Raw genomic sequence first — 72,089 nt, forward strand, 5'->3', positions numbered from 1 at the left:
CTGTTTCACAAATTCTTGTTTTTTCACTTCTATTTTAATATTTAATTCAGCTTTGCTATTTCTTGAAAACCACATAACCTTTGCTTTCTTCACATTGATGCTCATCCCATACCTATTGCAATACTTCAATCTCTTGGATGATTGATAAACTAAAGCTTCATCATCCACCAACCTAGATGATTTCAATTATGACAACCAAACAGCTGGCCAAAATTACTCTTTCTTCTTATGTTCAGATCCAGGTATTACTTGGCTTACTTCTAATTATTGATTGGTTTTACTGTATACTCTACGTTCAAACTCTAATTTAAATAGTCATAATTTAACTGTACCTTTGGTTGATTGGTTTAATGTACCTTGCCACTTTGCTGTTGCCAAATTGCATTATAATAAATGAATAAAAATTCTGACTCCTCCATGATTAATTTTTAAAAATTGAATTACGCATGTAAAACAGTAATTTATCATAATATTTATCACCTTATCAGTCACCATTCAGCACTCCTAACCATTTATAATTATTTATTGTTACAAATAGCCTTGTCATGAGATTATGGTGCTCAGCTCAACTTCATGGAACTTCATGATGAAATCGGGAAATAAAACTGTGTGTGAAACTTTCAGTTCCACTGAAATTAATTAAAACGACCGATTTCATCCAATAGTTGACATGAGATACAAAATGCAGAATTTTTGCCATATTTGTACACATGGAAGTGGTGGGAAGAGCTTCCCAATTTCAGTCTTGTCATACAATCAATTTCTGTGGAGAACTTGGCATGATTAAATAGGGCAAAATTTCACAATATCAACATTGAAGTACACATGATATAGGAATGAAATAAATTGAAATGACCAACCAGCAATGTAATACTTAAAAGAATGGGTGAAGAGATGAGCTGATGAGGGACTCTTAGAAGAAGAGGAACGCTAATAAAACCATTAAAGGCACTCCAGTTAAAAAGACTATGACTGACAGAAATATATATAGAAGAATAATAGAAGACCACTGATAAATAAAAAGAAAAAATTGGCAGTTAACATGACAGCTTGAAGAGGTACTTGCCACAAGTAAATCTTCAGACTGCTACCTTACAACGATGGATTCAAAAAATACATCTTAATAAAAAATTTATACCAAAATTAATTTAAAAAGTAAACTTTATAAAATATAAAACCATGCCACCATTGCAAAGGGCATTGTCAACTTAAACTTTAGGGGCAGAAAATTGAGGGGAATAATATAGAGAAATAAAATTCACTTTCTATTTTGTTTTTATTCTTACTGACACTGATTATTTTCCAAAATGCATTCATTTAAATACTTTAACATCACAGCCACACGGTCACATGAAGGTTTGATGGAATAAAGATTGCCTGCTGCCTATCAATGGGGTTGATGAAGTTTTCAAATGTGAAATGAATAATTCCTCATTTAGTGCATACTGTCATTATGCAAAAAATCTGAACACCATTATGCTGATACAATGACTGTGTGAATTTTTTTAGCTAATAATTCATGCCAAAAATGAATACATGTACAAATGAATGGCATAAATTCTAGCTTTAAGTGGAAAATTACATCACAGTAATTGGTATCTGATGCTAAAAATCCCTGAAATTATTGAGGCTATTACATACAAACTATAGCCATCAGCATTCACCAGCTTTATGAATTACATTTTCTACTTAGCGCATGGCACGTTTAATAAGACATTCAGCCTGTGCAGATATTTACTTCCTTATGGCAATTTAGGTTTTCCAAATTCGCCTGCTACCCATAAAATCACTTAGCTGGGATATGGTAGACAAGATTCAGAAGCACACAGATGTGAACCCAGGTTCCTTTGATCAACAGCCAAGCACTCTACCAACATATTAACCACGCTGCTGTTGAATTTACGTGCATTCCAGAATTTACAGAAATACCTTACACTAACATTTAGGTACCCTCTACTGACTATCCTTAGATTTAACAATTCAGGCCCATGCACAAGAAGATGACTTACACATTTTATAATTTTCCCTTTCAGCCCTGAGCTAAATTAATGGGGAGAGTATTTTAAAGTTGGAAACAATCTAAAATACATACTGTTAACATATGGGATATCAAGCATTTTATTACTTCCACTGATTATTAAGAAAACAAATAAATTATTTAAAAATGTAAATGCAAATCAAAGACTTCATGAAGTCCTCCTCTCATAAAAAAGAATTGTTTGTATAAATTTGATGGAATGAACATTTATAATTTCACAGTAATTTAGTAATCTTTAGTGCAAGGTTAAGAAATGCGATACATCTCATAAGGGGTATGGCAAAATTTTACACAAGCACTACCTTGACCATTCATTCCTTACATAGGACTGTATGCCAGTAAATTCAAAAAGTTTAGATGTAACAAGAAACAAGATGTAAAATAGCAGTCCTGGTTTTTAAAATAGCACAACATTGGTTTAGAAAAAATTCCCTTTTCAAATATCTACAACAGAGCATAATATGTACAGAATGAAATATTTTACAACATTCTTTCAAAAAGATAAACAAACCTAAAACCTTTTCCATTCTTAATCTTTTTACATTCATCACAATACCATGAAGTAGTGTGTTAACTACAGATAGGCTACAATATGCACTTACTTCACAAAGTCAACATTAGTTTAAAAAAGAATATCTTCATCAGCTTCATCAAGCATATTATTTACTGCATATTCTCTATCAGCTGCCTTCCCTTCTGCAATTGCACGAGCTGTTTCTTTTTCTTTCTTGGCCCTGGCCACTCGCTTCTTGTCTTGCACCTTTTTCAGCCTACATTGTTAGAAAGGGAGTGCAAAAAAATGAGTCTGTAGCTATAAATCTCTGGGCACTGAGTAGCCCTTTAATACAGCATTCACTTCTGCTTTATATGGTATTGTCTAACATACATGGTCACACCAAAGGTTAAATTTGTAACAAGCAGAAGAGACATGCATTTCTAAATACTATCAGTTACACAGAATCCTTCAAATTAAACATAAATGAATGCCATTGATTATCAAGTACCCAAAGATGACAACCACAATATCAAATAAAGGTACTATGGAATAGTAGTAGGTATGACGGGAGGTGACCAACAGCTAGGACCATTTACACCAATACAAACAAGTGGGAAATTAAGTAGAGGAGCGATATTTATGGAATGGGGTAAGGGTGGAGAGATGCCTAACACCAGAATTAGCCTACTCTTAATGAAAGGCAAGAAAGGGATCCACAATTAAATATTCCATTCACAGATGGTACTCCACTTGCAGTTTACTCCACTCCCCTTCACATGTCACCCAAGTAAGGAATGGGTTATCACTGAAAAATTCTACCACCACTAGGATTCAAACCCAGGCCCTTCAGATGAGAAGCCAATATATTAGCCACAGCATGAACACGATCCCTATAGGTATTATAGAAGATAAAACTCTTAGATACGGATATTTCAGTTAATCAGGTCCTTGAATGCCAAAAACATGCTTTGTGCTGGCTGTTGGGAGCAATGATAATTGCTCCCGATAGGTTCACCAATAACAGAAAGGTCAAAGGGTTAGAACTAGACAGAAGGTGGTCCCTGCAGCAGTCTGTCCCTCAGTAAAGCAGCTAGTAGTATTTTTTAGGGGCGGCGACCGACTGCTGAGGTCATTTGCGCCATAGGGGATGGACAGGAAAGGATGAAGGGTGGAGAGAAACCCAGCGTCGGCATTAGCTTACTCTTTACGAAAGGCGCCAAGGGGTCCGCAGCTTAACGTCCCATCCGACGGATGGCATACTCACTCAAAGTGCCCTCCACAAAGCACCTCAAGTAGGGATCGAGATACCTCTGAAAAATATTCAACACCGCCAGGATTTGAACCCGGGCCCTCTGGGTGGGAAGCCAGTACTATAGCCTCTGCACCAATCCCAATCCCCTATTAACACCACATTATGAATATTTATGTATGAGTAATTTTGAGTGAAGTCCTTATAGAGACAGATATGTACTAAAATTAAATGGCAGAGGATAGGGATGGTGTCACATAAGAACAAGGTTGGGGTGTTTAGTAGCAAATAAACTAATTCCAGTGAAATTGACAGCTTCATCACAAAAGACAGAGGACTGAACCAGTTAAAATAGGGAAATGAAATCATAGGGCAATGTTGAGGAGAGGTAAATTAGAACATATAAAGTGGGTGATAGAGGGTGGTAATATAAATATTATACGGCTGTGCAAGAAGAGATGGAAAGATAGCAGGGATTACTAGAATGATAGTTATGGAGTAAATTGGAGGAAAAGAAAGAGTGAAGGGTAGGATTTATTGAACAAAAGGGGGAGAATATAGAGGATGTGTATACTAAATGTAGAGCAGGGTAAGACTGAGTATTATTAGCAAAATTAAAAATGAACCAATTAGGTTGGTCATTGTTCAGATTAACATGATGACAAGCAATCATCAGAAGAAAGTAGACAGGGTACACAGTCAGTACGAGGAAATAATTGGGGGTGTTCCTGGAAAAAGCTTTTGATAGTGAAGGATGATTGGAAAGTGACGGTAGGCAAAAGAAGAGATGACAGGGTGGTAGGGGACTACAGTTTAAGAACAAGGAATGATCATGGGGGAAGTAATAGAATTCTATAGAGGGCAGGGTTTAATTATAATGAACATTTGGTTTAAACACAACAATAGACATAGAATGCGGAAAACGACTTGGGATTCAGAGAACAAATTATGGTTAGCCAACAGAATGGTTAGACACAGATTTATAAAATGCCATTAATCCACAGTTTCCTAGGAGCATATGAGGATTCAGATAATAATTTAGTACTAAGGAAGAGTATTGTTAGATGCAAAAGGATAAAACAGGGAAAAAAGTTGAGGAAATGGAATGTAAAAGGGTTAACCAGGATGTAAATAAAGGAGCAATAGCAGACTGTGGAGAAAATCGTGGTCAGGTAAGGGAGATTGGGAACATATCAAAAAAGGTATATAGAAAGCAGCAAATGCAACTATAGAAACAGTAAATATTAAAAGAAGAAGGAATCCACAGGTTACAGATGAAATGATTAAGAAGATGCACAAAAGAAGGAAACGGAAGGATGTAAATAGAGTTAAGTAGAAGAATGTACAATTAGTTGAATAATTACCTAAGGTGGGAAACTAATTAAAAAAGTGTGATTAAAGAAGTGTGATAGAAGATGAAGTTCAGCGATATAAAAACTTTACAAAGGGTGAATTTGGTGCACCGAAGAGTGAGACTAACGCAATGATAGGACATAAGAAGGGGAAATCCAAGCAAACAATAAAAGATAAACCAGATAAAATATCAACTGAATCAGGCAAGATTCAAGAGAAATGGAAAGAATGAACAGAAGGAATTGAGAATGTGAGGTAGATATGATAGTATTTGCCCAGGCATATTTGATGAAGAGAGGGAAAGGGCATTCAGTGAACTGAAATCAAATAAGGCCATGGGGATGGACAACATTCCCACAAAACTACTTAAAGGTTTAGGAAAAGTTGGAAGGAAGAATTTGATGTACTAATCTGTAGCATTTATTAAAAAAAAGGGGAAGGCAGCCATATGTGAGGATTACAGAACAATTAGTTTGACTTTGCATACAGCTAAAGTGGTTCCCAGAATCATCAATATGAAGATGAAGGGCAGGGAAAATAAATACTTAGGGTATGACCAAGTTGAGTTCAACAAGGGAAGATGTACGTGTGATGTCATAAAAGTAATGATATCACAAATAGAGAGAAGCATAAAATAAAATCAGGATGCATTTGCTTGTTTCATAGATTTTGAGAAGTTAATTCGAGTGAATTACGTAGAATTAAAGACTGTATTGCAGAAAACAGCAGAGTAGATTGGAGGGATAGACTTATCCGAAACCTGTAAAAATTTCAGACTGCTCATGCATGAATGGGAAATAGAGAGTCAAGATGGGCATACAGTATTAGGAAGAGGTGTAAGTTTATGGTGTCCTTTGTAACCTGTTTTTCAACGTATATGTGGAGGAAGGAGGCAGGAAAGATGGATGGAGAGCATTCTGATTAGCAATGAGATACAGAAGACTGATAAGAGGGGAGAACATTAGGCAAACAAGGATGGAAGTATGTTGAACTTGAAAAAGGCTTAAAGCAGTATTGGGTTTCAGTTTATGTTTTGAGGGACAGGCAAGCGGATTATTGTTATACCATTGTTTAGCCTGCATTCATCCAAAACCTAATAATATTAATGTGAAGGAAATGGTTGCACATCCATGGGAAGATTTGGAAATATGACGAAGTCAGTGGAGAATTCATAAAAATCAGCTGGGATTGTGGATGACTCAGATATAGTTTGCCTTTTACCCGACAAGCCCCATGCATTTGAGAATCTGAGCATATTGGAAGGACAGTTCAATAGGTATGGAGTGAGAATAAATGTAAATTTTAAAAAAATTGTGCAGTTTCCCATAAAGAGGAAAACTAATTTAAATATTAAAATGTTAGGTACCTGAGGAAGAGAGAGGAATAGGATATGCATGTTAGACAGAATGAAAGGAGGAAGGAAGAATGCAGAATTGAAGAGAAACTAACTGTAGCATTGGGTTTCAGGTTGTGTTTTGTAATGAGACACAGAAATATATTGTTTCACTGTTGTATAGTCTGCGTCCACCTAAAACCTGCCTTAAATGGTCGAATATATATTAGGTAATCTACTGGTTAAGGTAGGTTTTTGGATGGACGTAATTATTAATTAAATAATTTGTGGCCCCTAGCAAAACACAACACCCTACTCTACATAAGGTCCCTCTTCAGCTCTGAGTACTTTCTTCCTCCCTTCATCCCGTCCAACATCCCTATCCTGTTCCTTCCCTTTCCTCGTTTGCCTAACATTCTCCCCTCAATTACAGTCTTCAACATCCCGCTGCCGGTCAATACCCCACTCAGCCACTTTTCCTGCCTCCATAGGATTGCTCCCAACAAATCCCTCTCTTCGCCCACCATACCTAGTACTTCCTCGTTTGTTTTCTTCTCTGTCCATTTCACCTTCTCCATTCTTCTCCACACCCACATTTCAAAAGCCTCCAGTCTACTTCTATCCTCCTGCTTCAATGACCATGTTTCCGTGCCGTACATAGCTACGCTCCATATCAAAGTTTTTACGAGTCTTTTCTTAACATCTTTATTCAATGTCCCCGTCATTAACTCCCTCCTCCTTGTGAAAGCCTCTTTGCCTAGCGCAATTCTTCTCCTCACGTCCTTACTACTTTGACCGTGTTGGTCCAATACACCACCGAGATACGTAAACTGTTCTACCTGCTCTAGTTTTTGCCCTCCTATTTTAATGTTAAGCTTGGCCTTTTTCTTTCTAGAAAATCGCATAACCTTTGTTTTATTAACATTGATTCTCATCCCATACCTGTCGCACTGAATTTCCAATTCACTCAGCCATGCTTGCAGCCCCTTGGCTGACTGACAAACTAAAGCTTGGTCATCAGCAAACCTAACTGATTTTACGAATTCCCCGCCCACTTTCATTCCTACCTCCAGTTCTTCCCATGCCTCTTTAATCATTTCCTCTGCATACAGGTTGAACAGCAATGGTGATAATGGGCAACCCTGCCTTACACCTCTTCCTAACACTGCCCAACCGGACTCCCCGTTCCCCACTCGCACCTGAGCAGTCTGAGACATGTACAGGTTGCGGATTAGCCTCCTTTCCCTCCAATCTATTACTATTTTTTGCAGAATACTCATTAGTTTTTCCCAATTCACTCTATCAAATGCTTTTTCGAAATCTACGAAACAGGCAAATACCTCCTGGTTGTGTTCTACATTCCTCTCGATTAATAATCTCATTACTGCAATGGCATCACGCGTACCTCTCCCCTTCCTGAACCCAAACTGATCATCCCCTAAGTAATCATTTGCCCTACTCTCTATTCTTTTGTTTATGATCCTGAGAACAACTTTAGCTGCGTGGGATATCAAACTTATCGTCCTGTAGTCCTCACATGATGTAGGCTTTAGCTTTTTCGGAATAGGAACTAAAACTGATCTCACGATGTCTTCCGGCCAGATTCCTTCCTCATAAATACTACGGATCAACCCATATAGCTTCATCCTCCCACATTTTCCTAAGCCTTTTAAAAGTTCTGCGGGAATGTTATCCACCCCCACGGCCTTATATAGTTTCCTCTCCCTTAATGCCCTTTCTATATCATTGTCTAGTATGCCTGGACCTAAGCTATCTTCCTCTACGTTTTGTTCCTTTTCTATGTCTAACTTCTTGGGTCTAAGCTCTTTACTATACAGTTCTTCTATATATTCCTACCATCTCTCTTGGATCTTCCCTGCGTCAACTATTACCTTACCCACCTTATCTCTAGCTGCTATCGTTGATCTCCCTTTCTTACTTCCTGATAAAGATTTAACTTTGCTGTACAGCGCACCGATTTCACCCTTCCTCTGCAGACTTTCCATATCCTCGCACTGCGTCTTCCACCATGCTTCTTTTGCTTTATTTGTTGCCTGCCTCAATTTATTGTTTAATTCTTTGTACTTCGTTTTGCCTAATTCTGTATTTACATTCTTCCATTTTTGCCGTTCATCCATCTTTGTAATCATCTCATCCGTGATCCATGGTTTCCTAGTCCTTTTAGTGTTAACGGTTCCAATAGTGTCTTTTGCGGCTTTAGACAACCCTTTCTTGATACTTTCCCATTTTTCTTCGATAGTACTTAGCTCTTTACCATCCTCCATGATTTCCTCTAATGCCTGTTTGTATTCCTTCCTTTTCAGACCATTCAATGCTTCTACATTCCATTTTCTGACTCGCCACCCCTGCCTTATCTTTTTGAAACGGACGCTACATTTCATAACCACTAAATTGTGGTCAGAGTCCGCATCCGCTCCCGGGAAGCTGTGCGAATTTATCACACTGTTCCTAAACCTGTGTCTAACCAGGATATAATCTAGCTGATACCTTTCTGAGTCACCTGGCATTTTCAATGTATACCCGCGTCTTTTGTGGTGTCTAAACCAAGTGTTGGTGATTACCAGCCCCTGTCTCCTGCAGAACTCAACTGCTTTCTCCCCGCGGTCATTCCTCGTGCCTAAACCGTAGTCCCTGACCTCGTCACCATCTCTTCCTTCGCCTACCGTCGCATTTCAATCCCCCATCACTATCAAATGTTTCCCTGCAGGAACACACGCGATCATGTCCTCTAACTGATCGTATATCCTATCGACCTCTTCTTCCTTATGGTTGCTCGGTGGCATGTATACCTGAATAATAACTAAGTTCGTCGGTTCTGCTTTTATCTCTACTAGTAGTATTCTATCCGTTACCTGCTCTATGCTGACTACGCTTCTCCCTACCTCTTCATTTAATACTATGGCAACCCCTCGTTGGCTCTCGTCCCCGCCGCTGTATATTATTCTATACTTATCACTCCAGTAATCCCCACTGTCCTTCCATCTCACCTCGCATAGACCTAAAATATCAATATTTCCCCTTCCCATCTCTCGCTTAACATTCTCCAATTTCCCTGTCCTCATCAGTGTCCCAACATTCCACGTTCCCATTCTAACTAATTTGGTCTTCTTCTCCTGCGTCTTCTGTCCTGCTGCTGCCGGTTTTCCCTTGCCAGGTTTTCGTGGGATGATGACTGCGGAGGCCTTGCCTCCCCCGCTGCCGGGCACGACACACGGCCAATTGGGCCGAGCCCCGTAGTTGCCAGGACTCAAAATCTCTGTATAGTCAATCATGTTAACCTTGGGAATGATAATTGAGGTGGTTTCCCGTTGCCTTCCTCAATAGTTTTTTTAATGTGACACCATCACTTATTGGCCGCCCCACTGGGGTCAGATGCCATTGCAGCCGCCTCACTGAGGAACAGAAGCTGCGTGGACTACCTTTCGTCTGGCTCCTAACCTTCGACCTATCTGGCATGGGTGACCCTACCAGGAGCAATAATTTTTACTCCCGCCAGCACAGCTCTAGGGGTCATGAGAACACACAAGCCCTTCCACCACGTCAAGGTTGTAGTCCGAGGAGGGCCTTAAATGGTAAATACCAAAAATAATAATTTGCATTTTATTTCTAAAGAATGACATTGAGCCTTGATATATTTCCTTTGACCCACTGTTCATTCTTGCAAAGAACTCCCATGTCCCCAAAATGCACTTCTTTATGCTAGATCCATAATCAAAGTGAAATATTATCTGATGTATTACAAATGGTTGCTCCATATTAACCTTAGTCACTAGACCTATCACGAATTTTTGTTCACATTTTCAGTGCATAATCCCACCAGTCAACAAATTTAATGTTGGGCTCCTTTCTCAAATGGAGAGGATCTCACAGCAACCTCCTTTCCAGGTAAAAACATTTTATGATTCTCCTTACTTTCTAGCTCAGTCCATGAATTATGCAAATGAAACAGAATTTACGTAAACTGTAGTGGAAGACTGGTTATCAGGAGGATAGAGACAGAATTACTGCAACTACTAATACTATTTACTGTAAATACTGAACACATTTTACGATGCCAAGGCTCCCTTCTCTAAGCCCTTTTGAGCATCACATGAAATTCTTATGCCTTGCTGATATCCAAGTGTATTCAGGGAATGGGTCAGTGTTACTTTAAAAGGGTTCTCCCAGTGCTTTCTCAAGAAGGTAATGAGTTTGGGGAAGAGGAGCAGAACAATTCCGTTTGTCCAAATATTGGCACTTGCCCTTCCCTCACATCTGACAATGAATGATGTAATATATTCCCTCTTGCCAGAAAGCAAAATACTACTCATAATTCGTAAATTACAGACTGACAGTAGCCATGTTGGCTCTTTAGGATACAAAAATCATACATCATAAGAAAATATAATTCATTCTTCAAAGTCCTTGTCATCTCTACCAAATTTCCATATCCTATTTGGAATCCCAGCACATTTATTATTCGTAATTAAATACATGTAAATGTCAACATTTGGAATTAAGTCTAAATACATAACTAGGTCATTCAGGAATGATGAATAAATCAGTTTTCTATGAACTATCATTAAAATAAACTTTAATATTAGCCAATAATTTGTTTGGATGTTATGCATAGGGTGCATACTGCTTTGTCCAATAAATACGAGAACTGAGGCCACAAAAACTTTATTTTGAAAAATTTAGTCTACATCGATTTTGTTCCCCGCAAAGTACTCTCCATTCGTTGCTATGCACTTATTCCATCTTATTTTCCAGGGTTTAAAGCACCCTTGGAAGTCCTCGGCATTTAAGCTTTGTAGTTTTCTCATCGTTTCTAGCTTTATTGGGTCCACATCTTCCCAGTGACGTCCCCTCATCACATTTTTGCATTTAGGGAATAGGAAAAAGTAGCAGGGGGCGAGATCTGGCAAAGAAGTAAGATGATCAAGGATGGTGATTGAATTTTTTGCCAGGAACTGGCAAACAATCAATGCTGAATGTGCAGGTGCATTGTCATGGTGAAGGATCCATCCATCGTCTAGAGTCAAATTTGGTCGCACACAATGCACGCAATCTCTCAAATGCTTGAGAACTCTAAGGTAGAACTCAGCATTTACTGTTTGTCCTTCAGGAAGAAATTCATGATGAACAACACCTTCGATATCAAAGAAAATCAGGAGCATGACTTTGATTTTTGATCAGCTTTTTCTTGATTTTTGTGGCTTGATTAAATCCACTTGAAAACGGATGTTTCTTCAGAGCATTATCACTGTAAACAGCTATCAATATTTCAGAAATTTCTTGATAACTTTTACTGCACTTTACCAAAAACCTTTATGTTGGTTCGTTGCTCCATGATTTTGCCAATTTCTATTTTCAACAAACAGTAAAAACAAGGACGACAGAAACTATAAAAACTGGCACCATACGCACAGCTCGTCGATCCGCCAAGCACAGATTGCTCATTGGATCTTAGGCAACTAGCGCCACTAGTGGGCTGGGCTATAGTCCCCATTATGGCCATCAGATTGCACAAATCCATGCATTTATTGTACAGACCACATATCTACTTCATGAGAGCATTTTCACTTACAAAGCCATTGCAATCATAATACAATTTACAACAGCCATAGTTCATGCTCAAAAATATTGGTGGAAGAAAATTCATTTCAGCTTAAAAAAAGAAGCACGATAATTGATTTGGACAAATGTGTTATCCATGCAAAATACGAAAGCACTAGTACAGTGATAACTCAAAGAGGGGTTCCATTCTGTGAGTGATAATGACAGGAATCCCGCTGCAGTTCAAGAAGCAGAACAATCCACAAGCCCAACTTCCATGGAAAGAAGAATAGCAGAAGACAGCCAAGGAAAAGATGCCCTTTCAATGTGTCATGAAAATAATTACAAGTACGCGGATTTCTAAGGCTTAAGCAAGTAGACATGTATTGCTTTTCCGTTCACAGGTTCATGTGCACACAGAGGTATTCATTTTCACATTGTGTTACTAAATACAGCAGCAAGGTCATCCTTTTTAATCCAGCAAAATAATGAAATTACAAGCTTATAAATCTCTCTAGTATTATATTGGATGAATAGAATGCTATTGTGACTTTGCCACCCAAATAAGGAACTGTAAGTTAAATTTTTTTTAAGCTTTGTTATTTGAAGCTTGGATGAAGTTCAAATTTATAACCACCTGAATTTAAAAATAATGAGGTTTTATAAAAAGTTGAAAAAATCTCTTTTAGAGATTATTTTTTTCCAATATTTTGGAAGGACAGAAAGAAGTTCAAGCACCAGAATTAAGGAGCATAAAAAATGTTGAAACATGGGATAAAACATCAATAAAAGCAAAATATCTGGTGGTAAATAACCACAGAAGTAAATAATCCTCTATTTTGTATAAAAAGTGGAAACACGCACTGATAATCTTTCACGAAATGCTATTTCTGGCTTCCAATCCTGATCTATGTAGAATACCCCTTTGACTTGATGATCATGGCTTACCACATTAACAGTGGAGAAAAACAGAATTAGGGTGGAGAGTAGGTGTGCTTAGGAATAAGAGAGGTTTCTGGTGTAAAGGAGGTTATGTAAGTAAAAAATTAAAAGGAATTAGAGGGAAGGATCATATTCTACTCTCCTTCAAAATTCAGGTGAATGAAAATAACTTGAACAACAAGAGATGGGAGGAACAGTCAGTTGTGGAATCAATTTACTCTTTGACATGACAACATGAGTAAGTGACATTTGTTACCAGAGCAATATGCAAGATATTAGAAGCTACAAACTTTGCATCTGCTATGCTAAAAGCCATTTCAACAAAAAAAATAGTAATTTACGCCAGTTACAGAAAATTTTTGCTGCAGCATTATCACTGTTATGCTTATCTATCTAATATCCAGAGCTGGTTTTGGTAAATGACCACAACATTTAATTGAATAACATACCTAGGCATGATGGAATCTAAAAAAACAACTTATCAGTTATGCCCGATCACAGAAAACTAAAAACAAGTCAATACCAATAACGTTTACCTGTAAAATTCTTCTCTTTCCAATTCGTCCAGTTCAGAAATGATGTAAGCCAATGTCCGCTCTATTCTTGGAATGATTACTAAAAGAAAACCAAAAAATCTTTTAAAACATCTTCATTTATGGCCTGTAAATTTCAAACAAACATGAAATTCAGGACTATATTATCATATGCATTAAAAGAGTAGCTTTCCTGATTATTTGAAAGATATCCACTGATCAACATATGCATATTAAATGTATAGCGCACACCCATGACTTTTTGCACCAAATTTGAATAAATACAGAAGTCATCTAGGAATATTTATTGCAAAATCTGATCCCGCCAATTGCCAAAAATTATATTTTTATCAGAAAATTTCTCCTTAAAGCTTGCATCCCTTCTTATGGGTAAGTGGCCTCTATGAATTTGTCAAAAGGAAGGGAAAAGGTGCAAGTGAAAATTGACAGACTGAGGGATATATAGATTCAAAATAACTGTTCATGAGAGGGATGAATCCCTCTCATGAACATTTTACTTATGCTAAAAACAATTAATTTTTTTGAGATAATGACCACCCACCACATCAATCAACCTAAAGGTTGGCTTAATAGGTTAGGGTATAACTCATCCACAACTAAACCCAACAGCAAATGAAATTCATACATCAGCATTAGATGGGCACTCATTTTCCTGATGCTACCTGGTACCCAAGTTATGTGATTGCTAGAGTCAAACTCAGACCCTCTGGTCAATAGCCTGCCACACTACCCACTGGACTATAATGCATCTTTAACAATGGTGTATTGATTGAATTTAAATCCTTATTTTTAACCACTCCATGTATTTGATTTGTGAGATTTCAAATAAAGTAAGATTAACCTCACTTTTGACAAATCAAATCAGATGGAAGGATGTTTGTGGATGGAAAGATTTCGAGTGAAATGGAGATGGATGGATAGGAAAGACAAATGTACTACCTGGAAAAATTAAGTCAAATATATATGGGTTCACAAATGGGAGGGGGAGATTAAAGGGAAGGAATGCACACCAAATAAACAAGGTAAATTTGTGTGGCATTTGCGTTCATCCATTAAAAAAAATGTACATGATTATTGAAGAGGAAAGATATTTAGTAGTTGTAAAAACCACATTTCCACAGTAATGTGGATTATATATACATACTTTCCACCAAGCAGATGCTATCATGTAATTTTAAAATTACATTAGTAAATTAACTTCATTGAAAACTGCAGCTGTAACAACAATTATATGACTTGAAAATTTGAAATAAAGATGTAAATGATGCAATTACATTTAATAGGAAGCCAACCCATTCAAGCATAATAATTTCTGCCATTAGTGGTCACACAATGATTTTTTTGTTCTTATGATGTATCAGCCGATGACTATCCCCATTTCTAATAATTATCCATGGCAAACTTAATAAAAAGTAAATACTTAACTGAAATCTATTTCATCTAAAATGTACCCTTAGTACTGGCATGGATAGGGGGAGGGGGTACGATATTGGCAGGACCGACCCAACTTCCAGTCCAACCTAATGTATAGCATAACCGAAAACAGCTCATTTTCGGGGAAGGGGATATATGTCTCGGCCAAGTTAGAGTGAAAAGGAAGTGCAATATTCTAAGCAACTTTTTTAAATATGCTGAGCCTTCATTCATGCACACAATAGAATGACGCCTTACGTTTCTCAAGCATATGGAAGGCTAAACAAATAATATAGTGGAACCTACAAGCACTTACAAGACTTTGGGATATTTTCTTTGTAAATACACGTAACAAATCAAAGTAATCAATCCGAAGGTCCCTTTGGTATGCGAGGTTAGAGTTCTCCTCGAAATAACACTTAGAGAATTTGAAAGCCACACAGTAGAGGGATAATTTCTTTCCCAGAACCACCTGCGGTTTCACATAGAAGCCTCGTACTCAGAAAAATACAAAAGTTGGGATGATAGGATGATAACAAGCCACACTTTGATCTGAGCTGTAGACGGTCCGGTCCAAATCATCTACTCCCTGGGCTACCGTGCCAAAACTCCAGCCTCCTGTCAACTACATAATAATTTACTCACCATGTTCAATCGCATTAACCCTTCGGTTCGTGATTTTGATTACTTCATCAAGGGTGACAAATGAAGTTTGGAGAGATGCCAACTCAACAAGTAAGACAACCGCTTTATGGTAGTTTTTCTTCAGTTTTGCCAGTTGCTGACCACCTCTTGCAAGGCCAGCCAACTCGTAAGTGTCAGTGCCGTCTTGATAACTTTCAAAAACAGGCAATGTTACACCTATTCAAACGAGACAAAATATATCATTACTGTGTTATTTGCATTGAATATTTAATAGAAATGTGGTGTAGACCTTACCAGCAACATTATCTTTCTTCGTTCTTATTTTAATCTGTGCCTTGGTAACATTTTGAAGGACAACTTGATTGAAATCTCCAGTAGCGAACTTCGCTTCTGCTAAAGAGAAGGCAGCTTCTTTCATCACTTCACCCATTAGAGTTTTTGTCTACAAATTAAATGGTAAATTTGTCACATTGAATATTGAACACTTTTCATCTTATCCATTTAATAGTAAAATAGTATACCTCTACAATTTTGTTTAAAATCAAACGAAACCTCATCTGCAGAGCATCTGCCTTCTTCTTGAGCAGACTGTGACCCTTCTGGGCACCTTTCAATCTACCCTTCATTAGGGTCTGCGCCCTGAAATATTAGGATTATAAAATTTAACATACTCAAAATCTCATCAATTTTCAAATATAATCGTAAAACTCACCCTCGAGAAGGGAATATAGCAATCCTGGACATAGTTGATAGTTACTGGGGCGAGAGAAAATTTCGGTCAAGAAAGTCAGCTGACACAATTCGCAAGTTACACTGCGCATGCGCGTACAATGAAAAATGAGAACCGTATTGTATTTAGCGAAAGAGGCAAAAGGTTGTGAAAAGAATGAGCGAAATGAAGCGCAAATCAATATGAGATTATTGCAATGTTAAAAGAAACGTTTAAATACTATAAACGAAAATGTCCGCCCCCATCACTGAAAGAATTAATTGATTTTTCGAGTAAAGATTCAACAGAAAATTATGTACGTATCCGTGGACGTTGTACTTTGTATTGCAAATGCGATCGAAATTTGGTTTAATTGAGGATTAATGCTTGGATACGATGGAAATAATATTTATGAATCCAATTCCAATGACAGTTCAATTCACTTTACTTACAGGCAACTTCTTGTTTGGGACAGATTAATAATAGCGTTGGTTTAACACCAAGTAGCGAATGGAAAATTTTCCAGTTGGAAGATAAACCAGGTGAATTGCATTGCGTGATTGAGACTAGTGGTTTTCAGTCGAAATTGAAATGAAAAATTATTTTGAAATTTCGCTTCAAATTTCAGGTTTTATTTTTATATCTAATCCTTTCACAAGTATCGGACAAAGATATTGGATATGTCGTTGCGTTAAGCACTACACAAGGAAGCCTAACCGTCTCAATCTTGATGTCCATGGAGATATAAAGGATGGAGATTGGTGGACACAATGCCAAAAGTGAGAATTCATTAACAATAAACTTCTATGTTCAAATCCAGGTGAAAGCTTTATCAATGCCGCTTCTCTTACGCCGACTTTTTTCCACTTTGTTGTCAAGTGATAGGATTTTATAGTCATTCCCGAGTATGCATACCCCAAACCGAAGAATTTATCTCAATACACTTGAGATTCACCATTTGGCAGAATGGAGAAATAACCTTCGGACGGTTTGCGCATTTGAGGATCACATTGGACGTTAAATTGTGAACCACTTCTACGTGACAATGATTACCCCAAATGTAATTCATGTTTAACACCATTTGATTGAGCTTTTTTAAGTTAATCCTATCTATTTTGTTGTCGCGAAAACATCCATATTCATTGGTGTGCTTGCTAGTTTTGATAGTGACTGCGAGGGAATATAATTTTTTGTGACTATTAGTCACTGTGGATAAGAATTGGTTAGTTAACTATATGAACTATAATGAATGATATGGAAGCAACGCGCTTGGAAGCAACATCTTTCGGTGATGGAGAGTTGGACCACAAATATTTAGGTAAATGAAGAGGCGGTAGGGCTATTGAGGAGAAGGTTTAGTATCATAGAATGACTTAAGTGAGAATAAAGTCCAGTTATTATGGTTTATTAATACCTAACATCTGGCTCAATCGCCATAAAATTTATAGTGACGAATGGTAAATGCCAGGAGTAAAGAAAGGTTCCTAAATGTAATTGGACTACATTAGAGATGGCTTAGAAATATTATCAGCTCATAGCAGGGTAATGCAGGTTTGGATTATAATTATAATTCCCTGGTATGAACCGCTTATATTTAAAAGGATTCCCACTATGGACGTAGCATAATGGAAGGACTTGCATTTTCCAATGACCCCTAGAACTGTACATGCAGGGAGGGTCACTTATATGTCAAAAGGAAGGACCGAGATGTAAGGTAGTCCTAGCAGAATCTATTCATTAGTGAAGTAGTTGAATGGTATGGTAACATATAAGCAATGGTGTGTCACATTAAAATACTCTTGAGAAACGAAACAGGAAATCATGAAGTCATTCTTCCCACAACAAAATAAATGGTAATTAACATGGATCTGGAAACTGGTTTTTGAGGTAAGCAAGGTAAGGCTTAGGTATTCAAGACCTTTTAGATGTGAGTATCAAGAAGAATGGAGAAAATAAGCTGACTGGAGAGGGAGACTAATGGAAAATTATTACAATTAGTGGGAAAAGAAAGATAGTTGCTTGAGGAAATCCTTAAAATGTAAAACAAAGTGTGCAGAATAAATATTGAAAGTTCATTAAATGAAGAACAATGTATATTTCCACTGTTCTTTATTTACATACAACTAGTTTCAATACTTAAACGTCATCATCAGCATTGAAACTAGTTGTACGTAAATAAAGAACAGTGGAAATATACATTGTGTTCTTCATTTAGTGAACATGAACTTCCAAAAAGTTGAGCCAGGAACAATTGGATATTGAAAGTTAATCGTATGTGTCATTTTTAATAACAAAATATTTGACAAATATCAAGAATGGTTGAAAATATCTGGAAATTAATGGAAAAAGAACAGTGAAAGTGGGAGAGTTCAATAAAATTAAGTCCAAATCAATAAATGCCAAATTAAGACATTATTTTACCATAGTGAGGCCAGAAGTCCATTATGCAGCTGAATATCTTGGCATTGATAAGAAAGGTGTGGTGAAAGAATAAGAAATTGAATAGAGGGACATATCGATGGAAGTTCGGAGACAATGAAGTATATGGTTGAATCCATGAGCTGTGCCTGAGTATAGAAAAAATATGGATACCATGCAGAAAAAAGAGTTCGACTTTTGGGCACTTTCTAAGAATGAAAGAGAAAATGAATGTGTACGATTAGGAAGTACTTCTCGGATAAAAAGGCAAAGGGTGAATTTGTGTGAATGTGGAAAATTACTTACAAGAAAAGGGAGTTACTAAGGGGAACATGAAGGAGTAAGTGGCAAGCTTCTGAGGTGTGTAAAGCCATGATAGAAGGGAAATTTCTAGGTAAGACAAGGAAATTCTCATGATATTAGAAGAAAATAGTCATTAGGGGCCATCCCACAATATACCTTTTGTAGGTGAAATACCTTAAATGAGAAAAATGAACCTTGTGTTACAAAAAGTAATATCATCACAAATTCCAACTATGTAATCATTCTTTGGGCTAGGCAATAAGGATTTCTACAGATGGAAGAGCTAACTTACTTATGAGTAGAAAGTTTTGTTTCCATTCAATTGAAACTTATAAAATATTTTTAAGTGCCGAATAATGCTAGTATGAGATTTTCCTGTGCTTGAATTCTATCTTTCCCGTTGAAGCTTAATGGAAAAGTGGGTGGGGGTGAAAATGTCTCAAAAGAAGAGTTTACCTAAAAGTAACCCAAGAATGATTGCTGTTTTGAATATAAATAGAATATAGTTATGCCAACAGATAATCCAGCACAGTACCAAACTTAAATGTTCTATCCATCTCCAATTAAATTGTGTCCTAAATAAGTGATATTTCAGCTTTGAATATTTTCTGATAAAGAAAATTGTCACAGTATAGATTGTAATACCTCTTTGGTCTTGAAGCATTCAGCATCATCTACATGTATTTCAGGCAATTTATGGTGCCAACAGCTCTCAAGGCCCCATTCCTCCAGGTATGGAAGTTAAGCTTATTATAGTTATTGGTGAAATTAGGTTCCTACTTAATTGAATTTGCTATAATTATGTGAAATACCAATTCTTGATATGACCCTATAATCATAGAGCTAATAGGTGTACATGTTATTCACCGAGTTAACTTGGCCAGCTTTGTTTATTTTAAGTACATATTTTGCATGTACTTATATAGTAATTAGGGGTAAAGTGAAGCTGAATACTACTTATTGTAGACTGTCCTCAACTTACTTCTCATTTCATAACGTGAGCATTCGATTGTATAACTGTGTGCCTGCTCAATTGAAATTGGACTGTATCCCGAATTTCAGGATTAGGTTATATACCTGGTTACTGGCTAACCCACTTTACTCTATTGATGAATTCTTTTGTGACAGTCTTCATCACATTTAAGAATTTATGTTTAAATATTAAGTAATATTTATATTGACGACATTTAATATGGTTGTACTATTTATCAAAATGAATCAAGTATAATTATTATTATGCATAGCCAGTAACTAAACACATGAGATGAGCAAAGCTGGCCATGTTAGCATATACAGTATTGTATAAAATTTTTTTGTCAATGTTGTATGAAATTGAAATTTATATTTTCCTACTCATTATTTTACATCTCATTTCTTTTTAGATGAGCGTTTACCTAGTTCTTTCTTGAACGGAGATGTAAGGATTAAAGAGATACTTGATATTCGCATTGTTATCATCACATGTTATAACATAATGTGGCAATAATTTTACATGTTCATATTTTTTATCTTGATTTTACATAATAAATCAATTCAGTCATCAGCAATATATCAATTTGTATTTAATGTAAGTGATTGATAAGAAATATGTAGCTAAAAGGAAATCAAGATAATCACTGAAGAACCTAGAACTTACGCGTTTTCTGACACATCACTTTCACTGATTCTTGATCACTAAATCCTTTCTTCTTGTAATCCAAAATATCTCCACTCCTCCTCATCTTTCCTCATTCTCTCAAGATTCACCCTTTCATTATTTACCTATATGAGGTTGCTATTTATATTTTTATCCTAATAATGAAAAGGCAGTAATTTATTGTTGAAAATGGCTTTATTGTTTTTCGAAGTATTCACCATGATAATCAATACACTTTTGCATGCACTCAAACCAATTTTCGTTACAATTTTTCCACTCCTATTGTGGTACCTACAAAACATGATTTTTTAATGCATCAACGACTTCTTCAGGTGCCAAAAAACATTGGCCATGCAATTTTGTGTTGATAAACAGGAATTAAAAGAAGTAATTTGGTACTAAATCAGAGTTGCATGGAGGATGACCTATCAATTCGACGTTTTGGCCAGTCAAATCGGTAGTTTTTTCAGCCAATCTGTGAGAGCTTGCATTGTCATGATGAAGAATGTTCCTTTGTTGCTGCTTCTTTTCCCATATTTTACCGAGCACTTCTGGCAAACAAATGCTCGTGTACCATTCAGAATTCACGGTTCTACGTTGCTCTAACATATGGCTGCCACATGTCCAATTATTCCGAAGAAACAGGCAATCATTTGCTTTGATGTGATTCATGCATGATACACTTTTGTCAGTTATGGCTGGTCTTGGAAAACCCATAGTGTATTGCTGTTTTGTTTCGGGCTCATACGCATAAATCCAAGATTCGTCACCATTGTAGATGTTATATGTTCACAGCTTTTGATGCACCGTGATTGTATTTCTTGAGCATTTCTTTGCACCAATTGACACAAGCATCTTTTTGAGCTTTTGCTAAATTATGAGGGATCCAATGTGAACAAATTTTTTTCACAGCTTAATTTTCATGCAATATCTTATTGATGCTCGTCATACTAATCTCCAAGGATGCCTCAATCTCACGATAAGTCACATGACGATCTTCCTTTACTAGTTCTTGCCCAGCATCAATGTTTTCTGGCACAACTGATTTTGGACAACCTTCACGTCTTATGTAGTTGTGAGCAGCGGCCATGATGAAACTCATTATACCAGCGTTTCACAATAAACAAGGGATGGGGCAACATCGCCAAAAGTGGAAGTAAGTTGATCAATGCATTCCTGTCTTGATAATCCACGTCGAAAATTGTAAAAAATCATCACACAAAAGTGTTCACAAGTTAACTCTCATGTTTTAGCTGAGACAACATTTTTGAGTCACTGTAAACAACAGATGTTATGATCAAATGAGAAATCTGTCAGATGGCGCCTTGAACACTTATTGTTGTCAAGGCTCAAAATATAAATAGCAATCCTCATGTCACCAGGGCTGAAAATATAACATGATTTTATATTCATACTATCATAAATCTTTATGGCATAACCAGGCACTGCAACAATATTTTTTGTCTTAATTTACCTAACTTATACATTTAACTCCAGTATTTGCAGACAAGTTAAAGGCCTCATTGATCTAGTGCTGCTCACAGTATCTTCATTTCAAGGATATTGGTTCACATTCCTGCCATGTGCACATGCCGCTGAAGTACCTGTATTGCATTTAAATCAGGGTTGTCCTCGCAAGTAAATGGTGCCAACTGTGTGCATTAATAAGTGAACTAATTACCTTCTCTTATGGCAAAGATGTTCCTATTCCTGCTCCAGTACTATCAGATCATCATTCTCTGAAAACACCTTTTACAGGATTATGCTTTTACTGATTTATTTTTTGTTACTTTCAGTGATTATGAACAAGGGTCCAAGTTGATGGAAAAGCTTCGATGGGCTACTTTAGGATATCATCATAATTGGGACACAAAGGTAAATTAATGTACAGAGTGCAGCAACATAACTTCCTTTTTTCAAATACAAAACGCTTTCAAACAAAGAAGCTATGTTTCCACATCCTGTATTTTCTCAGTTAAAATTTTTTTTGGGAAAAATTATTTTGTGGTGTTGCATGAGAGCATCCATTTGGCAAAGGAATCTGTTTGGTGGGGGAAGGCCCGTTCTCTATTCATGGAAGATGAATGTTGAGAGGGAAGATTCAGATGTCTCGTCACTCTTGCTATTCTTGTTTGATTTACAAAGTACATGCATGCAGGTAATCTCAAATGGTGGAAAGGGAGGGATGCCTTAGTAGGATCAAGTTTGAATACTTCCACCAGAACAGTTCTATGGTTCATAAAAACATGTAACCCTTCCACCACATCAAGTTACAATAAAGAATATTTTTTACATTGTTAGGTTTCTGGATAAAAATACTTACCCAATAGAAGATGTTATATTCAAATGTGCGGCATCTCTGATCTCATATTACCAGACTTTATTACAAATGATTACGTGGTAGTAGTAGTTTTAGTTAGGCTTGTAACCCTTGTAGAGTTTTATGTTATGATAATAAGTTATTTTGTTTCATGCTAGTCTCTTCTATGCTTTATATCTTGCTATGATATACTTCATTACTGGCATATCCCAATTCAACCTTTTCTTACCTATTTAGTTCATCCCTTTTATGGTTCCTTCCTCTGCACTTTTCGATAAACTATGGTAACTCATGGTATTGCCAATAGAGCTGTTCAATATGCAGTGATCATAAATTTTCAATAAATCATGGCACCTCATGGTATTTCCAATAGAGCTGTTCAATATGGAGTGATCACGAACTTTTTTCACATAGTTTTCGATGCAAAAATTTAATTTTATGTGATTTTGTTATCCTATTTTGTAATTATTTATTAACGAGGGTAAGGTGAAAAGTTCTCCGTCTGACAATGAAAGACTGCATTTTTCAGGTAAAAAATTATTTTATTTTTCTACATAATCTCCCTTGACTTAAACACACTTGGTCTAGCATATCTCTAACATCAGTATTCCTTCCCGGAAGAGAGAGTCTGGAAGGCTGTGAAAATATCCATCTATGGCTCTCTCAACTTCTTCATTGGATGCGAAGGGCTTCCTAGAAGCAAATTTCTTCAAGTTTAGGAACAGATGGATGTCTGTGGGTACTAAATCAGGAGAATAGGGGGATGACCGAGCAAATTGTACCCCAAATCCAGTAGTTTGCCCAACGCCAGCACACTTTTGTGACCGGGTGCGTTGTCCTGGTAAAAGATGATTTTTTTTCTTTTTAAAGCCCGGCCTCTTCTCTAGAATTTTGGCATCCAGCTGGTCAAAAATATTGGTGTAATATTTGCCTATAGTTTTTCTGCCTTCTTCAGGGTCATCAATAAACAGGATCTCTTTCTCATCCTAAAACATACTGGCCATGACCTTTCCGGCAGATGCAATCAACTTTGCTTTCTTTAGCGATAAACCACCAGCTTCCACCCACTGCTTTGACTTCTGTTTTGTTTATGTCATGTAGTGGTGGACCCATGTCTCATCCATGGTGACTAATCACTGCACAAAATCGGTCGGTTCGCTCTTGAATCGGTCCAAACAATGCTGCAAAAATTGCTTGCGCATTTGCTTTTGATTGGCATTCAGCAAATGCAGCACCCACCTTGCGCAGAGCTTTAGCATCCCTTATTTTTTGTGAAAGATGTTTCGCAACCTTTCTTCCCATATCCCCATGGCCTTAGCTATCTCAGTCACCTTCACTCACCTATCATCCAGTATGATATTGTGCACCTTTTTGATGGTTTCTGTTGTGGTTGAGGTTTTTTAGCTGTCCTTCATGTGGATTATCTTCGAGGGATCTGCAACCACGTTTAAATTCAGCTGCCCACTTTTTATTGGTTAACATTGAAGGTGAAAAGTCCCCGTACACTTTTGTCAACTTCAAATGAATTTCCTTAGGGGTTAATCTATTCAAAAGGAAGAATTTATGACCGCACAAAATTCAAGTTTTTCCCTTTTAATAAAGAACACGAAAGACGCTTACTGCAACAATACGTGTAAACAAATTACTTGAGAGAACAAGTTGAAACTTGTCTCACAAACTAATAACATGTGGACCCAGGCAGGAATCATAAATTCTCACTGATTGGAGCGCCTTCTCTATGTCAGGCTGAGAAATTTTCACCTTACTCTAATATGTACAAGTTTAATTAACTTGACTCCAGTACTGCATTCATGGCAGCCATTACAAGTTTAAATATGTTCAGTTTGCTAATGGCAAAAATGGAGGTGGCATGCGACTAACAATGTGTTGCATTGAAATTTCTATGTAAACCAATCGTCATCCAAGGCATATGTTTTTTCATAATCAATATTCAAATAGATTGCTAAGATGCCATGACAGTAACTTTTTACAGAGTTATCTGCTAATGCGCATTACAATGCAACCCATTCAAAGTGTAAAAATCATTTGCCTTGACCGGGATTCGAGCCTGGATACCTCAATGTCCAGCCAAGTGTTGAAGCCAGTTAAGCTACTGAACTCTGAGCAGTTAAGCTCTTATGCTCCAAAGTTTTAGGGCCTTTAAGGAAACAAGATGTTTTGATGAAATAGCATACTTGCAATGCAATGCCACAAGTATTTCTAGTTGTGCGCATTCCACCATAGTCAACGAGGTTAAAGTCAATGGTTGAACACTAAGGTGTTTACCTCTGACAAATTCAAAGAAACTGTGAGAGATGCCACGGCAGTAACTTTTGACAGAGTCATCTGGAAATGTGCATTACAATGCGACAATTTCAAAGTGTAAAATGTGTGCCCTTTCATAGTGTAAGTTCACTGGTTAAAGCACTCGGCTGAACATCGAGGGATCCAGGTTTAAATCCCAGTCAAGTCATTTGATTCTTACACTTTGAAATTGTTGCATTGCAATGTGCATTAGCAGATGATTCCATTAAAATTTACTATTGTGGCATCTTCCACAGTTTCTTTGAATTTGTCAGAAGTAAAACACACTAGTGTTTTAAAATTGGCTTCAACTCATGGACTGTAATACAACGTGCATGACTACGAATACTTGTGACATTGTATGTATGGTATTTTTTCACATGTTTACCTGTAAACCCCCTGAAATTTTGGAGCATTTGAGGATGCCTCAGTAGCTTTACTGACCAAAGCTATTGGCTGGATATAAAGAGCTGGTTCGAATCCCAGTCAAGGTGAATGATTTTAACACTTTGTAATTGTTGCATCATGATTAACATCCTATTAGCACAGCTAGAGGAAATAATTTCAAAGAAATGTGGACCCAGAGCTCCATTATGGAAGCAAACATTGTCAGCTGCCATTGTGAGAAAAGAATATAGAGTTGTGTTATGAGTACTATCTGTAATATTGAGACCTTATTGAGTATTCTGATACTGCTAAATCCTGGAAAACATGACATTCACATGCAGATTTATTCGCAACTGTAATGATGTTACAGGAAGATGAGGAGTTTCTGTCAAAGGTTATTACTTTGTATAAAACTTGGTTACATTATTTTGATCCTGAGAGTAAACAACAAATCTCTTTGAGGAAACCTGTAGAATCGCCAGCATAAAAAAAATGATCAATGGGAAATTGAAATTCACTCTTCTAGTTAAGGGGCCAGTTCCTTTTCCTGTGCTGCCTATGGTATCTCAGGAATATCTGGTACTCAAAAAATCTCACAGCTTAAATGAAGCTGAGAATCCTTTGAGGTATCACTTGGCATCAAACCCAAGCCTTCACCCCCAATGTTATGTTTCTGAGTATTATAAACCAAGGGTTTGGTATGATGTAGCAAACATCAATAATAATAATTTATCGATTGTGCAGCTGACATTATGTAGAATACCTAATTGAAACAGTGAATTATAAGCAAACAGACATGCAAAAGCACCATCTAATGTCATCTCACATAGATACATGACTTTCGTTAAAAAATTAGGCCTTTTTTATGGTAAATATTCTCATTATTAGTCATAATAGTCTATAGCAAAAAATTATCAACTTTTATCATGAGTAAAACTTTTGGTGGCCATTTTCCATAAATACAATCTGGGTAAAATATTCATAGATTAAACAGAAAAATATTCTTGGTTTAAACTAAACATCAATGTTCTTTTACATTTAACAATGAATGATGATAATCTTTTAGGTGTATAAAGAAAGTGACCGTGATCCATTTCCTGAAGACCTTGCTGCTTTGTCCAAGCAAGTTGCCAGCATAGTGGGATTTCCTCAATTTTCTGCTGAGGCTGCCATTGTTAATTACTATCATATGGACTCAACATTATCCTGCCATACTGACCATTCGGAATTAAATCTTGATGCACCACTTTTGTCTTATAGGTAAGCAGAAGAATTAAGTGAACAAAGGGGATGAGTTAAGTAAGTATGTTTTTGATCTATCAAATAACTATTCGGCCAGTAAATCCAATCCACCTGGAAGTATGCTCAGAGCATTTTAAGGAATAAGCGTATTGCATAAGAGTTTAATTTGGTCCAATAAGTAATACAATTAGACTTACAGTAAAGGATATTTGCTGTTGGTAAAAGTGCTTCAGGTACATATATGTTGTAAAGTGCTCCTGTTTCATCTGCATTTTATGCTACAATGTGCAACGATGTGGAGCATTTAATTTATTACACTTATTATCATGATGCTTTTATTTTTTTAATCTTTAATTTTCATATATACCCTGTAATGACAGAATGTTGCATATGTATATCAGAGGCATTATACTGCATACCCTCAGCTTCTGCAGAAGCACTGCAGTTTTGCTCTTTCTTTACTTTTCTGAAAACCGACTGGACATTCACTAGCAGCCTTTCAATTGGATGACATATGATGAAATTGTCATTTCAAAGTAGAAAACAATGAATAATGTTGTGATGGATGAACACAAAGCATGAAAATAATTTAATTTAAATGTCATTTAAATTAAACTTCATTTCAAAATATAGAAACCATCATGTATAGTTATTTGTTCATTCAGGTTGAAGGCAGGTAATAAGTTGATAAATTGTTGTAAGTTGATTATAAAATTATTGCATTGGTCTAAGATAATAGCAAACTTGTATAAAGAGTCCATAAACTGTTATCCGGATTGAAAACTTTTATGACATACATCCAAACTGCTCTAATAAGATTGTATGTACATAAAGGGATTGATGCTCCAATAAACTGCCATTAGTAAATGACAGTAAAATCTGTTGTCTGTATTCATCAAAACTTAGAATGCCTAAGGCCAAAATCTCTTCATGATTATTGATTTGGAGAAAATAGCTTCCTTAGGTATGGCAATGAGCACCACTAATTGCACTTCAGCCCATCGCATGACCTTTGGCATTATGGTCTATTACAGTCATTTGGTAGTTTCACCCTCTCTGAGATTCATCCACTCAGAACTTTTCCTTGTAATGCTACAATTTCAGTGTGTGAAAAGCATTCCCCTTGACCAGGATTCAAAACCGAATCCCTCAATGTCAGGCCAAGTGCTATAGCCAGTTAAGCTTCGGTGGCATCCTCTTACAGTCCTAGATTTTGAGGGGGGTTTTGGTTTTTACACTCTGAGTTTGTTGCAATGTAATGCCCATTTAGAGGATGACTCCATTTAAAGTTACTGTTGCAGTATCTCCTGCAGTTTCTTGGAACATTTCCTTGTATTCAACCAGTCTAGTAGAAATTTGTAGTTGAGTGATTGCAGATACAAAGCAGTCCAATATGTACAAAGTTAAAAAACAAAATGAAGAACTATGTAGTAGTGCTCTTGGGTAATTAAATAGAGTTCCTTAAAACCTTTTTGAAAGAGGGAATTGGGGGAGAACAGCAGAGGGAGGTGCCATAAAGAATTACTGACCTTGCCAATTTATATTGGTATTTTTAAAGTTTAAAAATGCATTTGAAAAATTTCAGACTGATGTATTGGGGGATATGTCAGGTAAATATAGTCAGCTAGCTGGAACTCAACACCAAATATATGCTTAGAAAATGCGAAAACAAATTGAAAATATCCATCCTAATTATTTTAGACCTATCCTTTTGAGAAAGAAGCATTATCATTACAAATGGCTTGGAGCCAATTTCACAGTGTTTCAGACCATGTTGCAGGTTTTATCATAGAAACTGCAAAAAACCACAAAGAAGAAGGGAAATTCGTAAACCTCCAAAAAGAAGGAATCACTTTCATAACTATAGTCTCTTTGCTTTGAATGGGTACAAATAAACCAAGGTACACTTTATGCAGGATACTCTAGCAAATGTCCTCATGAGAATTATTCTTACCAATTATGCTACTCTGGAAGCATTAAACAACACACCTGAATTACAGTACTGTTGTTGGAATTATGCATATTTATCAAAAATTAAAAAAAAATTCCATTACTTCTCTAAAACACTATTAAAGCAGTACACTAAACCTTTTTTATCATTAAGGCATTTATTAACAACTTGCTTATGATGCAAAATATTTCATTTGCAGATTTGTGAATCTTCAAGGGCAGTACCTCTGTATGTCACTGCATGCCTTCTGCATTAGCCTAGAATGCATGTAACAATTTTCAGTAATAAGCTGTAAGAGGGTCCTTAATAGTTGGCACGGTAGTTGTTCATTATGGCTGTGATTTTCACCATGATTACATGGCGAAGCCAAAAAATGTCTGAGCATTTTAAAGTTTCATTGTAGTTAAACATCATGGATAGTTTTAATCTATTATGTTGCTTATGGTGTCTGCAGGACAAGTAAAACCTGGAAGGCGTGGAAAAAGTTATCAAATTGTCATAATAAATAATTCATAAATTAACTCATATAACTTAACTTATTGAATAGTTTCATAAGCATAAAGTGGCAGGTAACCACACCTGTTACAACACATGTGCTGCCATAACTTAAACAATGAGATTGAACAGTAATCAGGACATAAAAAAATCACTTATACATGTATGTATACAATATGTCCATTTTCAAAATCACACTAATTAAGTGCCTAAAGTCCTAAAAAGGAGTACAGCTATGTATGTTGATGGTTACTATGTAAGGATTCCTACATAAGTTACCCCTTTTTTCCAAGAGAGACTACTGAAACAAAACCTTGGACTTAGTTAAGGCATGTGAATATAGTGTGACAGATGTTTCTTTTTTCTTTATAAAACTTCATGAGCCAGATGTGGCTGATGATTATTATTCTAAAGTGGCTGATGAATAATCATTGAATAAATGAAAAATGTTCACTGATCTTTCATCCGCTCCTTATTTGGCACTTTGTGTTCAGATCAATGCAGATTTGTCAAAAATGTATTTATCCTGTCGTTGATGAGATTTTTTTGTTGGGCAGTACTTGAAAATTGCTACATATGCATGCATATTTTATGAAGCCACTTCAGATACATGTACAAACCAGTTGGTACCAGGAATAAGGGAATACTATTTTCTTTTAATTTCAGCTTTGGTCAGAGTGCTATTTTCCTCCTGGGTGGCAGGTCTAAAGAAGAGAAGCCTCTTGCAATAAGAATTGACAGTGGAGATATAGTCATTATGTCAGGTGAAAGTCGTCATTATTATCATGGTATACCTTTAATTATGCCGGCAAAACAAAGTTCATGGAACTTGAAGGCCAATGAAGAATTTTCAGATGAATTTTTACGACCCATATCTTTAATGGAAAATCCTGAAATTTTAGATTCTATGCATCAAGAATTGCAAAATGATAAACTATGGGAACCTTTTGAGAAGTATATTTCTACATCTAGAATAAATATGAATGTTCGTCAAGTGTTGCCATTTGGCCAGAGTTCCTTGTAAGGTGAGGGCCTTTTTATAGCTAAGTATTTTAATAAATATGTAAGTATAATTTATGATGAAAATGTATTTAAGTAAATTGGATACAACAGTGCATTGAAGTTTTTTCATTTCATTCTGATTTTGGTATAAACTAGTTTACAGATATACTTACATACAGGTATTGTATACATGAATCCTAGCATGTTTACATATGAATGTATAAAAATATTTTTGTCTCATTCCTCTCATTCAGCATATTGTTTCACTAAATAATGTTTTTTGACAGTTATTTTCTTGTAAAAGCATTCACTACCACAGTTATCCAAAGGATGGTTTGATAAGTGATGGTATAGTTGGATGCATAGCAAATGAATTGTGAAAATAACTTAAAACAACACTTCCTTTCTCCTGCATGTAAAATGTGGAACACAATAAATTTTGAGAGCTTCAGTTTATTTGGACATCTCTGGAGACTTCACATTGATTGGAACCATTTTTCTAACACCTGATATAGGATGTGAAACAGATGTTTCACAGCCAAATGATGGTATTCTCTAAACCCTTGTATGGCAAAATAAATTAACCCTCAATATTTTTGATTAAATTAATTGGCATTGGCCATTAAAATTGCTTTCAAGTTACAGCACATATATATTAATTGTTATTATTCATTGTTTCTCTCAGATTGATATTTCTCATTTTAGTAGCTAGATTATGTTGTTTGCCATCAGCATAATAATAGCCAAAGAAATACTAGGGCAATAATATTATCCATTAGTTATACCGTTATGGTAAAATTGTGGGATAAGGTCAAAATTAGGTCTTAGTATTAATCTAAAAGGATGCAGAGAAATGTTATGTTCATAGATGTGAGAGAGATGATTTATGCTTACAAACCAATTTATGAAAATTAAGTTTTCAAAACAATAAATTACCTTGGAGTTATTGTCACCTCTAACTTTTTATGGAGATCAAAGCGTAACTGTATATCCACCTTCAGAATCTTGACCTCAATAGACAAGTGGTAGGTGAATCTAATGGGGTGAATAACAGAGTAGTATAATTCCATACTAGGTAGCTCACACCTAAAATACCTAGAAAATACTTAGAGGTATCATTACCCATCTGTTACAAAATGTTTGACAAAGTGAATCCAGTTTGAAGAAAATGTGTCAAAAACTTGTTACTAGAAGAAGGCTAGTTATCTTTTTAAATTGGACGCTACACTTCATGAGCACTTATTTGTGATCAGAGTCTGCATCTGCTGCCGGGAAACTGTGAATGGATCACACTTCCTAAATCTGTGGCTAACCATGATACATGTATAATCTAACTGATACCTTACTGGGTCATCTGGAATTTTCCATGTTTACGTATTCCTTTTGTGTTGTCTAAACCAAATGTTAGTGATGACTGACCCCTGTCTCCTGTAGAATTCAATTGCTTACTCCCTGCAGTAATTCCTTGTACTTAAACAGTAGTCTCTGACCTCATTTCTTCCTTTTTTTCAAGAAATTTTCAAGGAAATCTGGCAGATTTTGTTTCATGTATGAATCACATTGAATAGGATGTACATGGATTGGAAAGGTAGCAGCTCAAGATCTTGAAAGATTGGACGGGCAGATGAAATTGGGGATCTAGATGCAATAATGCAAATAGCCTTCTTCTGCATTTTAAATATGACTCGGGAGAAAGGAGATGAGACCCAGAGAATGATACCATATGTGTTATTGAAGTAGATAAGGCCATAGTTAATCATTAATGGTATGTCTTTACTCTCTGTTTTCTTCAAATTTCTTGGGAGGATACATGCTGAACTTAAATTTCCTGAAAGGCAGTTCCCATGGCAAGTTTTCGTCCAAATGAATGCCAAGAAATTTTGTGAATGGGATAAAATCTATATTTTGGCGATTCACTTTTGTTGGAGGACTGGGTTTGCATGGGTTTCAAGAGAATATATTGCCTGGAATTTATCAGTTCCAGATTATTTTCTGTGCACCAATGTATTGCCAGCTGCAATCCTAATGTACTCTTTGAAGTTAATTCATTGAATGAGATTACAGAAACTAATATGTTGGCATCAAAAGCATATAGGATTGGGTTAATCCCACCTACAACTGAGGGCAAATTGTTAATATAAATTAATAAAAGTATTGGACCAAGAATAGAGTCCTGAGGCACTCCTATGGTTGTGTGAATGAATATGTGAATATGGTAGTAGTAGTTTTGAGGGGAGGCGACCGACAGCTAAGGTCATTTGCGCCATAGGGGGATGGATAGGAAAGGATGAAGAGTGGAGAGAAACCCGGCGTCGGCATTAGCCTACTCTTTACGAAAGGCGCCAAGGGGTCCGCAGCTTAACGTCCCATCCGACGGACGGCGTACTCACTCAAAGTGCCCTCCACAAAGCACCTCAAGTAGGGATCGAGATACCTCTGAAAAATATTCAACACCGCCGGGATTTGAACCCGGGCCCTCTGGGTAGGAAGCCAGTACGCTAGCCCCCGCACCATCTCGATCCCCATACGTGAATATATTATATAATATTTCATACTTTCATAATACAGGAAAAGTTCAATGCTGGTTAAATTTAATGTTTAGTTTTCATATTTGATGTATTCAGGCTTAACTAAGTTGTCTTGAAGTACAGGGTTCGTCCGGAAAATAAGTGTACTGAGCTCTGGAAAAAAAATTTATTACACTTTTACATATCTTAAGCTAATATTCCTCAAAATAGGACCCTTGTGAGTCGATACACTTGTTCCAGCGGCGTTCCCATTCCTGGAACGCTCCCGCGAAGGCATCATCGGGAACCTCTCGAAGACACGTCGTCACGGCCTCTTTGACGGCGTCCAAAGTCCCGTATCGCGTTCCTTTCAAACTCCTCTTTATCTTCGGGAACAGAAAGAAGTCCGGTGGTGCCAAGTCCGGGCTGTAGGGCGGGTGCGGCAGCGTTGCCACGCCGTGCTTGGCCAAGAAGTCCGACACGACAAGCGCGGTGTGAGACGGCGCATTGTCGTGATGCAGCCGCCAGATGTTTTTGATCGCTGGCCGGACGCGGGCGACTCGTGCACTATTGTTTTTGGCACATTACACTGCTCTGCTATCATCCGAACACTAAGACGACGATCAGAGTTCAGTACATCGCGAACTTTTCGCACATTTTCGTCGGTGAGTGTCGTTGATGGGCGTCCAGGCCGTGGTTCGTCGTCGACCTCTTCTCTGCCCTCCACGAACATCTTGTGCCACCGAAAGATCATGTTTCTGGACCTGGCTGACTCCCCGTAAGCCTGGTTAATCATACCGACAGTTTCGGTAGACGATTTCCCAAGCTTTACCGCAAATTTGATGGAATAACGCTGCTCCAAAAACTTCGGCATCGCGTTCCGTGACTTGGGTCGAGCGTTGGGGTTCGCGTTAACAGAGCTCCTCACTACACCACAGCTCAGAGCCGACTGCCTTTTTCAGCGTCGCTTGCCAATATACCCCCCTCCAATCGCAGCCCGTCATAGCGGTGCTGGGCGCGCCTGGAGCGGCGGGAAAAAATCAGTACACTTATTTTCCGGACGAACCCTGTAATCAGTCACATTTAAAAGTTATGCATCCCTTTTGAACTCATATTGGTTGTGAAAGATATGGCGACCATTCCGTCATATTTATTTATATTTTCATGGAAATTTTTGTGTCCTAAAGAAAATTCTAATAGTTATTATTGAAATTTGACAATTTTTAAATAGCAACATTTTAAGCTAAGTAAAGTTTTAAAGAACATTTTTCTTAATTAAGATTCTACGTTTAATCAAAGCAATATATTGCTGCTTTTATATGTTTATCACCATGTTTATCCCTATACAAGGTAAAATGGTGAATCTTCGTTAAATTTCCGAATTAAAATGCTCAGGTATTGTGATTGTATGAGCTACCTAGTAATTACACCGCGTGCGCAAATATGCCAAGACACTCATTTGCACCTTAATACATTTGCGAAGTTCAGTCGAATTCTGTTTCGAGCACTGCTAAGCACACAATTGTGAATAAATACTGAAGAAACACCGCTCTATTTATTCGCAGAAAACATCGCAAAGCCTAATGCTTCGAAAAAGCGGAGGATGACGTCACTGAAAGGGAAACAGCCCGTGAACGAGGAAGCGCAAGGGGAAAAATCAGGGCATTTCTTCCTCTAACTCAGATGTACCAGAGCTACGATTGACAATGTTTCCCCTCGTATTTCGTCATTAAAATTACGTGGTAATAAATGACGAAATAGTTGATAGATCAGTCGTAAATACATAGAATATACGCCTACGCACAAAATGTTGCTCCTGCAATTCCCCGTGAACTAGATTTTGCCGGTTAAACCTTTTAAGTAGTATCAAGATGAAAAAGAAATATTTTTCAAGACCCTCCATAGATCAATGAAAGCAAAAATACGTAGGCAAGATTATCCATTTCGCCTGGTTGTCAATACACGGACTAATCGTGTTAACAATTTTTGCTCGAGATTTCGTCCAAACACAACCCATTGTTTGCATTATTTGAGTACTTCGGAGGCTATTCTAGTCTCATTAGTACGTTTTTTGCGTGTGATTTCATTAATTACCAGAGATTGGCACAGTTTTCATCTGCTATTTTTTTCTTTAATAGCAGACAATTCACATTCCCATGTATGCACGTCTGTGCTCCAAGTTCAAGTTTGCGTCCCAGTTGGAACCCAACTTCGTGTCCTATCAACCAAAAATCAACTAGCCAAATTTTAAAGACAAAGGGGGACGCCGCGATCCAACGATAGGCACCAACAACCGGATTCTAGAACGAGTCTCAAGGCTTGCGAACCAAAACTCGAACGTGTCACATTGCCGCTCTCTGGTGGATGTTTTTGTGCGTGCTTATCTATTCATTGTTGACTTCATTCCTTCGGCCACTTGCCCTCATATTATCTTCGATCCGGCTAATTCCTTTTCTCTCCATTGTTCCGCATGCTTTTTTCTGTCACTGCGATTTATGATAGGGCGGTGCGCCACAATAATAGTAGGTCAGTAAAATTAGATCATGTGTTGTTGCCAGTAGTTAGTGTTTGTCCCTATGTCTTCATGGCTACTGCCGGGCATTGGAAGGTGGTTTATTCTTAATTGCGAATACTGTTGTTTCTTAAGGTCCCTAATATATTTTGCAATGGGGAGAGGAATTATTAATTCCATATAGCCTTTGTTTTGTTTATTCCATAAAGCTTTGTTTCCACCCACGTAAACGAATTTAAAGAGTAATTCATACCTAATTTATGTTAATGGCCTTCAGAGTGACATAAGTCCCTAAATGTAATGCATTACGACACATTTTTGCTTGCGATTAATTCATTGCCGGCTCTTCGTATTTTTAAACTTATTTTCCTTTTATAAAATAATGAGTGTCTAATGACGCGCTCACCTGCGGTTAACAATCATTTTCCTCCAGCGCATATAAATCTAAGGAAATATTTTCCGTGCCGTACGGCGATCCATGGTGTCTGGTGTATTGGCTTGCTCCAACAAGGGCCTGAGGTCAAATTCAAGCGTAGGGAGAATTTTTCGTGTTGACCTTGAACCCAATTGGGTACCTTGAGGAGGAAAAAGAATAAAATGCAAATTCGTTGATGACTTGATTCTTTCGTCGTCGAGTATCGGTTTCCCTGCGCTTATTCCTTTTCTCCCTTTTGGCACCTGATGAAAACCAGCTTATCCAAAATATTTCAAAAGATCTCAGCTGTTGAGCGCCTTCGATAATAGCTACTTACATTGAACCAGTTTAATCTTCACGTTGCTTCATTTCGATTTTGAAAACTCACCTCGAACATTTTTGCTTCGCCACGGATTTTTTTGATTATTCCGTCTAAGTCTAAAGCGGTAACCGAGATACTTTTGTTCTCTATAAAGATCGTTCAGACCGATTTTGAATTCAACTGAAGTAAAATGTATTTTTTTCTCCTCATTTGTTCATGAATTCATTAAAAGTTTTCTTCAAAGTGGCAGTTCATGTAGACATCATTATCTTTGTTCTTAAACTCTTGCTACATTCTCCATGGTGTCGAAATCCTTGGTTCACTTCTTTGCACTTTAATGCCATTTTATGGATGCGGATATATACTATATTTATGCGTTCAATTGTAACCCGGAGGCATTAAAGCTATAAAATGCTACTACGCTCATAATTTGGCAAGTTCGTACTAAATATGCATGCAAAAAATAAATAGGAAATTGACTAACTTTCCACAGCGATTAAAATTAACTAACATTTTCTTGAAGAATTTAAAAAATATATGAATTTACATGATGAATTTATCGCTTCCTTTGGGCTAAAAAAACATGGATTGTTTCTTAGAGTTGAGTAACGGGCGCCAAAGAGGGGCGCACTTTTATTTTCAGAGAAAAATCTTGCAATTGAAAATATTATAACATTAAAAAACTAAGGCTGTAATATGCGTATACGTGTATATAAGGAGTCCAGTTGAAAGGGATTGTGAAATAGCTGTTGGCTGGAGTGAATCAGGATTGATTTCCCAACGGGACCATCAGAGAATTTGGGAAAACAAGAACCCCATTAGAGATATCCAGCCTTTTCTTTCCCATTATCTATCTTCTCCATTTTCTTCCTTGGGTCGAGTCACGGCAACAGACTCCACGCCATATTGTGTGACTACCGACTTGTTTTGGAAACCTGATGTACTATTGACTTTCCCAGGCGATCGTGGAGTCACCCACTGATAGGAACCATAAACAGACCTTATATCTTAATCAGTTTCACGTTTTCTGCAGTGCAATATTTACATAAGATAAGGGAACAATGTGACTGTCGTTAGTTTCCTGGCAAAATGAAGGATTGCATGCAGCCAGGAATTCGTTAGACAAATATGAAGATTTGAAATAATTATGTAAAATGTATCGTCTAATTTACATATAAGGCATTTTTTTATTAAATATGCCAGCTTACAGTAAGGTAAACTGGAATATCATACCTGGTAAATTGAATTCTGCGCTTCAGTTAGTTGAGATAAATATTTGATTCCACCCATGCTGCAGTGGGGTTGAAAAAAATCAGATTCGCGGGCAAATACCAGATTCAAGTGTATGGTAATAAAACTTCGGAGGACCATTTTCATGATCGTTGTCCCCCCGAAGATTTGCAGGATTTGAAATTTTAAATGACCAGGAAAGTGTGTTCTCGGAACTTCCCGTTTTCCTCCTTTCGGTGTGCGGTCAAACGAGCGCTCCAGGTGCCTTCTTGTGAAAGGTTTAGATATTAAGGAAAACACTGTTGAAGTTCAACCATGTATTTTATATAATTGATTATTGAGGAAATTTCAGGTTGAATACGGGAAAGCCAGCTCCTGGAAAAATTACGGATGGGAAATAATCCAATTCCAATTGGAAAATAAGGATAAAATGATGATGGATGGCAGCGGATGTGAACGGAAATGCGCTCTAAGTTGAACTTAGATGCGCGAGTGAATGACGATGGCATTTGGTAAACACTGATCGCGACTGAGTCAGACACACATCTGTGAATGACTGAGCGTCGGAGGGAGGAATGGGGAGTATCGCTCCGAAAACTTCAGAGAAAATCTAAGGAAATATGCCAAGACGTTATTGCATTTTATAACAATATCTGCGGCTAAAGGCGTCTTTCGCCATTTAATATTAAAATACAAATCATTTTATAACGAAGCTCCTACAATGTATTGGTAGAAATAGGTGTGATGAAATTTAACTGGCAGTAGCAATACAGTTTATTTTGGCATATATGTATACTGGTGGTGAAATATTTGGGAATTAAGTTAGTCACGGAGCACTCCTGTAATTCCGTGAAGATTCCTACGACTTTCAATAAGCGTTTTGCAATTCGTAAGGGCAAGTGTTGTGGTTCACTGTTGTAGAAAACAGTTTTTTCATATTAACAGAATTATTCATTTATATATTCAACTGAATGTTAATCTTTATTATTTTTAAATTCTATTAGTAACCATTCTACGCGATATTGGGATAAGCGTGGCTTAAATTGAGGAATGTGAAGAATACAGGAATACACCTGTATGAGAGACAACCAAATCAAACCGGCCCGAGTGGTTCGGTATATGCCGCGCTCCTCGGTCAAACCCAGAGGCGGATGGTTCTAAATCCGCCAAGGGTATGGAATTGATGGATTTCTCTGTGTTGATTTAACGGTGCGACTTGACCTCAGTTGTCAGTCACCTTCAAAATCTAATTTTTATAAACACGGGAGTCGGAGAAAGATCATGGTATAGGAGAGTGGCGGAGAGTTTGACGGGATAGGTGTTATCAAATTTAAGATGAAACAACTAAAATTGAGGACGGCAAATAATAACTAATTTTTTTAAAGTAATGGTGGCTGTCTAATTATCCTTATAAGATATATTTCGTTGTGATCAGAGTGCAATCTTATTCTCATTAAAGTGTAAAAGATCGGATGACTCTCATTTTTGAACTCGCAAGTCAATTGGAGTTTTCAGCCCTCCGACAGCGGGGGTAGGTCATTCCGACCATTAATTAGACGGATGAAAAATAATAACATCACAATTGTCTAATCGCACCGAGTTCATCATTTTGTATGAATCCGTCAGTGGAGGGAAAATTAACTTTGCTTTTACCATTTGGGAGGATTTGCTAGGGATTTAATTCCATTTGATTTGTTTCGCAAACATCTAGTGTAACGGAGAACAGTTGATCAATATCACGTGCGTGATAGGTTAGAGAGCGAGGGGAAGGTTGAAATGGGGAGAGGGTTGCGGGGGAGTGGTGGAAGCGGGAGATGAGGGGAATGGCAGATGAGGACAATGTGAAGGACACAAAGTGAGTCACCAGAGGTGTAACTACTGCATGCACTCGTTTCTATGCCCAAGGAATGGAGATATGGAATGACCAGTTTGGTGAAGGTCAAGGGTCCACTTTGTTCTTAGCGAGCAATGGAAGAGTTTCAAGTGGCATTAAGTGTAAGGGAAGCCTAAATTCGAGTTCCTTTGCGAAAGGAAAATTGCCTGCACGTGCGCCAGTAGGGAGGAGGAGAAGGGCGTAAGCGAAACCGTTGCCGGCCGGTAACAAGCTCGCAACAGAATAATGCTACCAGTTTAGATGTATAACGCCTCATTTTACGTGCGTTGCGTTTTCTATATAATTTTCTTTCTTCAGCACATGAGTGAGAATCGAAATTTCATGGCAAAATGGAATGTCGACGACTGTGATGCAAGGGGAATATTGGCTAAGCAAGGTAGGAAGAGCTAGATCAGTTATGTGGGACGGAATATAGGAAGAAAGTCCATGGAATTAAAAATTGGTTTATTGCAATTTATGGTGTTTGTGTCATTTTAGGTGGGGTTTACAACATATAAACAATACCCAGAAAGCCACCGCTAAGGCGTGTAGCGGAGGATATTAGAGAAACAGCCATACATGCAGAAACATCCATTCATGTATTTGACTACGACCTCCCCACTGTGCAACACGGGGAATATGTGGACAAGCTAAGAAAAAATTAGGAATTATTCGAAGAGCACTAGATAAATGTGATGAAAAGGTAAAAGAGAAATGTTATCTGTCCCCGATTAGGACTCATTTAGGATATTCATCTAGTATATGGGATCGTCACAAAGTTCGATTGATTGCTGAATTGGCTCGCGTGCAGCGTAGAGGAGATAGCTTTGTAAAACGCTGTTATGATACACTTAGCGGCGTATCCAAAATACTACAGAAGTTAGGTTAAGAATCACTCACGGAGCTAAAGTTAAATTACAGATTTAATCTTTTACATAAATTGGAAGGATGTCTCTTTAGCAGTGATGTTGAAAATGCATTAAGACCCCCAACTTACTACGGTTAGCGAGATCATCTAAATACAAATGGAGATATTAGGTGTAGAACAGATAGATTTAAGATGTCATTTTTTCCACGAACGATAAGAGATCAGAATAACATTGTCCCACCGCGGTAGGGTCATATTTGGGTCAAAATTAGTCTGGTGTGTATTCACCCCCTGCCACACACCCAACCGGTGACTTACGGGGTACTAAAATATCTAAAAATATATCAGCTAATATACAAATCACTCGAGCACAAACATACTTACCAATGTACATCATGCACTTATTGGTATGTGAAACTGAATCATAAAATTTAAGTCTTTAAGCTAATATACGAGGCGAACCCTAGACGAGGGTCATCCGGAAAGTAGTACCCGTTCGTGCCGCATGAAGTGCTGACGACGCGAGTAGCCGCTGGACGAGGTCAGATAGCTTCAGTGGCTTGTCTGCCTTCTCTGAGCCAAGTTGCGTGACGCTAGCATTGCCTGTGTTGTTTCTGTGATTGTTTACAATGTTTAAAAAAATTGAGAACGCCGCCAGTTGTGAAGTGAGGGCAGTGATTAAATTCCTCAATGCAAGAAACGTTCGCCCATGTGATATTCATCGCCAATTAAAGGAGGTGTATGGAGACAATGTAATGGACGAGTCGTCTGTTCGGCGGTGGTGTCGCAACTTCAACATGGGGAGGGGGAACACACACGACGATGAGCGTTCGGAGAGACCGTCTGTCATTACAGACCAACTGGTGAGCTCAGTTGACGAATTCGTATTTGGGCGCTTGGGTACGATTTTATTGTGATTGCATATCGCAGTAAAAATGAGAACTTGAATTTTTCCAGTGACGGTGTCTATCTCTCTTACTTTATTCCACTGGTTGCATATACCAATATAGATTTGTGCCATAATAATTCCCTCGATGTCGTAAGAAAATTCAGGTGTCCTGTACCTTCCTAATAGTCTGTCTTTTCTGTTGTCTTCGTGAAGGGACTCCCGACCTAATTCCTTCAACATCAGGCTTACTCTCTTCTCCTAGCAATTTTTTCATAGCGGATTTTCTGTGAACCTTTTCTAATTCCGTAGTTAGCATTTTTTTATATGAATCCCAGATACTTGCCGCGTATTCTAAATGTGGCCTGACTAGTAAACCGTAGTAACACCACTCACAAGAACTTACATGTATAAGTTAAGCAAAGTTTAATTTTTGGTGAAAGTAAAACACTACATTGACCGGTAGTCTACAACTTGTATCAATTATATCATTCAGGTATGGGACTGGATTCCTGGTAATATTGATACTACTCCAATTTTTGCATCTACCATCGCAAAAATCCTTAACTTTATTTTTGATCTTAAGAAAATCCTTTAGGAAATATTATGTATTTCTTGTACATACATTCATGCAGCTTACTATATGTGCGATGATGTGTGACAGAGCCTCATCTATAATATATCATTTATTAATGATAAATATTTTGTACATATTAAGCTCTTATCACGGTTAAGTATTGTTTTAAAATGTTACACGTTAATATGAGACATTTAAACTATGTCGATTACATTAGTCATTTATCGTGATGTAAATTCATTAATCTCGGACCGCGGTTGTCACAATAATTGCGCTTGCTGTAATAATGATGAATTTTACTCACTTCTCTATTTTTCTCTATCTCATTTAGTTATCAAAATGGAAAACAAAAAAATGTGCTGCTGTAAATATATTGTTGAAAATCTACAGAAATTTTAGCGTTATTTAGATTATTCTATGGCAAGTTCTCCTGCCGGGATATTACTTGGTTCAATCACGTTCGATGCCCAACACTGAATTTCCCATTAGGATGGGTATACAATGCTATGTTCATACCCTAAATTAAAAAGATGTAAATCGTAATAATAAAATGTCCCGTCATGGGACATTTTAATACTAGGATTCCGTATTATTTTAGCTTATGTCTGATTTTTGCTGTAAGAAGTTATTTTCATTATTCATTCATCATTCCATTGTGAACACGTATTGCAGAGATGTAATTAAGGGTACTGGCTTGGAGGAGAAATCATTATTCAAATCAAGGGCTGGAAACATATTTGGGTTGCGGGCATAATTATTTCCTCTCATGCGATGTTCTGAAACTTCTTGGAGAGAAAGAGAAAGCTTTGATTACAATACGCTCAATTTCTGTGCCCTGGGCAATTGGCGTCATTCGCCGAACTTTTCGTGACCTTTCGTCCTTCGCGATAATTCGTTATTTGTGTGGACGGGAAAGGAAAATAAGAGCTCCTCGATGTGAGAATAATAAATCGCGAAATATTCGCTACGAAACACTCTTGCGCCACTTAAAAATGCACGAAGGAGTCAAATTTCCTTCAAACTGGGCGAGCAAAGATTTTTTGTCTTCTGTGTAGTCAAAATGCCCTTCGATTATTATTTCTTACCTTCTCTGGCTGCAGGAGAACATGCATAGGCAACGCAGTAAGGAAGGAGGAGGGTTCGGTTAAGTGGGTCAATATTCAATTACAGTAAAAGCTTAGGTAGACTTTTTCCAATTGGTAATTTTTTCTTCGTCTTTGGCTACAGATGCTGCCACGGACCTATCGTAGCTGTGTACTATTTCTACGTCTAAATCCTACCCTATAAGTTGCCTCAGAAGCGTGGGCGGCCAACGCCACCTGCACACACGTTCGTTTGCAGGTGTCATTGGCACAGCACGGAGGGTAGGAACAACAGGGATTGATTCAGACTTTTATTCGTTGCCATCGATCTTTAATGTAAAAAAGCTGGAAGGCGAATTAGGATCAATATAGAAGTCCATCCTTTGGCTCCCAATATAGTATGGACGCATTCTCTCGTGTGGAACATTTCCCATTGTGACCTTTTCTTCGTATGACCGCTTTTAAAGAATTTAGCCGTGGGTGCATGGCCAAAATTTCATTTTTTTATTGGATTCCATCCTCAATAATGGAAAAAATACTTTTTGACCTTCCGAATGTCACGCTCTGGCCGCATGGATGACACCCACTCAGGCGTTGTTTACTGTTTTGGTTCAATCGACTTACTTATTTTTTTAAACCTTGTACAGATGAACTGTGAATTATCTAAATTTTGTAAACAAATATCACGCAGAGGCGGAGGAGGCAATATTACCTCGCTATGTGCAAATATATATTGAATCGAGAGGGATGAGAGTTCAAAAGATCATACAAGTTTCGATTTGTATGCCGAAATTGAATTCTAACTATGAACCAAGTTAATAGGCATAAAATATTTTTTAAATTAATAATTAAATATTTTAAAAAACTGAGACAAGTTATTAAAGATATTTTAACTGCAGATAATGAGAGGAAATTTCTTCAGAAAAAGATTCGCTCTTCTGGCATCGAACTTATTTTAAAATAGCAAGGATATGTCGAAATTTCACTGGAATCTCACTAACTTCCGTCAGAAGCTTTAAGTTCCAAGTGATTATGTTCAAAGGTTTTTACCAAATCATTTCCGTTACTCGATTTTCTAATGGAAGCTATAATTGAATAAATGTCACCCGATTTCACTAGTCTAGCTTAAGTCCAATTTTCCTACTCCCCATCGGTGTTGATTGGTTGGGGATGAGATTGACACCTTAGTAGGTGCAGGTAGTTATTCCATTATGAAGCCGTCTAATCAATCCCACCGGTCTTCTCTTTGAACAAAAGTTTGTTTTTTGTGTCCCACTAAGAAATTATTAGACTTGCACCTCCTCGAGTGTGGTTATCCTCACTATGAGAAAGATAATGCTGCAATCAGGATTTTTTAAACCTACTTTTTGACTCGTGCACTTCAACTACGTTGAAAAAAATGCGTCAGCTGTCTTTGAAAATGTCTTTGTGGCAGGGAATGGCGTCAAGGGATGTGCGGGGGACGGCTACGGGCAATCTCTCATGGTCTGGGGAGGGAAGATACTCGCACAGAAAGAGCACACGTAATGTTGGATCTTTGCACACTGCTTGAGCTATCTCGGTGGTACATTGCGACATTCGCCGGATATGATTTAGGAGCTTATCGGTTTTGTTTTCTCTTCTTCCATTTTCTTCCAAGTGTCAGATACGTATCCTTATTCTTTTCATTAGAAGATTTTAGACGTCGTGACGATACCAATATAATCTTCCGAGGGAAGGTCAAATAATCTCAGCAGTAAAAGCCTCAATGTTTAATTACTGACGTCATTCTAATCAGAAACAAATACTTGTCAGTCACTTCTCTTTCTCCGCATATTACGGCATATCGGACAATATAGGGACATGAAAGCTTCATCTACATCTATATAATACCCTGCAAGCTACCAATAGGGTATGAGGTGATTCTACCATGGCATGAAACATAAATATTAAGGCCCACTTAAATGTTAGTTAACAATAAAAATGTTAAGTATTTCAAATAATAGCAGTAATGCTAGTTACAGCTGCATGCATTACGGTATCTATGCATGGTGCTCTATGGATTTGAGACCAGCTTCTAGTAACAAGAAGAACAATAAAATAAGTTTTAGATAGAACACTGACCAAATTCTAGACTATATAGAATTTAGAAAAAATATGTTTCCCCCTTAGTCGTTTACAGTTACTTGAATCTGTTGACGTTCGCAGGAAAAATGAAATTTTAAATCTGTCGGTCCTACACTTAATTTCTCATTTCCATTGTCTCTTTTACAGTAGCTCGACGGGGTAATAACATATTTTCAGCATCATTGCTGAAGAGATTAGCTTCCAATTTATGCAATAGATTCCTGTAAGCTAACTTTCGCCCAGTGAGTGATGCCAAACGTAGATACGCTCCTCTGTTTATCATAAGCGCGTTTTGCAAAATCTAGCACCTCTTCACTGGACTAGATCTAATTCGGCAATAAAGCCAACTTCATGAAGGTCTCATATACTAGTAGCATATTCTAAATGAGGCCTAACTAACTAAAAATAAAATCGACAACTAACACTGCAGTCACATTTCCCCAATAATTTCCTAATAAATCCTAATTTCTTGCCAACTTATTCCCATATATATATTTTATCCAAGAGAGGTCGTAAGAAAGGGTAACGCCTAAGTATTTAATCGAGTCTACACTTCCTATTTCTTCATTATTGATGGAGTAGGCGTTCGATAAAGAACGAGTCTTACTAAAAAAATTCATCAATTACACACTTTTTTAAGTTTAATTCTAATTACTTTGTGCCGTACCTTTTTATTTTATTAAGGTCATGTGCTAATGCTAGTTTATCCTTAGAACTACAGATGCTTCTGTAAGCCATGGAGTCGTCGGCAAATAAGCGAAGTTTATTAGTAAACACGGTGTTAATGTCATGGACGTAAAGAAAAATTGTTGTATAAATGATTGGTACAATTGCCCCTCTTGAGGTTTGGTAAAATATTTACCTATACACAAGTATTACTGTCGAGTTACTCATCTAGTATCTACTGAGAGATACGGAAGAAGTGGAAGAACTTCCCCAGCGGCGAACATTATCAGCAATATGTGCTATTAGTACTGTTATCCGCACCATTTGGAAACTTCGGCGTTATGCATAGTCTATTTTCAAACTTAAATATAGTGCATTCAAATTTTGCCTTCAAATATGCTACTACAGACTAGGTATAATTTTCTTCTTCTATAGTGCTTCTGGAATGCTTAAATCGACACGATAGCTTTGCCCAAGCCCTAATATTAAAATAAAATCTAAATGCTTGTGTAGAGAAGCTACATTGACGGACGCGGCACATTCCAAGAGACCTCCATTCATAAACTTTTGAGTCAATGCAAGCAAACAAAGTTGACGTCCGGAGATACATTATAAACGGAGACATATTATTTAGATTTCTATCCAAAGGAAGCGAAATGCAGCCTCTTCTTTCTCCTCTAATTCTACGTAAGTATGCGCTTTAGAATGTTTCGGTTTCCCTCCTGGTAACAGTTTCTATTTTAGAATACTTATGATTAGGTAGAGTAGAATACGTATGCTTTCTTCTCTCCCTCCATTTTGTTTCTAACAAATTCGTGCTGTTTGCCTTGCCTAGCTGTTTGTCTCATCCATCCACCCTTTCATTTCGAGTCTTAAGTTTTTTGCCTTTCCTTATGAAAGCTATCTCATCCTTGTCCTTACGTTTTTTTATTGGTTGTTCCCAGGTCGATGTTTTGAGGTTTCATTCTTTTTCTTCTCTTTAAAGTTTCCTATGCATTCATCACCATACACATACCTCACTGATATTTTATCACGCTTGATTAATCTCAAGTGTAATTAAACTGTGAGATAAACGTATTTTTGTTAACTCTAGCCTAAATTTTGTGAGTTTTGAATTTTCTCTCTTACGTTTAATACTAACGGTTTTATTATTTTTTTATTGTTATTCCTTTGATTCTTATTACCCATTTTCTAAATTTCGTTCCTTGAAATCGGTGATTTGAGATCATGTTTTCGATTTTGTGCTCTTTACTATCGTCTCTGTAAATATGTACTCAATGTTTTCCAATCCACTTTTTTCAGTTTTTGTAATATGAATCATTATGAGTTAGCAGTTAAGTAATAACATCTACTGAAAAGCTGCATCAACGTTTAATTTCCTTATTCATATTTTTCTACACATTTACGTGCAAGTTTATGTGGGTATGTGGCTTTTTTGTTAGAGTGTCATGTCTGTCGTTATTAGGCACTTTAAATTTATTTGCCAAGTGAAGCGTTTTGTTGCATTCAAAGATATCAAATTCTTATTCATATTAGTCCGAAATGATAAATAAGTATTATTCGAATCATATTTGATATAATTCCGAAATATTATAAGTTGGTATGTAACACAAACATATTGACAGGCTTTTAAATCTCTTATGGTACAATCAATGGTCGTCTGTGATGATGCAATGACGGAAACCATTAAAATTGGTCCATTAAATCTTCATTTTTAGGAGCAGAAGGATATAACATTGCGTTAAATATTGCATTAAACATATTTTTCAATGAAATCACTTTCAGAATCGAAGAGAATGGGTTCCATTTTTCATTCTATAGAGTAATATAGTTTTTTTTCGCACAGATTAATATTAGGATAGGGAAAGAGTACCGATTAAATACTTATTCTATTATAGTAATTATTTTAGAAATAGCAATACAACGAGAAGTCATATGCGCGTAATTGGGTTGTTGGGAGTGACGCGAAAATAAATCCTGCACTTCCTTATTTCTATCCCATTGGATGAAGAGGGCATTGTTTTGGAGAAAAACGCAAATATGATCTGGAATATCGGTGCCAAGTCTTGCATTTTTTGGGAATCGAACCGTGACTGAATATATTTAAAGTCTGTACATTTTATTCATCGCACTATTCAAATGCTCCCTATCATACCTTCGAATGTATCTGTCTACCCCACTCCTCCGTGCCTTAATTAAATTTTCCCTCCCGTCACATCCTGTTGAACACCACTACTTATCGAAATCTCTGGCTTCAGTTTTTCCGTCATCTACAAACATTTTATCCATCAACTTTCTCTCCCTCTCCAAAAGTGTATCACTTTTTCGTTCCTTATCCTCTTTCCTTTAGCTCTCTCTTTTAAACCCCATGTAAACTGACATCTTGAAAGCCTCGAACCTTTTCGAACCAAGTTCCATAATGATAAATTTCTCCTCCCATAAATGATTTACTGGATCCTTCTTTAACCCTCCTCATGATCCCAGGAAATAATCCCGTTCTTCTCGTAAAACTCATCTTCGCTCTCGTTAAGATTCTACTTTTTTCTGAGTTAATAGCTCATAACGCAAAGGTAATTTTTCCATTCGTATTCAATTGAAGATCCTGGCCAAGAATTACGCGAAATAAAGCCTCTTTTTCTATAAATATAACCAGAATGTCTCCCAAAGTATCAACCAGAATGTAAAAAATGTTCATCGTACGATTAGCAAAAGCCTGCCTTTGCATTGTGATGGAATCCTTGCCGAAATGGGGCCTCGGCAACTTGAACTCCTTTCCCAGACCCACCGCGCTCGATGAGTCGGTCGAAATCGATGGAAGACGAGTCCCAACCTACAGGTCAGCAACAGGAGTATGAGGAAGGCCACAGGTGCGGCGTATGAGCTAGGAAATTTGCCGCTTCAAGTTGAAACACCGACGATGGAGAAGTAAGTCTCCTGACCCCCAACTTTCTGGGCAACTCGCCATTAATGAATTTCGGCGAATATGGTCTCTCACCGTGAACTGAGCACTGAACTGAAAAATCACCTTCATAGCGGTGGAAATATAATTCCTGGTTGAATTATCGTGCGGCCATCATGCACTCTTGTTATTGCGTCAAAGGGGTCAATTTCCTTCACGCTGGGATACGTTCTCTCCAGCGAGAGCGAATATGTCAGGGAGGCGCGAGGGTATGAGTTAAAGGTTAACTTCTTGTGTTATGTAGAAGAATAACATCATTTTTCATCCTTCGTCGCTGTGGTTATGAAAGAAGACTGAATCGGAGAATACCTATACATATTAATATGACATTAAATACCAAGTTTCATTTAATGTAAAAAACATTTATTCTGAGGGAAAAAGGTACTGGTAATTATCAAAATGTGACCGCAATGACATGGAATGGATGGAAAATATTGATCTATATAGAAGTACACTCTATTAAATTGGGTGTGGCAACAGTATTTTTCATTTTATCACATTTCTTCTTTGCTGCTTGTATGGAATCCAAAGTTTTGTCACCTCAAGGATAATTAAACTAACTTTTGCTTTAGCAATTTAGATGTATATTATCGAGGGGAGAAAATTTAATTTTGTAGTTGAATTAGTGATTAATTCTTATCACCATCGGGTTAATTCTTCACATTATATTATTTTATGTGGGTCTTAGTATTCCAGGACATAGACTGCTGGTTTACTGACAGGAGAGCCGGGGTTCGAATCTGGGTACCACTTCTAACGACCCTCAGCTTCACCTAAGCTGGGTCATTTTTCGGAGACTAGGGGTTCCTGAGAAATCACTGACGGTAAATGGAAACCATTTGCCTCCCAACCCTGATACAAATATGTTAATGGCATGTGCCGTTAGGCTTAGTATTAGGTGAGCTCTACCCTCACCTGTCAAACTAAACTTTGAGTTAATTACTTTGGTTAAATATTATTTTGTGGCTAATGTAGATATAATTGAATAAAACATTTTTCAACATTCAAGAAAATTTTGGCCCATTATATAACTAACATTTAAACGGTTGTTTTTCTTTACCTATATACATCATATTATTATTATATCTCATAAGTATCCAGCCAAACCACAGTTTTCAACCCGAGAGTCGGTTTGATAGACGAGGGTGAACTTCACCGAGCACTGTATTAAGCCCAACGGCGTGCGATAGTCAGACGTCAAGGTGGGAGCTCCTTTCCTAGTGCTACCTATGATTACCCTGAAAGATGCGGTACCCGAATAATCACAAAATTTGCGTGAGGCTCAGAGTGCCCAGAGAGTGCCTGGAAATCAAACCCGTGCCCTCCGGTCAGTATTCCAACGCTCTACCCCTGGAATACCACGTCCATATGTGCGAGCATTTAAATCGTTGAAACCGTCCGCTAAAAACGTGCAAAAGTTGGCAACAAGAATTTTTGTCTAATTTTATCCACCAAGTGAGTTAGGAATATTTGTTAATGATTATCTGAGAATGAGGTTAACTTACATTTCGAGCGTATTTTTAAGTGTTTTTAAATGACTCCATTAACTATGTATACTTTTCAATTAAATATTTAGCTACGACTCGAAAAATAGGAAGTTATTGTGAAATTTGCATAATTATTCTCCTTTTGATTAGCGTTAGGCCAAATTACAGAGTAATTTGATTTGATTTATGTATTTTGCGCGATGATTCACCGAAAGAAAGTATAAGGTGAACGAACTATGAGTATTTCTGAGCGCAAAGCCTTTATCCGAACAATCTTCCCTGGGAACCCGACGCCATATTATGATGAAAGGAGTAGTGATAAGGAAGTATGCAAGCGGTCTTCCACGAGCGTTAGTTTTTTTTCCCTTTAAATTGCTCTTGGGTCCTCGCCAACACAGTTGGGATGCCCCTGCTTTAGGGCGCGGTGAAAATCACTAGGAGCCAAAAAATCAGGGGACCACGTGTTTCCGCAGCATCCTCCTCTTCCTTCCCCGTGACACACACACACCTCTCTCGCTCTCTTCCCCTTCGCCGCCTCCGTTCCCCGTCCCCCAGGCCAAACTCTCCCCACTCCGACCTTCCCCTCCCCAAGGGGAAACTTCCCAGAGGGTGTCCCCACCAGACACCATGGCTCCAGAGGCGCGGAAGGAAGCTCCCCTCTTCTAAATACGCCTCTCTCCCCTCCATAGATATATACGTCCCCTTGCCTTGTGCCCCCCTCGCGTCCCCCTGGTCCTGGATCAATACTCCGGTGCGTCCCTGTTTCCCTCCCTCGCCTTACCCGAACCACAACACTCTCTCCCTACCACTGCCCCTTCTCCCTCCCTTCCTCAAATGGTATATAGCCTTCCGCGATCCCGCTGGAACCCTTCCCGCCTCCTCAACCTCTGCTCCCGGCCATCATTTCCTCCCACTGCCGCGGGTCATGAAAAATATTGAGAACGCATCCGGTAGCTCTCGCTTATGCAAATAATGACGCTTCGTAGCAGTATTTAAGAGCTTTTCAACGTCCACTGCTTATCGGCGGTTTAACATTCCCTTGTCGGAGTGCATTTGCGCATAGACACAAACGAGATATTACAAAGACTCGCGTTTGCGTTTTACAAATAAGATAGGTTATTCCAACAATGAAAAATTCCTTTTCCGTTGCGAAACACATCCCTTCACGCGTTTCCCTTTTGATTTTGTTGATTTTCCGTCTCAAGTTCAGGGTCGCGTCAGCTCCGCGGAGGCGAAGTGAACACATAAAGACTTCCTTTGTAAGCAATAGATTAAGGACATAGATGAACATTGCCGTCAAAATTTTCCAATTATAATCAAAACCTGTAATCGAAAATTGTATTTTAAGATCTCGAGAATATTTTTACTCCCCTAGTATATAGGTTATTTTACGCCCAAGGCGATGAATGTTTATTTTTGTTTTAAGTTGTTAAAACTTGGGAAAATCGTTATGACAGGATCTAGTTTACCGCTGGTAAGCTAAGAAGTATTAAGCTTCTTAAGCTAGCCTCGTGTAAATCTTATTGCTATAGAGGCGGGCAGAGAATAAATTTTAATACGAGGGCAAAACCAAGTTCCAAGATACTTCCGAAGGACATTACTCTAAGCAATGGACTTCTCTCTTCCATTTTACCTTCAGTGATGAGGGCTGGTTTGGAAAATATGGGATACTCGTGAAATAAGGTTTCCATTATTTTTACATTTACATGAGTTATAATGAAGCATTGTTAGTCAGTTGCGCAAATTTGCGTCCCGCGAGACCATCTTGTTCATTTCGAGCACTACCATCACCCTTGAGAACGAGAAAGGTCATCCAGTGAAAAGTAACATGGTGCAGAAATAGAAATACATCCGTGATCCGTACCTTTGCTAGTACTATCAAATTAAACCATGTGGTTCACGATGAGTGTCTTCCAACTTTTGGTGCACCTATAGCTAGTTTAAAAAATGAGCCTCTTAGAGGTGGGGTAAAATGGTGTAATTTCCATAATCTCAACTTTCACTATGTTAAAACCTTAATATTACCTCCCGAAAAATCGAACTGACCAATGCTACTTTGTTGTGAAACTTGGAAATGTTTCTCTGCCAATTAACTCTCTTCACCTGATTTCCAAATATCAAAATATTTCCCTAATCCCCATTCCATAAATGTGTTATCCGCTCACATTTGCATTGAGAAGAAACTTGGTAAGCACATTTGCAATCAAAAGCGAATATTGAGCGAGTCATAATTTAAAGAACTGGAAATTAACCTACCCTTTTTTTACATATTCGCCATCGTCCGGCCATTATTCATCGTCATTTCGTCTTTTGCACGATTGTTGGTTATTTATACCTAGTTTGACATTTGAGGTAGGTTTATCTTTATCTATAATCAAGACCGTCAACCTATAGTGGGCGAGGGATTAGACCGAGTGGGTTGATCAAAGCAAGTACTTGATCGATATCATCATCAGAATTTAAATGCCAAGATTGGCAAACTGCAGACATCCATTCTTCTCAATATAGTGTTATTTTCTTCACCCCCCTTAAGTTTTTTGTTTTACATCTTAAATTTGTCTTCTGTACTTGGGACTCTTGGTCTTCATCGCGGGATATTCCCTTCAATTTTCCCTCCTATTTACATTTCTAGCAAACCCATTTTGCCTCAAGGTATACGCCCAATCTCGTTCTTCTTTGCCGTAGAATTCTCTTCTGCTCTTCCGTTTACTTCCACATTCATCACTTGGTCAATATAATAATCAGCATTCTCCTCCAGAATCAAGTTTCAAACGCTTCTATTTTTCGGAGGGCACCTTGTATAATGTTCAAGTCTCTAATCCGTTAAGTGCCATGCTCCATGCGCATGTTTTGACGAACTACTTTCTTGTTTGCAATCTTTGATTCTTTGAACACAGTAGTTGCCTATTCTTCAAGAACGCCTTCTTTGCTTGGTGTCGATCGAACGTCTTCCATCCTAAGATATACTGCTGCCAAGGTAGATGAAGGATTTCACTCGCTTTAGTTTCACTCCTCGAATTGTGACACTTCCACGCTCAAGGATTGTAGTTTTCTTCTTGTTGATGCTCATATTATATTCCAGAACTACTTGGTCCATACCACATCTCTCGTGTTACTGCAACTATTGCAATTTCCTATGCGAACCGGAGCATGTTAGTTTCTTCGCATATTGACTCCTTTGATGCCAAATCTAATGCTTCTATTTTCGCCACTATGCAACGTATTATTTACGTACGTCTTAAATAGACTCTTCTAGGTATACGTGGTATAGTTGCGAGATATTGTATCCTCATCTAACTCCTTTGTTTATTTTGGCCTCTAGTTTTCTTCCATATTTCATTTTCATGGTTGTCACCTGATCTTTTAGAGGCAATTGATCATTCTTCTGTCGTTCTAGTTCACTCCAAACGTCTCCAGTGTCTTGAACATCTTGTTCCATAGTCTCGAAGTTGTCGTTGTTCTTCTCTAATTTCAAGAATGCCAAGTATTCTTTCCTTATATTCTCCAGCTAATCATTCGATCAAGTATTTTCCATTCATAGGGCGTCAACATTCTATGCTTTTCGCGTTTATATTTTCTTAGTTTCTTCGGTATTACAACCGTCACCGCTCTGTTCCAAGTCCTCTGATAGATTTCCACCGTCGTACCTATCTTTGGTTATTCCAAAGAAAGTATCCTTCGTTTTAACTCCGAGTGCTTTCATTATTCTTCCGTTCATTTTGTCAGCTCCTAGTGCCTTGTGGGCCTTCAGGTCGTTCCCGGCTCTGTCAAATTCGCTTCTTAGTATTTCCCTCAGTAGGTCCCAGTTTGTCTTCTTCAATCATGATTTCTTCTAACTAGTCACTCATTTAATTCCTTAGTCATATTCCTTCCACATCTTCTCATTCTCTTCATCTTAAATTAGTGTCTTTCCACTGCCCATTTACATCTCGGACGTTGTGGGATTTTGTTTTTCTTTTTCCTGTCTGTCTCTTCGTAAATTTTATGACGATTTAAAGGAGAAGGATAGGAACCCCGTGAGAATGAATATATATATATATATATATATATATATATATATATATATATATATATAACACTTTTTGAAAGTCTCACGGACGTGAATAATAATGTATAACACTTAGCACTAGTGGACACAGACAAAAACACAGAAACACACAAAAAATAGACTCACTATTTTTCGAATTTTCGGTGGTCGTGACCACCTTTATCAAGGAAAAGAGGGACAGAACTGCAGAGAGGGACAGAGTTCTGTCCCTCTCTTCCTTGATAAAGGTGGTCACGACCACCGAAAATTCGAAAAATAGTGAGTCTCTTTTTTGTGTGTTTCTGTGTTTTTGTCTGTGTCCACTAGTGCTTTGTGTTATACATTATATATATATATATATATATATATATATATATATATATATATATATATATATATATATAACATTTATCAACTTAAGTTTATAAAATTTGATTTTAAAGTTGGACTGAGCATTCGATGGCCAACAAAAATCCTAAGCAAATCACACCCGTTTGGAGGAAATCTTTTCCAAATTATCTGAGTTTGAATAAAGACTTAAGATCTCTTTAAGATCCAATTTGATTGGCATCGCGTTCAACATTGGAGACAAGTCTCAGGGGCTGTCCGTGAACGAAGATAAAAGCGCCTTCCAAGTTGATGAAAGGAGATGAAAGAAGGTTCATCACGTGAGCAAAATGCTTGTGAACTCGCCTCATTTTAAGATAAAAGTTTCCCTTGGGTGCTGCCTGAAACATGACGGTCTCGAATAAGGGCCCCTGTAATATGCCTGCCTCTTTGGATACCACGCGGGAAAGTAAAAGTGGTTGGAACATAAATACATCGTTCTGGAGTCCCAAAATAACCAAGCTTTGACTTAGTAAGTTAGTAAAAACAAGAAAAAATATTGACCGAAGGAGAGCAATGGCCTTCCACATGGAGTTTCTGGCCCCAGAGTAGGCGAGGTGGAAAATAGATGAAAAAACTTATTGGAATAAAAAACGCTGAATTTAGACTTCGTAGTCAGCTAACTGCCTTCATATTTCCCTTTAAAGATAGATAGTGGAACTTAGGTGATTATTTTAATGTCCAATTCGAGAGATTAAAGCGACAGGGTCATAGTATGTTCATGTAATAGTTATAAAAGTAGATAGTTATTTAAAAATTAACTACTAAATAATTTCTATTGTTTCAGGCTTCACTTCGTGGAAGTAATTGATATCCATTATTGAAATAGAAAGAAAGACTCGTACTTTTCCACAGATTTTATTATACGGCACGACGCGTTTCACCGACTTGCGGCATCATCAGGTACAATGATCAAAGGTCAAAATACATCAGGTACATCATCACGTACCTGATGATGCCGCAAGTCGGTGAAACGCGTCGTGCCGTATAATAAAATCTGTGGAAAAGTACGAGTCTTTCTTTCTATTTCAATAATGGATAGTAAATATAGTAATTATATAAAAAGTTAATAGTGAGCAACATTGACATAATTTAGATGAAAATTGCGTTTATTTACACTTCCAAAATAAATAGAAATCAGACAAATAATTGAATATGCGTATTAAATTACAATACCTAATGCTTTCATAGATTTAGCCAAAAGGATTAGACTTTTCTGTTTCACTCGCATTGCCTTTATATTATTCTCATGCCTATATTATTTTATTCATTTCTTTCTGCTGAAAAATTAACTATTTTTTGATATATGGCATGAACCCACATATTGATCAAGTTGTACCAAAATAAGTACAACGGATACAAGAAAAAATATTTGACATTGCATGCTAAAACTTTGGTTATAAAAGCGGCGGAGGGCGAGTCGAAGAGGAAAGCAAGTCACGTAAAGCAGGGAGTGAATGACCTCGAGACCGAAGAATTGCTGCTAAATTGAGAAAAATACGGAAATGGATGATATTGCATATCAAGCCGTGGGCTGAGTGCTTCTCTTTTTCGTGAATTCCCACGGGTATTGAAAAAACCAGTCCAAACTTTCCGTCAGAATACGTCCAATTTCCATCAACTTTGGAGAGCTTTATTTTTCTCTCTTTCATATCCATTCCAGCATGGACTGGGACTGCCACAACCCAGCCTTCTCTCTCCATCGATCCCAATCGCTTCCCTCTCTTTCCCAAATAGAACTCTCGAAATTCAGCTCATTTTCCAAAACGGCAGACAGGAAGGCTGGTTTTGGAAGAGCACGCGAAGGGCGAAGCACAAAAAAATACTTGTATGCATTTTTCCTTGAAAAAATTCCGATTGGACTGTTAGTCACAGAAATACACCTCTCCCAACCACCAAGACATACCATACTGCATCGCTACCTAAAAACCCACACTGATCAACCCGAAGGTTGGTAGGGTCGGTTCTTAAACAAGGCCAACGTCGTACAGAGCCATACCGCGTATTAAATCCACACATCATGATAGATGTTTGTTCTTTTCCTGTAAATATCTAGAATTCGAAAAATCACACGATGAGAGTAAAGCAGAGTGTGTCCCCAGAGAAGTCACCCAGAATCAAACCTGGGTCACTGATCGTTAGCAGAGTGGTCTAGCCTCTAAACGACCACGTTCCTATTTTGCTCTAAATACGATGTCAAATGTGGGTTTAATATCGAACTTCAGTTGATAACAAATAATTCATATTGGAGATATATAAAATTGTTTGAGATGCTAAAAGGAGTGCAGATAACGATTAGCAGAGAATTTCACCAAACCTTTTCTTCGGCTCTTAAGTTGGATGCAGAACTTCTACCAAACTTGAAACTTTTGAAAGGTCTTTAAGTGTTGTTGTGACTTGGAATCCATTTGGCTGTCGCGGTATTCAATAATTAATACTCTACTGCTCTAGCTTAGGCAAGTTGATGAAAAGGATAGGGTCTCATTCAGGGTGAAATATTAACCTTTGTTCGTGCATGTACACAAAAAGCATTAATTTAGAGGTACATGAAGCTCAACAATGTTTTATCGGAACAAGTACATGCACTAATGTAACACTTCGCGAGCATGCAAGTATTTAATAGTGCTAACTAAGACCCTTATTTATGTATATTTTTTCATTAAAAAATAATTTTGCAATTGCCCCTCGGAAGATGTGCGAATACATTCGGTTTCTGTTTTTAAATGTATGTTTATCTACAGTTTAAATGATACTAAAAATATTCCATAGCAAAGCACCGTCGCGGAGCTAAAAGCTATGTCGCATATCAGAGATCATATGTCTCCCTTCAAAATATATAGAAATTCAAGACAAACTATTTGGGAGAGAAACGGCAATGACAATTGAAAAAGTCATAAAACAATAAATTTTCATTGAACTTGACAGTTTCCATAGACCCTAATTCAGTAGGCCGCAAAACTACGGTTGAGAAACGTTCAGCAGCGATAATATCAGAAGTTTCAAACCGACAACTATCGATGTCATCCAAATATATTGTCTGCACCAGAGTAACATCTTTTTAGCCTCAACGTGCAAGGAAAGGTAATGTGCAGAAATCATAAGTCAAATAAATTGCTTTACAATTACATTCTGAAAATTTTATTCGTGACACAAGTTAGAAAAACATACAAACACATGGAATTTACCCATATTTGGTACAAGACGCACTTTTCAGCGAAGAGGAGCTGACAGGCGGAACATCATTTGAGGGACAAAGAATTTTGTTTTCTCGGGAAAGGAACAGAAGTAGGGAAGAAGGATCGGAAGGGTGAAAATTGATCTCGGCTAGCTTCGAAACAAAAAAGGAGGCGAATTGGGAGTACGCACACCTTCCTGAACTCGGGCAGGCTCGTTCTTCACATTCGAGCACCGGCGTCGTGCAGCCAAGAGAGAAGGCAAGAAAAAAATAAGAAAACGCACGCGAAAAAATGAGACTTCGCTTCGTGACTCACTCGCACACAATCCTCGGTGGAAGGAGGGAAGCTGCGGAATGAGTGAGCAAGCGAGCGAGTGCCTTCCTTTCAAGATGGAGGGGGACGAAAACGCGGGAGGAGGGGGAGGGAGGGTGGACTGGGCGAGTGTTAAGAAAGTGTGAAACGCCTGGCAACCCTTCGCCTCCCCTCCACCCCCAAAGGCTCTGCGGAGAAGGGACTTCCCGGCGATCGAAATGAAGCAAAGGAATAAAAAAAACCGAAGATGGCGTCACGGAAACTTCGAAAAAGGACTTTCTCTCGCTCGCTTCGCCATGCTCTCTTACACCTTTTTCTCTCTTCGGGCTAGGGGAAAATAATTACTCACTCAAGACACACTACTCGGTTTCACAATCGCTTCAACTCTGATGGAACATCCATTCAAACCTTGCATAGCAACCAACTTGAATCAAACGAGACCTCACGAGAGAAAAGGCGCGTTCAAATGCTCGAGCAGCAACTCGGTGCATCGAATCGAAGGTCTCTGGACTTCAAAGATGGCTCGTTACCAATCAAGAGTCGAGTAATTCAACCTTTCAGTCCGTGACTTTTCAAGAGACTGAAAATGAAAACTTATACAAAAATTTTGATGGGTCGTGGAGGGATAGGACATTTGCATTCGTGTGAGCCTTGTTATAAACACAATGATGCACACCAAAAAATGAGCCTAATTCTCCTGAAATGGGGTTCTACCGAAACCTGTATTGCATTTTGGAGCGCACCGCATCATCACCACCCACTCCCCCATTGTTGAAGGAAGGTCACTTTCCCTACTAGCAATTTCCTTCCCCATTCAGTGGCGGGCGACGGAAAATGTTTCAAAACGCCGCGTTGCTTTCTCGTTCCTCACCACCAAATCCGAATAAAAGGAATGATTTTCAAGCCCCTTCTTTCAAAATTTCCTATTATCACCAGGAAATGTTGCGTCATTACCCGGGCTGTTTGAGCTCCGGCCAATACTATTTTTTAAAAGATTTCAAGAAACCCGCCAGAATCATTAAAAAAAAAATCTTCCACGGAGAGTGAAAAGCTTAATTCTTACAATAACTTGAATCCAAGAGAAACAGAGGGCTTGCGTCCGTGACCAAAATCTATTCTTTGGTTCGACTTCCACTTAAATTTTGCGTTTATATATTTTATTTCTCTTGGACGATCGCAATACCCAATCACTTCCTTTTTAGCTCGCATGCTCTGCCGATTCGAAGAGAATTGGATTTCAGGGGAAAGGCACGAATCTTTCAAGAAAAGGTTTCCGCAGATAACTGCAGGAGGGAGAGCGGGGGTGGGCCAAGAAGAGGTAGGGAGTGTCCCCCGCCCCTCCAATGGAAGAAGAATAGGACCACTGGGCGTCAGGACCTCCAGACTGCTGCCTTACCATTAAAATTATACATCCTTTCACACAATGACAAAATTAGTTGTACGCAATTACTATAATAATACTGCTCGGCTTAGGATCACAGATGGTAGCACCATTAAGAGTGCATCACATTCTTTGGTACACCGTAATACATACTCTGCTACACAAATGTTTGGTGTGGTCTACTCTGCACATACAGCCACATTCGCGCATTTCATACAATTTTGGCGCGGAGGAAAAAGACATCCCAGACACTTTCCTCTCGATGTTCCAATGGGAGACACAACGCAAATCTAGAACATAAGATGACCAGACCAACAGCAGTGGGCGTGCTTGAGCAATATGGGCTGCAAAAACAACTCCCATTGCTAGTATCTTTAAATTGAACCGCTCCTCTCTCCAACGGTACCGCTGAGATTCTCACGAAAGAAGAGCAGCGGCAAGGTACCGACCGAAGAGATTAGAGTCGTTTACAGATTATTAAAAGCGCAACCTGCGCATTACGAAATCTATAAACAAAAACAGACAAACAATTGGTAAAGACAGCAGCTAAGAGGTTAGCACCGTGGTCCGAATATCACTGAAGGCCCTTTCCGCCAATCGTTCATCCATTACTTATAAAAACTACTTAATCGGTAACATTAAATGAAGTCAAACATCAGCAGCCATGTTCAAAATGGATGATGACTCAGGTCAAGTTGTTGCTTCACTAGTGAGTATATAAAAGTATTAGACCTAATTTACAATTGATCCCTGTGAATGCTAATTTTATTATCGCCAAAGACTTCAGAATATGATCAAAGTAGCGCTCCGCGGTTCCGAACTTTTCCTACCAGAAATCACTTTCATGGCCACAGTCTGACTTCTTTTAATGAGACGAGTTTAGCTCACTCATTGGCGTCCACTCATAGATATGAATAGTCACGCACACACAAATACATAAATAGAATATGTAAACTGGGTTGCCACCTCCCCGGGCGAAGCCCCTTTGGGCCAGGGATCCGATCCTTGGTTAATTGTTCATTTTTTAGTTCAACAATGCTGTAACTGCAAGCAGATATGAACATTTTTCTTAATTGAAGTTCACATTTACCTATTACTTGAATCTGTCTCATAATTTCCAAATTGTCCAATCCTCTTTTATCATATATCCTCCGATCAGTAAATTTAATGGTGAACTAGGTAAAAAAATATGTCATCCTATTCTTGGAGGAAGTTTTTGCAATAAAAAAATACTAATTTAAAAAAATATCAATTAATTCCCAACCCAATTTTAAAAGATTAACCATTGAGATATTCCCCCTTATGAGGTGGCAGTCCAGGATAAGTAAATTTATTCACACATAAAGACACACAGGGGTATGTTACATCGAATAAACACCCAGGCTTCACAGAATTCTTTCTAGCTCATTCGGAATGAGTCAAGATTTGAATACACCAAGACTTGAGGCTGGAGTCGATTGATCGTGGTAGGGAAGATGGTATCCAAAGTCATCTTCAGTCACACGAGAGACTCAGCTCAGGAAGCATTCAAATAGGGTTTTAAATAGCTACCAAGATGCAACAAAATTTGGAAACATTTCCATCAGATAGCCAATTAAAACAACAGAAAGGATGAATAGGGGGGAAATGCGTTGCCTTCTGCGCCATCTTCCATAAATTAATAAATCTCACGCAAGCATGTCTCAAGGACCCCCGTTTCATTTGAACTTAGGGTGGACCCCTCTTTCTGTCCGGCAACCTGATAAGGCGCCAAAGTTGCGGGCCGACCCTGATCCTCTGGGCTGAACCCTTTGCTGCCTTGTATTTAAGTTCCATTGCTCCATCTAATATGAGGGAGATCATCAACTCTTCGACCGCGGCCGCAAGTCGAGGAGGAGAACATCCTTAGTCTCGGAGCGGAGACGGCAGGTGAATGAAATCCGTCGCACCCCTCCCGCGACGAAGCTCCTTCACCCCCTCCCCTCTCGATAAGGAGCGAGACGGCCGGGCCTCTTACTCGCCTTATACGGAGGAGACCTGAGCTATTGCTGCTCCTAAAGAGGAAAAGACAAGAGGAGCCGGCAGGCTCGGCCAGCTCGGCAAGCCGGAGCGCTCCCGTTTCCCTCGCTTCAAACTTCTTCCTCCTCGACGATGGCGAGGCAGGGGGGCAGGTGGTGTCGCGGGGCTGCGGCGCACCTCATCCTGCCGCCCCTCTGCTGGTGCGCGGGAGCGCTGCTCTCCTGGTCGCCCCCTGGCGAGAGCGACGGCGAGGGCACTGGCGAGGGGGGAGGGGAGGGAAAGGTCGCCGGGGGCAGCGGGGACGAGGGGGACAGCCCTCCCGCGGGGGCGCACCGGAAGGCGGCCATCCATTGCTCTAGGTCGCGGGTGAGGTCCCTCTGGACCCGCGTCGGCGAGTAGGGCCCGGCCAAGGTGGCGGCGTAAGGAGATGTACCGCAGGCGGGCCCCTCCAACAGGAAGGTGAGGCAGAAAGGGGAGTCGAAGCCCCTCTGCCGCACCACGAATCCCATCCTGTCTCCTCCACCCCCCTTCTTCAAGTCCAAGTCGGAGGGCTTGGTGAGATTGACCACCGCGGGCCCCGAGTCGTATAACCTCTCCACGTGGGCGTTTCTCAAGTTGAGCACGCCGAGCGGTCTGCAAACCTTCTTCTGCGGATATATGACAGCGAAGTGCTCCAGAGACGTCCGGTAGACCTTCACCTGTGAGCGGGAATGGGGAGAGAGAGAGAAAGAGTCAGTCAGGACGTGTTTGTTTATATTAGAATGCATGGCGCGAAGCAAAGAAGGGCACCCGCAACAGGGAAGGGGAATAATAATGTTTTTTTAGAAATAAACATTTCCTATTTCCAATCGGAAGGCGGACGGCCTCGCCTTGGGAACCGGCACAGGGGAAATAAATGCTGTGCGGAGGGGGGTAGGAGGGAGGGCTGGAGAGGGGAGAGAGTAGGTTTGAGGCGGATCCCACCGCTTTCGTCGTTATGACGGCAGTGACAGTGCCTCCATGTGAAAAATTTAAGATCCCATCAGGGCATGGCTTCAATTTATGAAATAATAATCTTCCAGCCTATGAAATAATTTATTCTTAAACTTTGTACCAGTGTTTTGCACGCAAAAGAGATTTGTTATGCAGTTACGCTCGTGATAAGGTGATTAGCAATGAACAGTACATAGCAGTTAAACTGAAGAAAATATTATTCGGCAAGGTTTAAGCCCGCTTGCATCAAGAGCAATCGACATCGCCGATCATGCCCTCGTTCTGCGACATAACTGTCTTCCAGGAAACGAGGACAGACAGATTTATTACATATTAAAGATGATAGCCAGATATCCATCCATCGCACCATAAGTCGGTGAATAGGTTCATGAGTGACTATAACGATTAATCAATAAATATACATACACAATGATAAGGATTCAGTAATGAACAAGTGATTGGTACCTATTGGAAATATTTCCTCGATTTAATTTGAGGCGACCATTTGGCTCTTTTTAAAGGAAATTTTATATTGCAATCGTGATAATTTGTTATCTTAGAGCTGACGTCGTCAGATTATTAAAGAAATTTACCATGGTTTTCCCCTAACCGGTCTTCAAAAAGATAGCAGGGTAATCTTCTAGCGAGACCGTTACGTTAAAAATTTACGAAATATTTCTTCCCTGTTACACGTTAAGGAATGTTTGCACTTTATTTAGAGGGAGTATATACTATTATATCCGCCACTTCATAAATTAGTCTTATACAGTCCGGGGAGTATCAGCACTGTCAGCACCCTCTTATTCTACATTATTATTATTGTTGGTGGTGGTATTCCACCGCTTGAGGTAGGATTTGGATTGATCTCATTCTACCTGAAAACAATATCCACTGTTTGATCACCGAGTTAACTCTCTTCTTTAAAATATATCCTTGAGCACAGTTTCCGTTTTCCTTGGGATGTCTGCTCTCTATTTATTTGCGCATTAAATGTTATCCGTAACTATTTCCTAGGCACAGGCAGGTACAGGAGACCTGTTGCATTGCACTCGTAAAACAATGGAGAGACGGAAGTCGTCTGCATTTCATTCGGGAACGGGAAAAATTAAAATAAATCTAAGTCATGATTTCGCAGAAGTCAGCCACTGCGCTGCGGTGATTACTACTGATAAAAAACATAAACATGCCACTTCTCAAGCAGTGTTGCGTTGGAATTCGTTGAAAATCTCGGCCATTGAGTGTTCTTGGTATGTTTGATTATTTAAAAAGACAAAGAACAGCAACTGCGGATATGTAAAAATAAGAATAACTTCATTTTGTCAAACAAAGTTTTAGCCTAATAAATATTGGTACATACTTTCACTATATGTATATTTTTAAGCACAAAATTAGGTAAACATGGGGCCCAAGGCGCGTGCTAGCGCCACCGCCATTACAGGAGTCTAAGTGGTACTTGAAGAATATTGCCGTTTTATCTATTTTTATTTATTTATTTATGTGCCCTGCAAGCCGCCGCTAGGGTGTGTGGCAGGGGGTGAATACCCACCAGAATAATTTTACCCGAAAATGACCGACCCTACCGCGGTCGAACAATTTTATCATGATCCCCTATCGTTCGAGGGAAAAATGACATCTTAAATCTATCTGTAGTACACTTATTTCTAATTTTACTAACATGGTCTCTCCTACAGTATTACAATGGGGGTAATAATACATTTTCAACATCATTGCTAAAGAGACCACCTTCCGATTTGTGCGAGAGCTTCAATATACTTGCAGCATATTATAAATGAGGCCTAACCAACGACACTTAACATCGTTGACCTTTTATCACATAAACCTAGTACTCTTCTAATAAATCCTAATTTTCCTTAGCTTGTCCAAATTTCCCCGTAGGTGTTTCACCGAGGAGAGATCGTGAGTGTGGGTAACGCCTAGGCATTTAATTGAGTTTACACATTCCATTTCGTTATGCTAAATGCAGTGGGCGTTCCGTTCGGTAGCATGCTTATCACTAAAGACGTGCGTTTCCAAAAATTATTTTATTTTTAGAGGTACATATTTCCAACAACATGCAAAAATAATACGCGATATATTTCAATCTTCAGATGCCATCAAAATTCATGATAAGCTACGTGCTTTTATTAAGATTTACCCAGGGCGATGACTTCCATTGAGTACAGAAAAATAGCACGCGACTTGATTTGAAACACGCTCTGACCATAAGGGATTGCGAAACCGGAAACAACCGAATGGCCGTTGGCTAAGGCTTCCTGTAGCATTATAATTTTCAGAGTGGTGCTTTTTCTCTCATGCACCACAACAAATGCTGACGATTTTTTTCTTGTTCGGTTTGATTCACGAGCGAATGCGCCATCACAATAATTTTAAATTTTGCATTGAAAAAGCAGAGCGAGCTGCCCATCACTTTTTTCATTTCAAAAGAATATTATAGCTTGTTTTTGGGTTTTTGAAGTCGAAAAATGAAGGGCTCCCGAACAGCTGAGAGAAAATCTCACGGGGAAGACTTCTCTTCGTCCCTCAATTCCCAGAACTCTTCACAGCGCAGTCGAATCAGCATTTCGAGGATGACTTCCGTGAATTAATAGAGGGGTTTTCCAAACCTCGCCGTGTCGCGATTAGACTCCGAGGAGTCTTCTAAATATATCTTCCCATGGTTGGATTGGGAAAGGAGACAAGCCGCGCCCACGAAGTAAAGGACCGTGTTCCACGAGGCGTAGTAGGCTAGCTTCCTTTCGACGCAACAAAGGCACCGCGAGACAATGAAACATGTGCATCTGTCGCACTCGCTGCTGACGGCGCGGTTGGTGACGCCATCAACTTACTCACCATTTTTTCCGTTGACGAGGTGTCTGATCTTGAGTAATACCTTGAAAAACCTTCCCGGGTTTTCGGCTTATGTGTTATGTCATAATCCTTTCCCGCGTTTATTCAATCCCTATAGTTCCATGTTTTTGCCCGTTGGAGTAGGAGTAATTAGAAGACTTAAGAATACACTCACATTTTGATATTATCCGGGCACCTAAAGCTACAATCTTGTGGTTTTTGGTTAGAGATAACTGAAAATCAGCATATATGTGTCAATACATATGTCTTGAATATCTAGTACACTGCGATTACATAACCTTTTTACAGTTATGTCAAATTAATGTGTAAAATTATTTCTCTGATATTTTCACATACAACGCCAAATCTAGATGTCCTAAGTATTTTACGAGCAGTATTGCCAACAGAGGGACGGGTGAAATAAATTCTTAATTTATTTAGGATTGATTCATTGAATACCTGTTCCGTCACTTTATTATTTTAGAGCTGAGCACACAGAACACGATACCCAGATACGTTATGACGCATTTCCCACACTTGAAGAACATTAAAAACGTAAGGTGTTAAGTCAATCGAGGAAGATCAACTCCACTCGTAGCGTGGCAATACCGCTGGACAATTTTTCCGAAGCTCTCTTCAATTAGATGTACACATAAGAGATCGAATTAAAGAATAAATGGAACATTGTACATGTATTAGGATCAGAAAATTTAGTAACCGTCGCTCTAGAGAACCCAAAGTAAGAAAATATATTCCTTACCCAGAACACTTAAGACTGGAACAAAAGAAGCTCAAAAACAACGCAGTCCGTCGTATTCTTTCATCGAGACTCCCATAGAAACATTGATCACCGAATTTACCATCTTCCACCACTCTTGGCAGACTATCAATTTCATTTTAATGCTTCGGGCCTCGAGATCACTAACTAGCACAGATAAGTGCCAAATAACTAATCCTTTCGGCATCACAAATGCATATCTTAAAGCATATGACACTATTTTGATTCCCCAATGTAGTCATCCCAAACATTTATAATTGGAAAGCGTGTGCAGTCTGTTTGTTGACCGTTTCTCTCTCAGCCCCGAAAGTCACGAGGCATTCAATGAACAATCATTGGCACCAGAACTCTATTGCGACGAAGTTTCTAAGAGATCTATATTCTACATCATTATCTTACGTTAAAAGCTACCAGACGGGGAAAGAGGTGGACCTGTTAGAATGCCATTTGAGGGCTGGATAGAAACTCGTGAGTGACACAAGTAATGGTCCATGTCAGAGAAACAAGTCACGTTATTGAGCCATTTCCTTTTTTTCAATTCTTTAATTTCAATCACAATCGAGTGAATGACTTCTGATGTCTTCTGGAAGCGAATTTATTCAAGATTGAACTGCAATTTAAGAATTTTATTCGATATAATACAGCTCTTTATTAATTCATAGCAGCATAATTATAAATACGGGGTTGATGCCCATTCCGTTCTAGCAAGGAAATTCGTTCCGCTTTAGGAGTTCGCCCCACTTGAGTTTGTCCTATAGGAGTTTGTTACGAGGGCAACCACGGCATGAAATCAACTTCCGCCTTGTACTATCTAACAAACTATTAGCATGCGACAAGTTGCAACAATTTTTCATTTATACTTCCGCACCTTTTCGGTCGTAATAAGCTTATTCTTATCAATCCACGCCTTCTCTAATGGGTGCCAAATAATTATGCGTGACGAACCACTATGGGAGAAGGAACGTGGTTCTCGATAAATCAAATTATCATGGAAAGATGTATGCTCATAAGAAATTTAACATGTCCTCGTTAACGTTAACACTTCTCCATTATAACGCCAGCATGACCTCTACACTTTAAAAGCACGTGTACTGATACTGATTTTTCCTGTCCTCGATTGATTGCAGGTTCTTCATCTTCCAATATGTTTTTCATTGAAAAATTTAGGCTGTATTTTATCCTTCAAAATATTGCTTAGAAAATATTAAATAAATTCCCATTATTTGGGACCATGCGCGAAAAGTGCGATTTTATTTGCGGTGCGTGATTGCATGTGGTGATTAAACTTCCACCGTTTATTCTATCACCTACATGAGCTACTAACGTCATGAAAGACTTGAGCATACGAGCACGGAATTTTCAAGATGCCACAAGCTAGAGGTTAGCTCGGCACCACGCACATTTTAAGCAGAAATAATCCACGTAGAACACTAGATTTTTTTATAACCAGATGACGTTGCCACATGACCTTTACCGAAATATTATTCGCTCTTCACATAATTGCTTGTTTACTCCCGTCACGTTTTGTCTCCACTAATAATGATTACCAGGAAGGCTTATAAAGATCACTTACGATGTTTACTAACCCGCCTCACCAAAAAATAGCAACCTTCTGAAGGCAGAATGGCAACTGCGTTCTTTCTCTTCCTTGGGAACTATGCTGCCGTTTAACAGGGCAACAAATTATCTTTGCCACTTCCGCAAAAAAGCTGTCCGTTGCGAGGAAAAATGCGTCAACAGGTACGAATGATGCATACTATTGGGAGATTTATACCTACATAGTCATGATGAATTAGAGGTTGCTGCTGAGATTACACCCACCAGCAGAGCACTGGATAAAGATTTCAGCAGGATGTATATGCCGTTTGTTGCTTAAATGATATCTTTCTTGAGCTCGGATACATCATACTTCAGCCTAGCGTTTAAGGTTTATCCGCAAGAAGTAATCTCCCATAATATATATGGCTGATGAGCAATACTTTCCCATTTTGTTCATATATGATCGCCTTCTTTTCTTCAACCGCAGGCGACAACACAAACTCCAAGAGGACTAAATATAGTCGGTTCAGATGAAAATACACAGGTGCAGTTTTTCGAGATATTTCATTCTTATCCTAACGAAATTTCTAACTTAAGAATTTATTTTAGTTTAATAAATAACCTCACAGACAAAATGGTCATCATTTGCAGCATACAGGAAAAGCTTCGACTTAATGTATCTGAGTCCATGTACCAAGAACTACTGCGCTAATACCATCCTATAAAATCAAATTTGACCGGATCAAAGTTCACAAAAACTTGTCAATCTCACATACACTCCTTGCTAGCCAGATAAGGCATTCCATAGATACCGTACTCTTCAAATAAACAGGATGGTGATCTGGAATGCCGAGAAGAAATTCCATTCTTTCGAATTGAAAAATATCCGGCGTTATCCCGTCAACACGACGGGGAATGGAATTGGAATGCAGCATTATCTATATCCTCCACAAGTTCGGCAAGCTGGCCTACGCAAGGAAACTGAATTCCCCTCCCTCCGCCACAATTGGATTGTTTACAGAGGTTTTCACTGCTGCGAGATCGTCCGGGCACGACCTTAGGGGTCAGTTAGTTCGAGTATGGGGAGGATGTGGAGTATGTCGTGGAGAAAAGTGATGATGCAATTTGAGGAACCCGGCCGTCTGGGGACAACGGCGGAGCCGCACCACTCTTCCATATGCTTGACATTCGACTTCCAAAGACTCAGAATAACATGTTAGAAACCAGTTCATCGGTCGCATTGATGGAAGATATCTCTGGTTCGCCTCTCATCGCTTGCATAAGGGCATAAAAAATTCATGAGGGGATCAGATACAGAAGAGAAGCTGAGCGGGGAAGTCTTAATGCGTAACGCGTCCGCCTTCATGTTTCGGAATTTCTCCTCGCATCGCCCCTATTCCTGATTTCACACATATCAAAAAAATATAATTATACGCTACCACTCGCATCCTTATAAAATGTAATTCCGAAATTTGACTTGATCTAAGGTGACTAAACTAACAAATAAAAAGTTATTTACCAAGAAACGCGAGCAATAAGCGAATTTTAATATGCGGTACTTCACTTAATTAATCATAACGAGGACTTAAGTATTCACAAAAGTTACCGATAGGATCGAAATACGGATATTTGTGAAAAATCAGCGAGGAACGCATAAGATTTTATATGAGTTTGGAGAGTTTTGGGAGGCTGGTTTCCTCAAAATCAGATCATGAGAATTAGAGCACTTGAAGCAGATCGCGCGATGAAAACTCGCGGCCTCAAAGAACACAATGCCTTAAAGAAAAGGTGCAACAACGGCCTCACAGAGGCTAGGTCAGTCAGTGTATAAAGAATCTTTCTTTGTGTTTTAACACTCTCTATCATTAATTACATTTTCAATACTTATTTTTAGAGACAATTTGCGTTTCGAGAAAACAAAATTCTTTCAAATTAAAGCAAAATTCAACACGTTTAATACGTTTTCAAACGGTTGGAACAGGATTATGGCGCATGATGAAAATATACGTGACGCTAATTACTTTAGCCTGTTATCATTCGAATGCCACGGGTACGACCTTTGAACCTAGAGCCCGGGGTAAAATGCTAACTTCCGTCGCACCCGCGGACACCACCACCTCGGGGAGTCGGGAGCTAGCACATGCGTCAAGATAAGATCTCCGACCTTTGGTTCGTGACGCGGTTCTTTGGATAAGAGGCTTGCAAAAGGAGTGGGGGAGAGAATTGGAAGATGCGGTTCCGAGAATCCTTACGCACAACATCCCCTATGTTAATATGATAACCTGTTTCCTCAAACCTCCGAAAACAGCAGCTTATTTCACACAAAGACATGAAGGAAGTCGCTGCACCTCGTGATAACAACATCAAGTATTACGCCCTAATGCCGACGAGTGGAGCAAAACACGTTGCGTCACTCGATTTTTCGCAGACGGGCACTTTGACCCGATAAACGACAGATCTTCTGCACCGAGATCTTTTGGGGGAGAAGAAGGCGTTGCTTTGGAATCATGGGGAGATGAGCAACGGAGCCGAGCCGTAGCACTCTTTGAATTAGAAGCGACGGCGGGCGGCAGGGGCAATGCCCCACACCCTTGACACCGAAGGGGCTTTAAACACCGCACACGCCCAGCCACCTCGATTTTCACGCTCTGAAAATTCGAAAGCGGCCTTTGAAAGGAATATGGTGGTGGGCAGCTCGCCATTCGCCGAAATGAGGCGAGTTGCGCATTCTTATTTTACGATTCTTTTCCATTTTATGTTTTAAATCGGTTACCACGTCATGACTATGTAACGCATCAATTAAGCATACCGATCGAGAGTCTAAGAGGCCTACTTAGGAATATGCAAGGCAATCTTGAAAGAAAAAAAAGAATTCATTTTTTTGGACGGAGCCGATTTGGAGAAAATTGTTATTTCATTTCATATCCACATCACAGCAAAAGTTGAAATTGTTAATTGGTTTGGATTTCCGATATTAAGCTCACTTTTATGCCATCAAACTCTTTTAACTAAGATTTAGAATTGCCTTTGTCCCAATGGCGATAACCCCGATATTATCCAGTTAGAAACAAAAGTTCGCTCTCGCTTGTTCTTGACAGGAAATAAAATAAATGAAAAAGAAACACTTTGTTCCAATCCACCACTTTATTACAGGTACGACTAGTTTCGACGCTACGGCGTCATCCTCAAAATTATTACCGGAAGAATATTTAAATCTGTACCGCCAGAAAAAACGTATAATTCCATCATTAAATGCAATAGAAATATAAATCACAAATTGGTTAATGCAAGGTGGCCACTCATTTCCCAGTCTGCCAATGACTTTTTTCCTGACGAATCTGACATCCACTTTCCTACTTTTTAACCCGAATTTTTGGTTTCTGATTAAGAATTTTTAAATGGATCATCATCCCTCATTGTTTCGCGTGTCACTGGTATCGTCACAATCGGTCCTGTTTACAGTTTTGGTATTCTCCAGGACCTGCAAGGAATTCACAACATAAAAATAATATCACAATTTAAAGGAACATCGCCCTCACTGGAAATGCTCAATGTATACATAGCATACTCCTGATTCGCATACCAAAACCCCGTATTTTCCAAATAAGCCGATCCTTTGCCTGCCACTCCCCAAAATATTCGAAAAAAATTAGTGGTTCCCAATTGTTTCTCGATTTTCCCGACTGAGGGGGCCTGCCCTGGTTTATCATAAAATAAACTTAGCAGGAAGAAAACTATTGGCAATACCCTCGCTGGTCAAACATGACACAGCATTAGTTGAATCATACAAGTGATTCAAAATCAGTGCAGATGTGAGCAAACATTTCACCAAGAAATACGTGCTTAATTGATCTAAATACGGCGGCGGCTCTGTTGTAATCGCTTTCCGTCAATATCCTCTTACCCTGGTTTGGAAGAGGGGCACCCAAATCGAATTATGGCTAGGTGTCTCTTCTCCCAGGCACCTCAATCTTACTGTCACAATAATATTCTTTAAGACACAAAATGACTCCGAGAGAGGAAAAACAGGATAAAGCCAAAGGTTTTTGAGGCACAGGAGTACAAAAATTGCAATATTCACGTCTCCGAATACAATAATTACTTTATGAATAAAAACTTTTAAAAAATTACTTAATTAAACTCAACAAAATACCTTCCGGAAATGCCCCGTTGAATTGAAGAAGGAAATTTAAGAGCACTTAAAAATGACAGCCAGATTATAATTTAACTGAAAATATGAAACAAAGGTAGAGTTATATTACGGCGGCGGCAGGGGCAGGGCATTTTACTCGTAAATGTAGTACGTGGGTAAAAGGGAAATGTTGGATTTCAAAAACTCACTCCTTTCCTACTGAAAGGAGATACGATGGCGAAGCAAATCTCCCTTAGTATTATGTGAGAGGGAGCTGGAGGGGGGGGGGAGGGGCAAGAGGTCAATTGGCGCCATCAATTCCGCCTTCAGTCGGAAGAGTGTCCCCTAAGACGTAGCTGTGTCAACTGTCGACGCGTGGGAAGTGCGTGTTCCTTTTATCTACTCCGCAGGAAGTAGGTATATGTACATATATCACCTGATGACTTTTTGAAAGACGCTTGGTAACACAGACCACTCAACGTCAAGGTAGTCAGTCACGAGGGAAGTCATAGATACACATATCAGCTGCTTTAAGAGCGAGCGTACATTTACGGGAGTAATTTATGCACCGCTCGTTAATGGGAAAAATCCTCCTTGAATCTTAAGGAAGCGTAAAACTCGACGCAGAGAGTTTTCTCGCGTGAAATGTCTTCGATACAGGAAGACTGAGGGATGAATTTATGATGATGCTAGTACGGTGC

General features: G+C 38.5%; 3 protein-coding genes across 3 annotated transcripts in view; 1 reads left to right on the forward strand and 2 right to left on the reverse strand.

The window, feature by feature from the left end:
• Nucleotides 1-1,257: 1,257 nt before the first annotated feature.
• On the reverse strand, nucleotides 1,258-16,419 carry LOC139687453 (V-type proton ATPase subunit D-like). The gene is made up of 6 exons (XM_071584616.1): nucleotides 16,295-16,419; nucleotides 16,104-16,221; nucleotides 15,877-16,024; nucleotides 15,583-15,798; nucleotides 13,507-13,585; nucleotides 1,258-2,808 (listed from the first exon to the last, which is right to left on the reverse strand). Exons 1-6 carry the CDS (start codon nucleotides 16,324-16,326, stop codon nucleotides 2,661-2,663), a joined length of 741 nt encoding a protein of 246 aa, XP_071440717.1. The 5' UTR covers nucleotides 16,327-16,419; the 3' UTR covers nucleotides 1,258-2,660.
• A 17-nt stretch (nucleotides 16,420-16,436) lies between these two features.
• Nucleotides 16,437-30,464, forward strand: AlkB (alpha-ketoglutarate-dependent dioxygenase AlkB). Its single transcript, XM_071584614.1, has 6 exons — nucleotides 16,437-16,607; nucleotides 16,746-16,833; nucleotides 16,920-17,070; nucleotides 22,445-22,523; nucleotides 26,726-26,919; nucleotides 30,014-30,464. The coding sequence occupies exons 1-6, from the start codon at nucleotides 16,509-16,511 to the stop codon at nucleotides 30,369-30,371; spliced, it is 969 nt and encodes a 322-aa protein (XP_071440715.1). The 5' UTR covers nucleotides 16,437-16,508; the 3' UTR covers nucleotides 30,372-30,464.
• Nucleotides 30,465-57,375: 26,911 nt separating this feature from the next.
• The window catches only part of LOC139688439 (uncharacterized), a 17,496-nt gene continuing 2,782 nt past the window's right edge, over nucleotides 57,376-72,089 (reverse strand). The window contains exon 2 of the mRNA XM_071586020.1: nucleotides 57,376-61,818. Within this exon, the coding sequence (XP_071442121.1) occupies nucleotides 61,231-61,818 (588 nt within the window). The 3' untranslated portion in view covers nucleotides 57,376-61,230. The remainder of the gene's footprint in view (nucleotides 61,819-72,089) is intronic.

The sequence above is a fragment of the Hetaerina americana genome, unplaced genomic scaffold, assembly GCF_022747635.1.
Source record: "Hetaerina americana unplaced genomic scaffold, ioHetAmer1.1.p SCAF_2, whole genome shotgun sequence".
NCBI lineage: Eukaryota > Metazoa > Arthropoda > Insecta > Odonata > Calopterygidae > Hetaerina > Hetaerina americana.

What these genes read in the sequence shown, in the direction of transcription:
- LOC139687453 (XM_071584616.1), bottom strand. Translation starts at nt 16,326, where the DNA reads ATGTCCAGGATTGCTATATTCCCTTCTCGAGG. An exon ending in GAAGAAAGATAATGTTGCTG is followed by an intron (nt 15,799 to 15,876) that starts GTAAGGTCTACA and finishes TCGTTTGAATAG; the next exon opens with GTGTAACATTGCCTGTTTTT. An exon ending in GAAAGAGAAGAATTTTACAG is followed by an intron (nt 2,809 to 13,506) that starts GTAAACGTTATT and finishes CTAACAATGTAG; the next exon opens with GCTGAAAAAGGTGCAAGACA.
- AlkB (XM_071584614.1), top strand. Translation starts at nt 16,509, where the DNA reads ATGTTAAAAGAAACGTTTAAATACTATAAACGAAAATGTCCGCCCCCA. An exon ending in CCAGTTGGAAGATAAACCAG is followed by an intron (nt 16,834 to 16,919) that starts GTGAATTGCATT and finishes TTCAAATTTCAG; the next exon opens with GTTTTATTTTTATATCTAAT. An exon ending in ATCATAATTGGGACACAAAG is followed by an intron (nt 22,524 to 26,725) that starts GTAAATTAATGT and finishes ATAATCTTTTAG; the next exon opens with GTGTATAAAGAAAGTGACCG.